We start from the raw sequence: 72,089 nt of genomic DNA, 5'->3' as shown, positions 1-72,089 counted from the left end.
GTTTTTACTTTTAATGAAAAGTTCTGCTGTAAAAGATATTGTAATAGGAGGCAAAGCAGTTTTTCCAGAGGATATCTCCCGATGAGATTTTACAGCCACTGAACCGAACCACAAAGTTCTTGAGGAGGCGAGAACGCTCCTTTAAAATGTAACGTGGGTTTTCATTCCCTGCTGAAAACAACATAATGGATAACAGCTGTGTAAAGTTCACAATTGTGACCTCTTGGCTAAAATAGCTCAAGAATGTGACAGAAAAAGTGTTTTGTTGCAACATGAACATGAGCAAGTGACCACGATGTGATTAGTTTCAGATGCTATTAGTTAGATGGCGCAGTTACAGTGGCTGGTGACTGTTTTTATTCAATCCCTTGTTATGTACTAACCACAGCCATTCAGTATCAGCAGCAGGGACACACCTCCCAAGGTCACCATGTTTTTTTCCTTGTGGCTGACAACAAGAGTAAACAGCAGCGTTTAATTGTCTGGGATTGCACATGCTGTGTGACTCATTGTCTACCAAAATTCTCCTATTTTGCATCCAAGTAACTGCTACAAAACAAGAGCATTCTAACATCTGGGAAATGTATTGCCATAAATACTGGAGTGCACTGTTAACTGAATGGAAATTGTCTTTGTCCAGATGACTGCACCAAGCAATTTCAGAGTTGTTTAAAAATGTGAATGCATCTTTCATGAATCTCTTCACCTCCACCTCCACGGCACGGTCAATTCCTCTCCTTCTTTCCTACAGACATTGACTACCTGGAATCAATACAGAAAATGCCAGGAATACACAGCAGGTCTGTGAGCATCTGTGGAGAAAGAAACAGAGTTAATGGTCAGAATTTTCTGGCCGCTCACACCCCACCACCTCTGGAAGCGAGGATGGAGAATTTGGTGCCCAGCCAAATCTCGGTTCACTGCAGTGGAACCAGAAAATTCTGCCCAACATTTCAGGCTGTGCCCATTCATCAGAACGATTTGACTTTCTCAATGTTGTCACCGTCTTAAATGTTGCTAGGTTAACTCTTATTCATGTGTAAATATTGATAGGGTACATCAGTGGGCAGTTCAACCTGAGTGGTCTTCACAACTGGATACACACCATCCCTCACTTGGTGCTCACGTAGACACTCTTTCAGCAGGATATTGCCAATAAGGAGCCACAATTAATTTTCCCCTCCCTCATGCAGGGATGATTAGACTAGTTGTAGCATCCCTAAACTACCTCAACTGAAAGGAAGCAACACAGCTTACAGGAGAGTTCTGACATAGCACCCTACTGTCTTGTATAGTTCAACTACTCCCTGTCTAAACTGACTCAGCTATCACATGGGCCGTTTGATCCCAAGTATGATGGGCATGAAATAAAAATGCTTCAGAGATTTCATGGCTGGAATCTTACGGCCGTTCACGCTGGGCTGGCAGGAACTTTCCATCCGGCTGCAGTGAACGGAGATTTGGCTGGACGCCAATTCTTCAACCTTGTTGTAGTGGGAATGTGGCATGAACAGCCGATAAGATTGCGCCCCAGGTCTTCAGTCAGAGGTCATCAGAAAAGGCAAGCTCTGATTCGCTTTTTGATAATATTCTGGTCTATGAAGAAAGGAGAGATTTCCTCCTGCATCAGATTGAGAAAGCTTTTTATGTTGTACAACTTCAGACAGACAAAGCAAATGTTATTCCAAAAGGTTAGCTTCTGATATCTACAGCGGGGGACAGAAATGAAAATGGAAGTTTATTGTCGTTGTGATCATGGGCTCACAAAGCTGTCCTGATCTGTCCACCTTCTCGACGAAAGACTAATGGTCTGTTTAAATGCAGACAGCTTGATTGATATTTAAGTATCTAAGATACAGCAGCTTTGTTCGAAGCGATACTTGAATTAGTAAGCCCTCGCAGGATAATGATTATTTGAAGCATAGACCTCAATTACTGTCCGGAATGATTTGGATAGTTAGCAAGTGTTGTTGTCTGAAATTTTGCAGACTGGAGGAAATAGATGAATACCTTGTCTTTGGAGACTGACTCTCTGGAGGATATATTTGAAAATGAAGGTGGTTCATTTCTCTCAAGTTTAACACCTGTGATATGCAAAGTTGATTTAGGCATAGAGACGTTGCTTTAATTTTAGCTCAGTGTTCATTATCTGTGGTTAAATTTTAATTTAGTTTCTGGATTTGACACTTCAGAGTTGATTTTTATTCCCAATTACGAATGCAACAAACAAAAATGAACCGCTTGCCTGACTGGGAGCGGCAGCAGAGAGGCTCTGATAGTTTTAATAGCTGGGCTTCATTAGCAAGTTGCTTGCCAACTTCCCGAACAAAAGGAGCAGTCAGTTGTTGGGAATTGCTGACCAATTGAAAAGCTCCAATGTTAAAAAGCTGCAGTCAAAGGTCACTACAAAGGGCCTGCTGGAACAGTCCAGGAACAAGGCAGATGATGAGGGGATAGGGGAATCCTTACTGGGGCAAGGTGGAACCCCAACACAGGGCATTTGGATAAATAACTTTGTACACAGTGGTTTTCCATACTCATGTGGCCCCTGGTGTCACGGTATGCTGAACAGGAGCCATTTTACACAAGGGACGGGATATGAAGTGGAACTTTATGGCCCTTCCCTCTGGCAGCAAGTTCCAGTCCCACCAAAGCCAATGGAGTTCTGAATGGCTTGCTGCATTTCCTGGCCATGTATTCCTCAACCACAACGGAGCTGTAATATTCCATCCATAGTATCAGAAGTGAGCAATAGGGGTTGCGTGACAGATATCAGATATAAAAAAAAGCAGTCATTAAAATCTAGGCCTGCAAATCTGCTTTGGACATCGACAAGCAGAGGTCATAATAACTGTGAATTTTCCCATACTTGTTCCTACGGAGGTGAAGGGCGATTTGAGGGACAACACCCTCCTGCTCACTTCCTTGGCAACTTCCATCCATACAAAAGAACAAAGAACAGTACAGCACAGGAAACAGGCCCTTTGGCCCTCCAAGCCTGTGCCGCTCCTTGGTCCAACTAGACCAATCGTTTGTATATTTTATTTGAGAGGCTGGCCTTTTCCTCCTATCCTTGTGAAATACCACCTTCACTTCTGCCCCTCAGATCCCACAACAGGACTTCTTGGTAAGAGTGAGGGATCCAGGCTGCAGCATTCCCAGGTTTCCTTTCCACTCCTGGGCCTGCTAAATCCTTGGGAATCAATGCCCACTTTGGCAGAGCTCATTTTTTCTAGAAATTCTTCTTTTGACAGATTAGTTTGCCATCCTTCCTGCAGTCTGAGTGGTTGAGTGACCTGATAGTTGGCTGCGGAGGCTGTGGCTGAGTAAAGGAGCCACAGAAAAACTCACCTTAATGATAAATATGTTCCCCCCTGTACTGGCCATCCTACTGTGTGTAGATTTGTTTCAATTCCACACAATTTCTCAATTCTGCCAAGCTAAGGCGGAATAGACTTCCAAGTCACCAAGAAGGAGAATTAAGTCTGCACTTTTGTAAAACCATTTAATTATTGACTAAGGATTGATATGGCAATGATTGATTCAACCAGAAGAATTTGATGTGACAGAATAAAGTGATGAAGCATACATTTTGCTCATTCATTCCATACACCCCGAGGTATTTAATAACAATGGTTTAATCATGCTTCCATTATTTAGTACTCAATAGGTAATTATAATTAGATGTCAATACTTGATGGTTTCTGCTAAAAATGTTAGTCACAAACACCAGAAACAAATATAGCACCAAAATACTACTGTATCTCAATCATTTTAGTTCCATGCCCACTGGAACAGGGAAAAGGTAATAAATATTTGTTGATCATCTGGGGTGCTGCATATATTTTCCAGTGAAGTGAAGCCAGAAGGTGGAAATAATTGGACTTGGGCATGTGGGCATCATTCAATCCTCATTTTAAAGTCATACAATAACTCCACTGTGGGTAGGTGACAAATCGACACAGGAAGTTTCCATTATAAATACGGCGACAGGAATTTATAATGGGAAGCATTGACAGGGAGGGGATACACATAGAATTTGTAATATGTTAGTTAGAGTAAACCTTGCCAGGTAGTATGAACAAGGACATTCACCCTGCCTCATGGGGTGTGACTGTTAGCTGTCCTGCAGATATTAACACAAGCAGCTGATGTTTAAGCAACCTGTAGAACTTATATTGCTGAAATTGTACCGCCCTACCTGTCCTGGAATCGGAGTGGATGAGGGGCAGGCAACAGAAATGTCCATTGACCTCAGGCCGAATTTTCCGGTCTTGGCTCGAGCGAGGCCGTAAAATCCCAAGTCTGGCTCAGCCACATTAATATTGAGATGTGGGGTTCTTCAAATTTCCATAGGCAGTGGAGGAGACAAAAAGAGAACCAATCAGAGTCCCTGATTGCAATGAATTGACCTTTAAGGGAGTTTTTCCCCTCAACTGATGATGGCTTGCAGAAAGCTAGTGACAATCGTTATATCACATATTTAAATTCCATATCACACATTCCATCTCACATATAAGAAACAATTGGTGCATGGTGTTAATGGTCACATATATGTTTTTTTAAAGACAGTAGTGAAATATTATACAATATTGGTGGCACGGTGGCACAGTGTTTAGCATTGCTGCCTCATAGTGCCAGGGATCTGGGTTAGATTCTGGATTGGGTCACTGTCTGTGTGGAGTTTGCGCATTCTCCCCATGTCTGCATGGGTTTCCTACGGGTGCTCTAGTTTCCTCCCACAGTCCAAAAGACGTGTTGGTTAGGTGCATTGACCATGCTAAATTCTCCCTCAGTGTGCCCGAACAGATGCCGGAATGTGGCCACTAGGGAATTTTTACAGTGACTTCATTGCAGTGTTAATGTAAGCCTACTTGTGACACTAATAAATAAGCTTAAACTTAAAAATAAACTTAACTAAATTATGCTCTTAGATAGTTTCATTTATGCTATCCTCTTGTTAAAAATAGGATTTTTCTTTTTGCTTATCTACCTTTGCTCTCCATAAGACACCAATATTAGCAAGCTAACAAATTTTTGATTTGATTTGATTTGATTTATTATTGTCACATGCATTAACATACAGTGAAAAGTATTGTTTCTTGCACGCTATACAGACAAAACATATAATTCAAAGAGAAGGAAATGAGTAACTGCAGAATGTAGTGTTACAGTCATAGCTAGGGTGTAGAGAAAGATCAACTTAATGCAAGGTAAGTCCATTCAAAAGTCTGACAGCAGCAGGGAAGAAGCTGTTCTTGAGTCGGTTGGTACGTGACCTCAGATTTTTGTATCTTTTTCCTGAAGGAAGAAGGTGGAAGAGAGAATGTCCGGGGTGCGTGTGGTCCCTAATTATGCTGGCTGCTTTGCCGAGGCAGCAGGAAGTGTAGACAGAGCCAATGGATGGGAGGTGGTTTGTGTGATGGATTGGGCTACATTCACGACCTTTTGTAGTTCCTTGTGGTATTGGGCAGAGCAGGAGCCATACCAAGCTGTGATACAACCAGAAAGAATGCTTTCTATGGTACATCTGTAAAAGTTGATGAGAGTTGTAGCTGACATGCCAAATTTCCTTTGTCTTCTGAGAAAGTAGAGACGTTGGTGGGTTTTCTTAACTACAGTCTCAACATGGGGGGACCAGGACAGATCGTTGGTGATCTGGACACCTAAAAACTTGAAGTTCTCGACCCTTTCTCCTTCGGCCCCATTGATGTAGGCAGGGGCATGTTCTCCTTTACGCTTCCTGAAGTCGATGACAATCTCCTATGTTTTGTTGACATTGAGGGAGAGATTATTGTTGCCGCACCAGTTCACCAGATTCTCTATCTCATTCCTGTACTCTGTCTCGTCATTGTTTGAGATCCGACCCACTACGGTGGTGTCGTCAGCAAACTTGAAAACCGAATTGGAGGGGAATTTGGCTGCTCAGTCATATGTGTATAAGGAGTATAGTAGGGGGCTGAGAACACAGCCTTGTGGGGCACCGGTGTTGAGGATGATCGTGGAGGAAGTGTTGTTGCCTATCCTTACTGATTACTGATCACAGGTTAAGATTCTTGGAATGGCAGGACCGACATAAGAGAGACTGGATCCACTGGGCTTGTACTCATTGGAATTTAGAAGAACGAGAGGGGATTGCATAGAAACATATAAAATCCTGGTGGGACCAGACAGACTAGATTATAAATTTACAAGTGGCTGACTCACACTTCGTAGAATGGCATAAATAAGACTGGCCCAGCATTATAATCAGTAAATATCGTCACTTGGTTTGTGCAGTCATATTCACTTAATGGAACAATGCAGCCCACTCACTGTTATCACCCTTCACTATTTATTACTCATCACAGGAACTGACTGATTCAATAATGTCAATATTGTCTAATCCTACAGAATAGTAGGACCAGACAAATTCCTGGAATGGCAGGACTGACATATGAATAGAGACTGAATCGACTGGTCTTGTACTCATTGGAATTTAGAAGAATGAGAGGGGATCTCATAGAAACATATAAAATCCTGATGGGACCAGACAGACTAGATGTGAGAAGAATGCTCCCAATGTTGGGGAGGTGCAGAACTAGGGGTCACAGTCTAAGAATAAGGGGTAAGCCATTCAGGGCTGAGATGAGGAAGAACCTCTTCACTCAGAGAGTTGTGAATCTGTGCAATTCTCTACCACAGAAAGCTGTTGGAGTCAGTTTGTGAGATATAATCAAGAGGGAGCTGGACATGGCCCTTGTGGTTATAGGGATCAAGAGGTATGGAGAGAAAGCAGGAGTGGGATACTGAAAGTGCATGATCAGCCTTGATAATATTGAATGGTGGTCCAAGCTTGAAAAGCCAAATAGCTTACTCCTGCGCCTATTTTCTATGTTTCTATTTATGGGTCATATATTTCTTATATTAGTAGACATACACTTTAAGTGGTTGGATGTCCAGGTGATGAAGTCCACAGTGGCCACTGCCACCATTGACCAAGTGAGGAAATGTTTTGCCATTCATGGCACCCTGGAGGTCATAGTGTCAGATAATGGCACATCATTCACAGCGGAGGAGTTTCAAAAATTTATCAAATCAAATGGGATTTGCCATGTCAGGTCAGCACTTTACCACCAGCCTCAAATGGGTTAGCGGAACGGGCAGTACACAAGTTCAAATCATCGATGAAGAAACAAGTCAATAGGCCTCTACCTCCACCTCCAGCTTTTTATTTACGCCACGCCAAATGTGACCGCGAGGATCACGCCAGCCGAGCTACGAATGGGACCCCACTTATGGACACGGTTGGATATATTCCCAGATTTGGCAGGGAAGGTGGAGGCCAGGCAAGCCTCCCAGACAGAAAATCATGACTCAAGGGAAAAAGACAGAGTTTACAAGTTGAGGATTTAGTCATGGTCAGAACCGTTGCAGCAGGACTGGCATGGGTGGCTAGTAAAATTGTAGCGAGAACAGGAATGGTCTTCTGTATTGTAAAGATACAAAGTTGTCACGTCAAGAAACATGTTGACCATCTGATGAGGACAATAGTCCTGATACAAGGGACCAACTGGTGATCCCTGCAGTAAATTTGGATTTGCCAGGATTGGTTACAGGGATTCCATTTGTAAATGTGGAACTGGAGCAATCAGTGGTTTCTGTAACAGAGGAAACAGCAGCTATCGAGGATGATCTCGATCCCAGGCCTGATTATTCATTTCCAAAAGACCTAGTGCAGAATGAAAGTGTTACCTGATTTGTGCATTTATATTCACTTAATGGAACAATGCAGGATCCAAACATCCCCGGATCAATTAAATGTATGATGAGTTTCCGTGGGGTATTCCTGCTATCTTTTGTAATTTGTTTGCCTATGTTACTGATGTTCTTTTTGTTTCATCCATAGGTAAATTCAGGAGTTGGGAGGGTGGGGGGGGGGGGGGGGGGGGGGGGGGGGGGTGGGGGGGGGGGAGGGTTTGGCGGCGGGGGCGGGGAGGGGGTTGAGGGTGGTGGGGGGTGTGTACGGGGGGGGAGGGGTCAGCGCTGATAACCATCTCCATGACCACCTGCCCCCTCCCGCCATCCAAGCCACCTATCTTGACTCCCACTGTGACTCACCTGATGAGATCTTCATCTATTAACACTCACCCTGAACCTGTCGCCCTTCCTCATCCTGCTTCCCACCTGTCTGTGATGGTTTCCTCCTATCACCAGTGCCCTGAGTTCTCCCTCCAGCACCCCAGAGTTGATACCACAGACCCTGTTTTCTAAGACACCCCCTCCCTTTCCCCGGACATTCCTTCCCACTCACAAATATTCTCCCGCGCTTTCCCTCTATGCCTATCTACCCAACTAGTTTTTGTCCCACTCTTCCAACCGAACCCTCTTCATTCTAGTCTTCACCTGCCTCCCTTATCCAGCCTTGGTACAGTGTTTACTAACAACATTCGGGTGAAGTTACTTGACATCCCAGGAAGGGACCCCAAAGTCATTGATGAAATGAAGTTTTATCAGGTACATGCCACCTATACAGTCGCGATATAGACCATTCTAAATTCTCGCTGGCAGGACATTTAACTTGGAGGGGAATGGAATTCCAGAGAGTTGGTCTTTTAATAAGCATTCATGAGATGCAAATTAATGCAAATATGGTGTGCAACAGATCAGTGGGAAAACGAGAGCCATCTTTAACCTACCATCAAAGACAGGAGAACAAAATGCAATCTAAGTTCTAGTGAGCAGGAAACTGAATTTTTCCATCACACCAAGTTTGATGCCCCTGCCCACCACACTTCCCGCTGCTGGTGGGAGAGGAAAATTCTATCCACATGCCGGGATTTTCTGCTCTCATTCATGTCAGACAGGTTTAAGGCCGGAAGCAGACAATATCGTGATATGTCCAAAATTGCATTTTACGTCAGTATGAAAGCCTTCCACGATCGTCCCATCTCCCCTTCAGTGCTGGGATGCATTTCTTACCTCATTTCAATACGTTTGCATCTCATTATCAGGCCCATATGTCGGGATCGTACCGGCTCATCAAAAAATACATCCACGACATCCATGCTGTGTTAATGGTATGAACTGGCTTCAAAAAGCTTACACCTGGCGAGCACACTTCTATGTGTCACAGGCAGGCTCAATGCCACTTTTCATGCCTGCCATGGGCCTTTGCCGAGTTCCGTACAAATCTGGCCCCCAGTTTCATTGTCCTCACAAATGGTTCCTGATGGTTTGGCCATTGTCAAATAATACAGCCTGAGTCACATGCCATCGAGGTGGGATATGGTTTTGTCACTCCCATTTTCTGGATTTTAACCCTGAAGTCAAAAAAGCTGCAAACGCTATTGTGAAAAATGTAATTATTTGGAGAAAGGCAGTCATTAATCACAATGACTTCTCAAAGGTATGTCCGGAAAGGTCATTTGCATTTCAATGATTTGTCCAGATTTGAAGATTAGCTCAGGGGTCTTGTGCTCCATGTGTTTTGACAGGAAAAGACAAGGTCACCTGACCTTCCAACTTGATTTTATTTTAAAGTGTCTATTTTGAATTTATATTCCCATAGTCCATGTTATGTGAGCGTGACAGTGCATATTCTCATTCAGTGAATACTCCTCTCACTCTAAATTTACACCCCTAAACAGTTGAATAAGATTGTTTTCCATTCTTAACTGTGGCTAATATTTACGAATATCAGATTACTCCCATACTCTCAAATTTTCAGAATAAAAGTACATAATCAGCATTGAATTTCCAAGAATCCCTCTTGTATTTTCCTGACCACTACTTTTCTGCTTATATGCCCGCAGGCAACAAAAGTCACGAATGAATCATAAAAACTTTCCTCATAGACATTATTTTACTGCACTCATTATTCATTTATTCCACATGTAAGCATAAGTTCGTGGATTCAATTAGAAAAAAAGATGAAAGAATTCTGAATCATTTCCTAGATGGTGAAACAAGAGGTTCTTCTTAGCATCATCAGAGTACAACACTCCTAACGGAAGGTTAGTCAGAAAGAAGTGAGAAACGAACAGTGCAAAACCCATCCCAAGCACCAGAGAGTTAATCTGTTTCTAGACCAGAAGGTGAATCTGCTCCTATACCAGTTGGGACACCTCTGTATATCTTAACACAGGTACACTTAGAATAGAATAGAATCCCTACAGTGCAAAAGGAGGCCATTTGGCCCATCAAGTCTGCACCGACCACAATCCCACCCAGGCACAGTGGCACAGTGGTTAGCACTGTTGCCTCACAGTGCCAGGGACCCGGGTTCGATTCCCGGCCTGGGTCACTGTGTGGAATTTCCACGTTCTCCCTGTGTCTGTGTGGGTGTGCTCCGGTTTCCTCCCACAGTGCGAAAGATGTGCTGATTAGGCGCATTGGCCCATGCTAAATTCTCCCTCAGTGTACCTGAACAGGTGCCGGAGTGTGACGACTAGGGATTTTCACAGTAACTTCATGGCAGTGTTAATGTAAGACTACTTGTGACTAATAAATTATTTATCTTATCTATCCCAATAACCCCACATATTTACCCTGCTAATCCCTTGATAATAGGATCAATTTAACATGGCCAGCAACCTAATCCACACATCTTTGGACTGTGGGAGGAAACCGGAGCACCCGGAGGAAACCCACACAGAGAGAACGTACAAACTCCACACAGACAGTGATCCAAGAGCTGGAATTGAACCTGGGTCCCTGAGCTATGAGGCAGCAGTGCTAACCACTGTGCCTCTGTGCCACTCTGGCCACTACCAATAAATAGATCCTGATCCGAAAGTTTATCTAACGATATGATCTGGTAGGAATTTTGTGGGGCCAGAATGCCAGGTGCAGGCCATAAAATTGGACGCTATTGCAGTGGCACCAAGACCATTAGCTCTGCCATTTTATCAGCGACTGGGCAGGCACACCCAATTAAAGATCACTTCAGGGCCTCCAACCATCCCCACTGCAGTGGGGAAGACTAAGTGCCCTCTCCCCTTCTGCCCTGTCCGCCCAGGCACCCCACACCCTTCACCTGCTGGCCTGGTCCTACTGTGACCCAGACTTACCTGTGTCCAGGCTTCACTTGTGTTCCCACTTCAGAGGAAGGCCTGCAATTCCAGCAGCAGCTATAGCTTTCAGCGATGTTGCCATTTGGTTGGTGATCAGCACTGCTTGAAAACGCAAAAGTCCCTTAATGTTGAGTGCGGAGTTTGGTAACACAAGACCCGTCAAACCTCAGACTTCCTGCGCATGCACCGACAGGGAACATGTCTGGACCAGGACCGGCCCAGTGCACCTGCACAAAATGAGAGGGAAAAAAGGAAAATGGCATGAAAACCTCAGGTGACTGGGAACGGAGTGCCTGGGTCAGGTGATTGGGAACAGAGAGCCATGAAAGACCGGTGTCCCCGGCAGGGGAAATGTGGAGGGGACAGGGAGAGATCCCAAAAAGAGGAGAGCAAATAAGAGGAAATCCTGGGAACAGGACAGAGACAGGGGCAGAAAATTCAGGAAAAAGAGGGAAACAGGCTTCAGGAAACAGGAAAAGGTCTCCAAAATGCAAGCTTTAACTGAAGAAAGTAGCTGAATGTTGATAACTCCATGCTGTGGGCCGTTGGGGCAAAGATACTCCTTTGAAGCGGTAGTGTTCTGCTTGGTGCAGACACAGATCTGAAGTTGTGGTTGCAATTTGGCATTTGAACGTGTACTCAGGAATTCAGGGGAACGGAACCTTGGGAGAAATGAAACCTTTCAAGGTGGGCGTTGTTGAAATAACATTTTGGGAGAACACCAAGGTGAGATCTTTCAAGGTGAAGATTAGAAGCCCTCATGTGAGAGATGGAGATTAAGTGAGATTTACTGACTCACAGTACTACTAATGTTTGGGTGGGTTGTTGAAAAATCTATGGAGTTTGCTTTGGTCACATCTGTCTTTTATTATACAGTGTGGTGTGCTCAACCATAGATTGCCAGTTAATTCATATGTATCTAATATTAATCCTTAATGTTAGAGTATAATGTCTAAGTATAAACCAATAGAATCTTGTGGTTTTCTTCGCTGAGCAAGTTTAAAGAATCTCAAACATTATCAACTTTCAACAAAATGTAATTGCTCCCTAGTCAAAACTTATCAAAGACTTGTGGGTCTGGTCAAGGAACATAACAGCTCTCAGAGGTGGGACTTCTTTTCAGATGGGGGCAAATGTCCTGTCCCAAGCCAATGGTCATTAACTGGCTGCAGGGAGAATGAGCCAAACAGCGCAGAGCTTTCCCCTGCCTTTTACGCTGGGATAGGAGAGTTGCGGGGGAGGGAGGGTGCGGGTTTAGGGAATGTGTGGGTGGGGAGGTGATGGGAGGGGACAGAGATCTGCTCCTAGCATAAAATTCAACCTTATAGATCCAAGTGAATACTTCAATGCAACACATATATTATACTGATGTATTCGGATAGTCCCTTGAAAAGGTCGTACAAACAAAATGTGTGCTGCTGAACCATCTGAACTTTTATGTTAAAAGACTGTATAGAATCATAGAATCTCTACAGTACAGAAGACCATTCAACCTATTGAGTCCGCACTGACTCTCTGACAGAGCAACTTTACCCAGACCCATGCCCCCTTCCCCTCACCCTATCCCCATAACCCCAAACATTTACCCCACTAATTCCCCACCGTACACATCTTGGGACACTAAGGGGCAATTTAGCATGGCTAATTGCTGAACAAATGGAAGCGAAGTGGAGGACATGCCCCTGTCTACATCAAAGGGGTTGAAGTGGAAATTGTTGAGAGCTTCAACTTTATGGGTTTCCAGATCACCAACAATTTGTCTCGGTCCCTCCACTACTACACTACAGTTAAGAAAGCCCACCAATGCCTCTACTTTCTCAGGAAGCTAAGGAAATTTGGTATGTCCTCTATGACTCTCACCAAATTTTACAGAATCACCATAGAAAACATTCTTTCCAGTTGTATCACAACCTGATATGGCTCCTGTTCTGTCCAAGACTGCAAGAAACTACAAAGGGTTGTGGACGAAGCCTAGTCCATCATGTAAAGTAGCCTCCCATCCATTGACTCTGTCTACACTTCCCGCTGCCTTGGAAAAGCAGCCAGCAAAATCAAGGACCCCACGCACCCCAGACATACTCTCTTCCACCTTCTTCTGTCATGAAAAAGATACAAAAGTTTGAGGTCACATATTAACGTTATGTGTAAGTTGTTCAAAGATGTAAATTATCTGGAAGAATTGATTCTATGTTATTGACTAAGTCTGAAAGGGAGTTGTGTTCTTATTGGAGGAAAGTGTTGAGACGTGTTGTTGCCATAGTCAAACTGTTGTCTTTTTTGGGACTACCTCCACATAATGAGACATCATTGTCAAATCTTTGGCCTGCTTTGAACATCCTAGTGGAGTTTCTCAAAGAGCATTTGAAAAGTTATTGGTTTGTGGCTCAGGGAAGACCAGCTTTTTAACACACTCGGCTTAAGATTACTTCATTACTATGATGGCAGAGTGATTCAGAAACCAATTCACTAATGAAATAAAAGATGACATATACTATTCCAAAGTAGTTGATTCAACAACTATTCATGTGAGTCATGTGGGCCAATTATCATTAACTTTAAAATATGTGACCAGCCATGGTGAAGTTGTAGAGTGATGTCATTGTTTTCTCCAGCTTCAATCCCACACTTCTGAATGTCCAGAGGCAACTATTTTGAAAATTATTTTAAGTTTAGGTTAGGACATCAACAATTTTCATGGGCAGAGCTTTGATAATGCTGCAAAAATGGCAAAAAAATTCAAATTTACAGGCAAGTCTTAAAGGCTCTTAAAGGCTCCTTTAAGCCTTGATTACCTGTAAAGACTCGCATTCCAACCATTATTTTGTAAATTGAGTTTGTGTCTTTATATGCCCTGCTTGTGAACAGAACTCCCACTTACCTGATGAAGGATCAGCGCTCCGAAAGCTAGTGGATTTTGCTACCAAATAAACCTGTTGGACTTTACCTGGTGTTGTGAGACTTCTTACTGTGTTTACCCCAGTCCAACGCCGGCATCTACACATCATATCAGATGAGAAGCATACAAGATGTAGGAAGGTATTTTTTGATGGTGATTCAGTAATATCTTTAGAGATAGAAACTTGTCACCCTTAACTGGAGTGGCCTACATGTGACCCCAGGATATTAGTTGGAGTGTCAAGCTCCAAAATGACACTGTTTTTATCAAATTGATGTCACGTGCTGATTAGTGTCAGAGAATCATAGAATCCCTACACTGCAGAAGGAGGGCATTTGGCCCATTGAGCCTGCACTGACAACCATCCCACCCAGGCCCAACCCTTTAGCTCTCCCCTGACACTAAGGATTAATTTAGCATGGCCAATCAACCTAGCACGCACATCTTTGGACTGTGGGAGGAAACCGGAGCACCCAGAGGAAACTCACGCAGACACGGGGAGAACGTGCAAACTCCACACAGACAGTCACCCAGTGCCGGAATTGAACCCGAGTTCATGGCACTGTGAGGCAACAGTGCTAACCAATGACCACAAACTCACGATTTTGCTGCAACCTTCCATTGGATCACACTGCATACTTTTGAATGCCCTCAATTCTATGGTATCTGGCGTGATTCCCAGCAAAATTGTATCTGCGTGGCATGGATGCCATTTTGCAGATCAAAAAACACTGATACTACCGATAAATAGGGAGCTAATGGGCTTACCCCTCACCTGGGATATCTGTCATACTCAAGTTTGCTTTCGCAGAGTTTGAGATTGAAGTTAAATTGAAAATAACTGCAGACCATGGTAACAATCCTTTCAGTCTCCACTGGAACATGACCAAATTTTATTAACGCTGCCTTCAAGCTGCTGGTGATTGGTCAACAATACTCCAATCCATATTAAACTGTAATCATTCTCACTTGCTCTGAATTCCATCAACACTCCAGTGACTTGCATGTAATGTGTTCTTTTGGATCGTCTTATGATGCCTTGTTCTTATGATCTTTGGGAATAAAGTTGTAAATATTAAATCGAAGGCCTTATAATTTACACGGAAACAACAGAAATATGGGCAGAAATATTCTGTGAAAATAAATTCAGCTGAAATGCATGTTCATAATTCAATAATCACATGTGAGACTTCCTCAATGTTAAAGTGTGCACTGCACCATAGAAAGCATTCTTTCCAGTTGCATCACAGCTTGGTATGGCTCCTGCTCTGCCCAAGACCGCAAGGAACTACAAAAGGTCGTGAATGTAACCCAATCCATCACACAAACCAGCCTCCCATCCATTGACTCTGTCTACACTTCCTGCTGCCTCGGCAAAGCAACCAGCATAATTAAGGACTCCACGCACCCGAACATTCTCTCTTCCGCCTTCTTCCGTCAGGAGAAAGGTACAAAAGTCTGAGGTCACATACTAATCGACTCAAGAATAGCCTCTTCCCGGCTGCTGTCAGACTTTTAAATGGACTTACCTTGCATTAAGTTGATCTTTCTCCACACCCTAGCTATGATTGTAACACTACATTCTGCACTCTCTCGATTCCTTCTCAAGAACAGTATGTTTTGTCTGTATAGCGCGCAAGAAACAATGCTTTTCATTGTACTTAATACATGTGACAATAATAAATCAAATCAAAAGAGGATTTGAGAAATTCCATACCCAATGCGTATAGTACTTGAAGGTGTTATCGAGTACAGTGTGATACTGTCATTTAAAATAAAAGCTGTAGTATAAGGGTCAAGCACATATCGGGTTAACATGAGACTGAGTACAGTACCACTCACATGGCGATGCAAAAGAGCACATTACAAGAGCCTCGGGGTCAGTTTCATGTTGGACAGATATGGAAACAGCTTCCAGCTTGAACTCTTTACTGTATATAGAACATAGAAAAAAATACAGCACAAACAGGCCCTTCGGCCCACAAGTTGCGCCGGTCATGTCCCTACCTACCTAGGCTTATATATGTGCACAGTTCTTGTAGTAAATAAATACATATAGTAAATCTATATAAGACTACAGATGATTCATTAAAACCTATCGAATGGTATCCAACACTCTACAACATGGTGGCAGTAAATGGAAAACGTGAAAAAATGCAGAGAAACTAAAATCCTGCAAGACTAAAAAAAAATTCAAAGATGCATTCTGACCTGAAGAAAAGTTTGAGAAACAGACATGCAAATGGAAAATTGCCAGGGAAAATATCAAAAGAAAGGTTCGGAAACTGAAGGCAGTGATTTAAAATTCTTAACTGCAGCAGAAGACTTGAAGTCCAGTTTCAGTTCCCAGAGAGCAGAGTCAACAGGGAAGCAGGGGTGAGCTCAAGCTTTTAAATTCCAGGATAAAACAAGTCCTGAAAAACTATTAAATAGTTCAGTGGTCAGAAATTATCACTTGAAAACTCCATCAGAAAAAGCAGATTAACAAGTCAGTGCCTGAACAAATTCGCTCCTAGAAGAAAAAATATTAAATAATTAACTTAGTAGAATCACAACTCAAGAATCAGCTTGCAAGATGAACAAAGGCCAGGATTGGAAGCTTTCGTGATCCTAAATCAAAGCACTGAAATAGGGAAGTCTGCAACTAGCCAATCCAAGCAAACTTTGTTTAAATGATTTCAAAGCTTAGCATGACGGCCCACCAAAACTGCCAAGTGCATGTAAGTCCTTTGTTTTCAAACAAAACAGTGTCATCATCTTGATTTCCAATAACTTGCTAAAGCTGAACCTACAGTATAAAATTGTTTTACCTTGGATCAAAAATCCACTCTTCCAGATCAATTTGGACCTATCCAAGGCCCAGATCAATCAAATAATCAGGAACTTTGAGAAAAATTCCTTCAATACACCAGGTCAAGATAAAAAAGACAGAATCTCAGTAAGTTAACACATTGCTTTACTCAGTCAGCTCAATAGCAAATGACATTATTGCTAGACAAGACACCTGCTAAACTTAAAGATGTACTAAAATCATTTGATGTTTATTTTAAATATGCAGCAGCATATTCTGAAGGGCTAAATTTAATAAAGTTTTCCTGACAGCCAGGAGAACCTATTGATGCATTCATCAATTCATCAATGATCTGTAGAAGATGACTGAAGGCTAAAATTCAGAGACCTAAAATCTTAACTTGCCAGGGATAGTTATAGTGGTATTAGATGACAGATTCTCAGATATGCAGCAAGTGAAGGGAGATCTAACCCTTGAGAAAACGATCCAGATTGTTAGGCTGTCTGAACTCCATGTGCAGCACAGGTACATTTTAAGAGAAGAAAATAAACCATGGTACAAGGAAAACCCTTCAGTCCAGTTAGTTAACCAGCACAGAAACAGGACACTCCACTCCAAGTAAAGCAATACTATAACTGACCAGTGGAGTGAACATGCCAGTTCTGTGGAGCACAGCATCCCCACAGCAAGATCAATGTCCTGTAATTTCAATGTAACAAAATTGGACAGTTTAACAAACTGGTCAAAACATCAAATCACAAAGAAGATCGAAAGATGATTTCCATGGTTAAGAAGCCATGCTTCTTGGATGAGGTCAAAGATCCTGGATTTTTGTTTCGAATGCAAATATTTCTGCCATCTGTCCGACTCCCAAAAAAAAATGTAACTTGGACACAAGAGTCAGTGTTATGGTCCTGTCGGACAGAGAACCATGACTGCTGACTTAAAGGCTAATGCCATATGGTGTAGGGGGCTGAAGCTTCCTGCAGGCAACAATGAACACAAGGAGAAAAGAATCTAAGAGACCCTATTTGTGGTCCACAACCAGGACTGTTCACTATTATCCTGGGTCAAGCTTAACTTTCTACAAAAAATTGACAACGTTAATCAGTAAAGGCTTGGTTCCAAGTATAAAAGTGAGTTCTTGAATCTTGTTTCAATGATAAAAACAGTAGTCTTGTTCAATGTTTATTCAGTAAGTGATCTTTATTGAACTGACCTTAAGATGTCTGCTTCCAGAGGCAGCCTTATGGCGTAGTCACATGACTACAGAAGGCTAGATGTGTCAATCAACTGGTTACATTTCAAAACACAAATGACCCTTTTCCTATTGAACAGAAAGTACAAACCTCCCCTTTTTCCTAGTGAACAAAAGGTACATTTATATGCATGATCCAGTGTGACGGTGTGTTACCCACTATACATCCACTGTTCTCATGCACTAACAACCGTTTATTCTACTGGTCAGTCTCTGCAGAAGTGTTGAAAACAGAGGCCGTAATTTTCCAGTACATCACGCTAGTGGGGTTTTCCAGTCCCACCAATGTGAATGGAGATATAATTGGCTCACTGGCTCTGCTGCCGGTTCCCCCGCAGTGGTGAGGCTGGAAAATTCCAGTCATTCCATGCAGATCTCTAAGTGGAATGTGTGCACATTAACATTGGCTGTTTGTCTGGGTGATATCCTTGTCCCAAGAGTGTTATTTCCGTGACTCTTGTTGCCTTGGTGAGTGCTGTTGTTCCATTGCAGTTGTTGGGGATTTGTGGAACTCTGGGATTGAGGGTAGTTCTGTACTCATTACAACTCGTGGGATCCCTTCTCCCTGACTGGTTAATTGCTGGGAAGAATGATGCCTGTGGTAGCACCTGTATATCTATTCAGTTTTTCAATTCCCCTATGAATTACCAACAGCAGAATTTTGCGTCATTCTTTCCTCCTGGTACTTTTGTGTTGTCCCTGAAATTTCTTTAATCAGATTTTGCACAGCTTGGTTCATTGAAGACTTCAGTTTATCGCGTTTTTTCAAAGCTGTATACTCAGCTGGAATTCTGGAACCCTTCCAGTTTGGCTCCGAAATGAACATTTTCCTGTAGAACATTTACCTTTGGCTTAAGAATTTCATTCCACTGACATGGTCAGCAACCAGAATATAGTCTCCCTCTCTCTGGGGTCTTTTGTTGCCCTTTCGCTGTTGGCATGTTTAGGGCCACCAGTCCAAGTGTTAGACTTGCTCCAGCTGAGATAAGTGACTATTAGGTCCCATCTATGATCTGGAACTTATGATCTTCCTTCTTGCCAATGCATTAGGTTGTCTGACTAATTCTTCCTCTCAGTATGAGGCCTATACTGTCAATAGCTTGAATCTTATGTTCAAAGGCTTCATTTTCAAATCACCATTTTAAACCACTTCATACAGAACTGTGAAGGTTGCGTGATACATCAGTGTTTATTTGGCATTTCTTGTCCCCTTGGCACTTTCCTTCTGTGGTCATCATCGTAACAATCATAAACCATTTCTCACCTATGGATTTGATGCAACCACCCTTTTGTATTGTGCATAGTTTTACATCAGACTTGTCTGCTGAAATCTCTGCAGTGGCCATCTCTATTGACTTATTTTGCATGTTTCTCACCAAGCATTTCCGGACGAAACTGTTCTGCATCTTGCAGTTAAAACACAGCTTTCCCCATGCTGGAGAATCCTTCTTTCCCTCTGTATGCTGCCCTCTACTGTGTTTGAATCCTGTCCTTTGTCTGCAATTTCTCTGCTCTTTCAGCTTGGACTGTTTCTCAGTATAATGTATTTCCTGATCTGCTCTGCCATACATATGCTCTAGCTGACATTTTACAGCTTCCACATTGTGACAAATGTCTATTACTTTCCTTAGTGTCAGTTTTTCATCTTTCAGTAGACTTGCTCTCACATGGGGTCTCTCATACTTAGGACCAATCTATCCTTAATCAGATCATCATTTAGTGTTCCAAATTTATATGATTCTACTAGTTGCATTGCTACCAGGATGTAATATTCAATAGTCTAATTTTCACTTTGAACTTTAGTGTTGAATACATAACACTCATATGTAATATTAATTCTGGATTCAAAATATGGATTCACAGCTTTCAAAATCTCTGTTGTCTTTTTCCTTTGCTCATCTATTAGATTTAGTAAACACCTTATGGCAGTCCTTCCTTCCCCAGCAGTATCAACAGTGTGGCTACTTTAATCGGTTCAGGCTTATTAATTAAGTCTATTGCAATTTCATAGTTTTGCCATTGTAAGTGAAGAAAAACTGCCAATTCTGCCATTTCAACTGTCCAGTTAACTGGAGATAGGGTTGGAAAATTTATTGCAGCCATTTTTACTCAACACATAACTTTTTGCAGCTTTTGTTTGTGTTCCTTTTGTCTGTCTCTCTGCAGCCAGTGATTTCACTTGCAGTCTGCGAGTGCTTTTCTTTTGTCTTTTTTTGTGTTCCTGGATTCTCAGTGGCTTCTCTGAATCATTTCCAGGGTTCAAAATTACCCAAACACCCTGATATATTGATACAAACAAAGTTCTTTACAGGATTAGGGTGACCGAAAAATGCATAGAAGATCACGTTGAGGTTGGAAGATAAAACCATGCACTTATTCATGCCACAAAACATTTTCCACCCGCTCATAAAACAAATGCAGCAGCACTGTACAAGATCATGGGAGTCATCCCCCCAGCCACACAACCAACTACATTGTATCCTGGGATGGTCCCAGTCCCAAAGTTAAAAGGGTCCTTCTGTATTTGCGTTGACCTGATGCAACTGAATAAAGCTGCAGCCAGAGAAGTACATCCCATGTCCTCAGTAGATGAAAATGTGACTAGGAGAGCATGGTATTTTCAAAGCTGGATGCCAACAGTGGCTATTGACAACTTTCCCTTGATGAAGAGTCCAGCTGCTCACCAAATTTATTATCCCCTTTAGCAAATTCTGCTTTAACCACCTGCCATTTGGAATCACTTCACCAACAGAAATATTTCAATGTAGAATGTCAGGCATTTTCCTGGGCATATAGGAGGTTATTTGCTTCATGGATGATGTATTGGTTCGTGATGCAATGGTGGAGGAACACGCCAAGAGACTCAACAATCTTAGAGCATCTGCAGTTCCAGGGCTGACACTGAATGGGAAATATGAGTTCTCCAAAATATTAATTCAGTTTCTGAGCCACATCATCAGTAATGAAGGATTAATGGTCAATCCACAGAAAACCAAAGCTATTAGTTTGTTTTCAAACCCATCTTCCATTCCAGACCTCCTACTATTCTTGAGGGTGGTGAACCAGGTGGCAAAGGTTTTACCAAATTTGGTACAGGTCACAGAACCTTTGTGGCATCTGCTTGAGAAAGAGCAGACATGGTGCCAGGACTCACAGCAAGAACTAGCCTCCACTCACTACAAGACGACGCTGCTTTCCACTGACATTCTGGCCCACTGGTCAGAGGCTGGGAATCCTGCAGCGAATAACTCACCTCCTGGCTCCCTAAAGCCTGTCCACCGTCTATAAGGCACAAGTTAGAAACGTGATAAAATATTCCCCCCTTTCCTGGATGAGTGCAACTCCAACAACACTCAAGAAGCTTGACACCATCTAGGACAAAGCAGCCTGCTGGATTGGCACTCAGTTCACAAACATTCATTCCCTTCACCACTGAAAAACAGTGGCATTATTGTGTACCGTCTACAAGATGCACTGCAGGAACTCACCAAGGCTCCTTAGACAGCAGCTTCCAAACTCACGACTTCTCCCACCTAGAAGGACAACAGCAGCAGATGCATGGTAACACCAACACCTGGAAATTGCCCTCCAAGCCACTCACCATCCTGACTTGGAAATATATCATGGTTCCTTCACTGTTGGTGTATCTAATTCCTGGAACTTATTCCCTAACACCACTGTGGGTATACCTACACCACATGGACCCTGAAGTTTAAGAAGGTAGTTTACCACCACCTTCGCAAGAACAATTAGGGACAGGCAATAAATGCTTGCCGACCCAACAAAGTGCACATCCCATAAATGAATAAAATAAAAACTATGACCCATCCTTGCCCATCACCATAGTAGTAGATTCTTCATCCACAGGCCTTGGAGTGGCCCTACTTCAAGAGCAAGTAGGTGGAAGGTGAGAAATGATTTGCCAACCAAACAGAGACAAGATTTTCCAGCATGAAAAAGAAAGCCCTCACAATCATGTGGACATGCGTGAAGTTTTCAGACTATAACATCGGCCTCAAAGTCACCATTGAAATAACCGTAAGCCATGAGTTGCATTACTGGATGAGAAGGAGTTAAGCAAAGATGTCTCCCAGAGGTTCTGCTTGCACCTCATGAAGTTTGCCAATGAGACAATATATGTCCAGGATAAAAACCAAACAACGGCAAACACCAGCCAGGACCATGGCTAGCATTCTTCCAGACAGGACACCAATCTCATCAAAGAGCTGCAAGTGTACTCCCAATTGGCATGAGACACCTGCCAGTGACCACAAGTAAAGTCCAACTGATTCACTAGGAACAAATGCATGATGAGGAGTCGTTGTTACCAACAAGTGTAACCACAACACAGGCCAAGCAGTGGAACCATGAAAGCTTAGTTCAAAAAACAAAAACATTTTATGGTCAAAGATGAGCTCCTGGTTTACGATGACTGGCTGGTCATCCCAGTTTCCTTTTTGGATGGAGATTCTTCAAAAAATACACTGGGGTCACCTGAGCGTCACAAAGTGCAGGGTATGGGCCCAATCAACTGTCCGGTGGCCAGGCATTTCCATGGTGATTGAGGACCCCACAGCAAACTGTCAGGTGTTTGTGTTCCACAGCAGGACCAAAGAGAGTCCCTCATTCGCATACACCTCTCTACCCGGCCGTGGCAGAGGCTGGGCATTGACCTAATTGTCTTCAACATTGTTTTATATAGTGGTGGATTCCTTTTCCAGATGGGTTGAAGTGAAGCATCTATGTATGGCTACCAACAAGACAGTAATCAAGGCACCAAAAGAGATATTCATGAACCATGGCATCCTGGACGTTATGTGTCTGATTACACAGGTGGTAAAGTACACTGAATACATTGTGCACTTTACCACCACACCCAGCTTCCACCACCACACCAATTTCCCGAGATACCCAAACTGGGAGGTTGAAAGAGTAGTTTGCACTGTAAAAGCACACCTAAAAAAGAACAAAGGACTTGTCCACAGCACTGCTAATCTACAGGTCCACCCCATTCCAATGCGGCCTGTCCCCATTCTGTTATGTCTTGTAAACCTATGTATTTCTGTGTAGTGTGTCACATGATTACGTGGTGACATCATCAGAGGCATTTGGGAGATTTTCCCTTTCTTCCATCCTGGACGATAAGCAACACCAATCTAATAAAGCTCCATGAACTGGTTAAGCAGCTCACCGTGTGGCAACATTTTCATTCTTTTATCTTTACTGTTAAAGTGAGCTGGCCACTTTAATATATATAACATATCTAAATGTGTGATGGTAGGAAACTCCCAACTAAAGTTTAAAGTCTTAAAGTTTATTTATTAGTGCCACAAGTAGGCTTACATTAACACTGCAATGAAGTTACTGTGAAAATCCCCAAGTTGCCATATTCCAGCACCTGTTTGTGTACACTGAGGGAGAATTTAGCATGGCCAATGCATCGAACCAGCACGTCTTTCGGACTGTGAGAGGAAATCTGAGGAAACCCACGCAAACACGGGGAGAATGTGTAGACCCTACACAGACAGTGACCAAAGCCGGGAATGGAACCTGTGTCCCTGGCACTGTGAGGCAGTACTGCCCCTATCCTGTCGAAGAAACTCATGCTAGGATTGGTCAACAAATTTACCTGAAACTGAAGATTTCACTAAGACCTAACAAATGGTATCCAACACCCAACAACAAAAGCAAAGCACATTCTGTCTCTCTCTCCACCCCACCCCACCTCTGATATTTTTATTATTAGAAAGTGCCATTAATAAGTGGCACAGCAGTTAGCACAGCAGTTAGCACAGCAGTTAGCGCTGCTATTGCACAGCGCCAGGGACCTGGGTTCGATTCCTGGCTTGGGTTACTGTCTGTGTGGAGTTTGCATGTTTTCCCTGTGTCTGTGTGGGTTTCCTCTGGGTGCTCTGGTTTCCTCCCACAGTCTGAAAGATGTGCTGGTTTTAGGTGCATTGGCCATGCTAAATTCTCCCTCAGTGTAACCGAACAGGTGTCCCAGTGTGGCCACTGGAGGATTTTCACAGTAACTTCATTGCAGTGTTAATGTAAGCCTACTTGAGGCACTAATTAATAAACTTTAATAATGTTACAAACAGTTTCTTGGAGGAATATGATGAAGGCAGAGATATCTTTGTCAGTACGTAGAATTATTTCAAAACCCTTTATGAATGGAAGACAAACCGATTACGTGCGTGAGGTGAGAGAGAAAATGACTGAGCTCTTAAGTAAACTTTTACACTTGCATCTGCGTTGCTCTTCATCGCCTGGTGATTAGGAACACTAATTGGTGACATGTCTTATTGTCATGTTGGGCTGTAATGATTCCTTTATGTATCACAGGATGCGATAGCTTTCTGGGTTTTATTTGCATTGGCACAGGGTGGGTGTAGGAATCGTACTTAGCAGTGTGGAGTCATTCAGCAGCCGGAAGTAGGTGGGATCTTACTTCAGTGAACTTCGAGAGCCAGAAGAGAGCTGGAAGAGTGTGGAGAAATCGCCACCGATTTGCAGCAGTCTCTCCGAGGTGCTAGTGACCAGCCCCATTCTCACATCCAAAATGTTCCTCACTCTGCTGAAAGTGGCCGTGCTGCTACTCATTGTGAACTGCGAAGCGACTGCCCAGACATCAGCAAAGACTGGTAAATACTATTTGGGGAAATGAGGGGTTGTTAACTTGGCTCAAACTCGCGCAATTTATGAATGTGTTACTAATCGAACCGAGAGTTCTTGAAATATGTAAACCCTCCGAGCAACAAGTTCTTTATTGGCAGGAACGTTGCTTTGAAATGTAACTCCTTGGCAGGACAGAAGGAAATACGACGTTTGCAGTACTATACAGGGAATAGTAGGGATACCAGTACACCTACTGTGGAGGCTGAAAAATAAATCTACTCCAACTAAGTTTGAAGTTTATTTATTAGTGTCACAAGGCGGCTTACATTAACACTGCAATTAAGTTACTGTGAAAATCTCCTAGTCGCCACTCTGGCGCCTGTTTGGGTACACAGAGAATTTAGCATGGCCAATGTACCTAACCAGCATGTCTTTCGGACTGTGGGAGGAATCCCATGCGGACATGGGGAGAACGTGCAAAGTCCACACAGACAGTGACCCAAGCTGGGAATCAAACCTGGGTCCTTGGCGCTGTGGGGCAGTAGTGCTAACCACTGCACCTAAACATCAGTTCAAAAGTGAAATACAGTGGACGCTGGAAATCTGAAATACAAATAGAATGATGGAAAAACTTAGTGGATCTGGCAGCATCTGGGAGAAAGAAACTTTTTAAGTTGATGGCTTTTTGAAAGAGTCCTCCAAATTTTAACTGTTTCTCTCTCCACAGATGCTACCTTGAGTATTTCCAGTGTTTTCTGTTGTTTTATTGAAGACCTGAGCAACTGTGTTTCCCACTGAGTTATAATCATTAACTGAGCACCATGTACAGCTGCATAATAAATTAACACAACACATCGTCTGTGAGTTCTGGTGGAACGTAGTAAAAGTGCCACTTTGATGGATTAACTGACTAACCAGTGCAATACTTTATACTTAAAACTAAATTGTACAGTTGTTACCATATGGTTTTGGTTTTTATTCTCATTGACGTGCAAGATGGAAAAAAAAGCTAAATAAAGACCCAAGCACTTTTCACCATCTCGGAATGTCCCAAAGCACTTTGCAGCCAATGAAGTACTTCGAAATATAGTCACTCTTGTAAGGTGGGAAATAGCAATTAACAATTTTTAGTAGTTGGTGCTCCAGTAATAACTGAACAAGCTGCTGATAGTTCCTTCAGTGACTCTCTCAGCTTTCCAAAGCATAATCATTTATTTCAATCTTTGTATTTTGGACAGATGTGCATATTTTATGTTTCTTTTGATATGTTTTCAAACTTGCAAAATGGATCAATTTAATTTAGTGGTTGGGGTCAGGTTTGCAGTTTGGTGTAGGAAGGGTGTGGTTGGGTGGGGGTTGGGGGGGGGTGCGTGCAATCGGGGTTCATAGTTTGGGAGATGCAGTCCGGTAACCCAGACTTTGGCATGGTGGGGAGAGGGGTCTGTTTTAATTCTTCTAACGTTTTCTGGGTAACTATCGATGTAACACAGTCAGAACTATCCAAAGTTTGCGATTTTATATTATGGGTCAGCACGATGGGTACTGTGGTTAGCACTACTGCCTCCATTCCAGCCACCCGGGTTGAATTCTGGCCTTGGGTGACGGTCAGTGTGGAGTTTGCACGTTCTGTCTGTGTCTGCGTGTTTACTCCGGGTGCTTCGGTTTCCTCCCACTCTCTCTAAAAGATGTGTGAGTTAAGTGGATTAGCCATGCTAAATTGCCTGCTTGTATCCCGAGATGTGTAGGTTAGGAGGATTAGTGGGGTAAATACATGGGGCTGCGGGGATAGGGCCTGGATGTGTTGACCTGTCGGTGCAGACTCGATGAGCCGAATGGCCTCCTTCTGCACTGAAAGGTTTCTATGATTTTATATCGCACCTTTGGATAGCCCTCAGAAGTTTGAACCGGGAGCTACTGGGTGTTGCATCTTTGAGGTACACCTAAGATACATTGCCCTCTACTCGGGAGCTCAGAAGTCATGGGTCAATCACATTGCTGTGGCTCTGGAGTCACATGTAGGCCTGACCAGTTAAGGATGGAAGATTTCCTTCTGAAGGATTTTTTTTTGTTTTATTCATTCGTGGGACATGGGCGTCGCTGGCTGGCCAGCCAGCATTTATTGTCCATCCCTCGTTGCCCTTATTGCCTAAGGGCAGTTGAGAGTCAACCATATTTCTGTAGCTCTGGAGTCACATGTAGACCAGACCAGGTAAGGATGGCAGATTTCCTTCCCTAAAGGACATTAGTGAACCAGATGGGTTTTCCAACAATCGACAATGGTTTCACGGTCATCAGTAGCTTCTAAATTCCAGATATTTTTTATTGAATTCAAATTCCACCACCCGCTGTGGCGGGATTCAATCCCGGGTCCTCAGAACATTAGCTGAGTTTCTAGATTAATAGTCCAACGATAAGACCACGAGGCCATCGCTTCCCCATATTATTGAACCAGATGGGTTTTTTAATAACAATCATTGTCATTGTCACGGTCGCCATTATTGAGACTGACTTTCAATTCCAATCTTTTATTAATTGAATTTAAATTCCACCTATTGCCATGTTCGGATATGAATCCATGTCAGAGCTTTAGTGCGGGCCTCTGGATTACTAGTCCAGTGACATTACCACTTCACCACTATCTCCCCATTTACTTAATGAAACATTTAAAGATATTGTTTGGGGAGTTGTGGGTACAGTTATGACTGAGGAAGACTGACAAAGTACAAGAATAGAATAACTAATCCATGGAACAGACACATAAATAGAAAGTTAACTTCAATATAGATAGTTGTGAGATTGTGTATTTTGATAAGGGGAATAAGTGGACCACTTATTCCTTGGAAAATAAAAGTTTGAATGTGATAGAGGAGTAAAGGAATTTAGGGGAACAGATTTGCAAGTGATTTAAGCAGCCACAAAGCCATAAGAATGCAAACAAAGCACTGTGATTCTTCTGTAAATAAATAGGGCGGGACTTTTCAGCCGCGCTCACCCCAAAACCAGAAAATCCCGCTTGAGGTCAATGGACGTTTCCATGGTCCACCCCTCACCCGCTACAATTTCCCATGGTGAGTGGATTGGGAAAATTTGCCCCATAGAATTTAAAAGTAGAGATATGAAGCTTGTACATAACTTGGGTTAGACCACACTTATTTCTAGTCTCCATTTTACAGTAAGGATATAAAGACACTGGTGAAGGTGCAAAAAAAAGGCACCAGAACTGAAAGGCTTAAACTAAAAGGAAACTCTGGGTAAGCTGGGCGTCTTTTATCTGGAAAAGGGCTGACTGAGCGATGACCTGATAAGGGTTTTAAAATAATGAAGTATTTCAATAGAGTAGATGTGGTGAAGGTCTTTCCAGTTTTGGGGGAAGATCAAAACTAGGGGCTATTATTATAAGGTAGCCACGGAGCACCTCGATGGGCTGAGTGGCCTAATTCTGCTCCTATGTCTTATGGTCACCAATAAATCCAATGAGAAATTTCTTTGTTCAGAGAGCGGTTAGAATGTGGAACTTCTACTACATGAAATAGTTTAATTAACTAGTGTAGACACATTTAAAGGGAAGCTAGATGAGGAAGCAAAACATAGTAGGCTGAGAAACTGTGAGGTGACTCGTATGCAGTTTAAACACCACCAGAGACCTGTTGGGTCAAATAGCCTATTTCCATGCTGTAAATACCTTGTACCATCATTTATTAGAAGCAGCAATGAGCCTAATACCTTTATTTTTAAAAAAATACTTGTTCGTTCAATTAAATATTAAATTGCTGATCCCAGGGACAAAGAGACTGGAGCTGAAATTTGTGGAACATGGTAAATTTCACAAGTGTCCTTGATGCCTCGGAATATGTGGCACCTATATCATAATTCCATTCATAGAGTATCATTAATTTGAATAGAAAAAAAAATCATATACTGCTGCAGGAATGCTGTTCACTGAATTAATAGCATCAATGCCTGCAGAGTAACCCAGAATTATTATGAAGTCCAAGGAATGTCAAAGTCGTGCTTGACGAACATGTTGGATTTTTATGAAGATGTGACTAGGGCGGTTGATGGAGGAGAACCGGTGGATGCGGTGTTTTTGGATTTCCAAAAGGCGTTTGATAAGGTGCCCCATAAAAGGCTACTGAAGAAGATTAGGGCACACGGAGTTGGGGGTAGTGTGTTAAAGTGGATTGGGGACTGGCTATCCGACAGGAAGCAAAGAGTCGGAATAAATGGGTGTTTTTCCGGTTGGAGGAAGGTAACTAGTGGCGTGCCGCAGGGATCGGTACTCGGGCCGCAACTATTTACCATTTATATAGATGATCTGGAGGAGGGGACGGAGTGTAGGGTAACGAAGTTTGCAGACGACACAAAGATAAGTGGAAAAGTGAATCGTGTGGAGGACGGAGAAGATCTGCAGAGAGATTTGGACAGGCTGAGTGAGTGGGCGAGGATATGGCAAATGGAGTATAACGTTGAGAAATGCGAGGTTATACACTTTGGAGGAAATAATAACAAATGGGATTACTATCTCAATGGAAACAAATTAAAACATGCTACCGTGCAAAGGGACCTGGGGGTCCTTGTGCATGAGACGCAAAAGCCCAGTCTGCAGGTACAACAGGTGATCAAGAAGGCAAATGGGATGTTGGCCTATATTGCGAAGGGGATAGAATATAAAAGCAGGGATGTCTTGATGCACCTGTACAGGGCATTGGTGAGGCCGCAGCTGGAATACTGTGTGCAGTATTGGTCCCCTTATATGAGGAAGGATATATTGGCATTGGAGGGAGTGCAGAGAAGGTTCACCAGGTTGATACCGGAGATGAGGGGTTTGGATTATGAGGAGAGGCTGAGGAGATTGGGTTTGTACTCGTTGGAGTTTAGAAGGATGAGGGGAGATCTTATGGAGACTTATAAGATAATGCGGGGGCTGGATAGGGTGGAGGCGGAGAGATTCTTTCCACTTAGTAAGGAAGTTAAAACTAGAGGACACAGCCTCAAAATAAAGGGGGGTCGGTTTAAGACAGAGTTGAGGAGGAACTTCTTCTCCCAGAGGGTGGTGAATCTCTGGAATTCTCTGCCCACTGAGGTGGTGGAGGCTACCTCGCTGAATATGTTTAAAGCGCGGATGGATGGATTCCTGATCGGTAAGGGAATTAAGGGTTATGGGGATCAGGCGGGTAAGTGGTACTGATCCACGTCAGATCAGCCATGATCTTATTGAATGGCGGGGCAGGCTCGAGGGGCTAGATGGCCTACTCCTGCTCCTATTTCTTATGTTCTTATGAATGATGAGGTACAGCTGGTAAAGATTAAATACAGTTTTGGGTTATATATTTTGCAACGTTATATTATTCAGTTTAAAAGTATGTTGGCTTGGAAAAGTTTCGTATTTCAGAAAATCCACATGATTCCTTTTTGACTTTGTTGCATTATGAACACAAAGATGCAAATCTAATGTTAGTCATTGCTGTGAGGCCATTTTTTCACACAAGTATATCAGAACAGGTAGAATAATGTATTGTTTGCATGGGACTTTAGTCATCTTCACAGATATGCCAGATATTTCCCCAATGAAGCAGTGGAGAATTTGTATTCCATTACCTGCTGTACAGCAGCAATGCCTTGTTGATTGGAAAAAGAAATGGGATGATTGATAAATTGAGTTATTCTACTTTTTCCAACTATAAATTCGACATGCCATGATCAACATACACAATCCATCTGAATTTATTGAACGTCAAAGATGCAAAATATGGGATTCACGCTCTGTTCAGTTTGATGATACACAGGAGCAGAATGAATTATGCCAATTTATAGCAGATTGGTTTTGTACAGACTGAAGGCTAGATTTTGTATAGACTAAGGGCTGGATCTTTGACATAGAGGTGGAAGGTTTGACTGAGAAATTTCCTGATTGGGCAGACCTGTCTCCATAAAATTGGTCCCAGCAGGATTATTTTCACACCGGTGGGTGGGGTAGGTTTGAGTTGGGAACACTGACCCCCAGAAGGCAGTTGAGATGCAGCCACAGAGACAGGCAAGTATTGAGGTGGGCTGGTTAGAAGGCTCACTTGGTTCTCTGGGGGTTCATCCCATTAAAGGTTTGTTAGGCCCTCTGGCCCTCAAACCCTCATCCACCCATTCCTCACACCACCTCCAACTCCCTTTCCCTTCTATGTCTACTCACCCAATATGCAGTATGTACAAAGCCAATGAGTGATATAATAACAATGGTATCTCTTGAAGTGGTGATGAAAAGAAAACATCAGTTCAAAAATCTGCTTTGAAAATAAAGGATTGCTGCTGTTATGGCCCGTAAGTGTCAATCATACTCCAAGAAAATCAGGCACTAACTAATTTGCCACCTTAAAAAACTTGAATTAACATCAAAATGCTGCTGTTATAATTTTGTTCTTTAATGGAGAATTGCATTACAATAGTGACTACACTTCAGAAATACTTCATTGGCCATAAACATTGCGATATCCTGAAATTGCAGAAGATGTTGCACAAATGCAGGTTTTTCTAATTTCTTAGTTCAATTTTGCATAGTGAAGCTGTTACAGGTAGAATCCAAGCACAAGAGATTTTAAATTAATATACCTTTGTGATAATACTGCATGATGTGAACATCTTTTCAGAGCACAAACACATGTAGTGCATTCAGTAGAATGTAAAACCACTGTCTGAGAGATGGACGATCAGGATTTCTGAATTCCATTATAATAGTAGTGCGTCTTGCACTTTAGGGCATTTTTTTAAATTAGAAAATGACCTCATTTCTTGCACTGAAATAAACTGTGGGTAGGATGTCACTAACCCATCAGAAAAAGAATGAGAATTGGTCGTCACAAATATCATCCCGATCCTTTGACTCTGCCCTCAGTCGGTAACTTTTAAACTATTCATTATTTCCAAGATTAATTTTCTTTTTCCCTTAAAATTTAAATGCATTTGTGTGCAACCTTACAACAGGCGATTTCCAATCTTGCATCAAGTCTACCAGGAGGTAGACAACTTTAACATTTGTGTAAGATGCGGAACCCAGATCAGTATTCCATTCAGAAGTGTCTGTACCAAACACACACAGGAACCTGGAAGAATGATTCGTTCCATCTGTTACATCACTTTCTTAACATTCTACATCCCACAAACCTAGATTGATGTGGTTGTGGTTTGTTGAATGTACGTCACCAGTGTGAATTTGTGGCAGCTTGGCTTATATATCAATATGCTCCACCTTTTTGACTGATTTTGGTCATAATGTGGAGTAAATTGCAGAACTGAAAGCTTGCACTCTTTAATTTCTGATCCTTTTAAGAAAAAATCTCTCTGGGATCTATCATTCATTTGTTTTCATTTTGTCTCATTAATATTTCTTAAAGACCAAAGGTACTATTTTCGCTCCTTCTCAAATTTCAGAAGTGCATTGGAAGCATATGTAAAGTAATTTTGCTCATGGCATCAAGGTCTCAAATTTCATCTACTATGCCATCCAAAACAGGGCAGTATACTAGCAGTGAGGCCAGGAAATGTGGCAAGGAGGTTTGTTTATATCTATTTGCTTACTTTCTACACCCTCCCCAGCAGGAACTTGGCCACTCTTTGACCATCTTGCCACATTTAGATCATGGTGGGCAGTGGGTTTAAGGAAACTGGGCCATTAACCCTGCCTTTCTATCTCCCGGCTGTTGCTGATGTGTCGGTCGAGAAGATGTCTGGTAGTTATTGTTGCTCCTAAACTCAGCATGAACGTAGCTGCAGAAGAGTCAGAACCTGTGCAGGGAAGAAACAGGTCCCCCACATGAGGCAGTCCCTTTTGAGAGATGTGTGCATAGGGACTGTGCAATCCAACAAATGGGCACACAGCAAAGGGAAATTAGAGGGAATGTTGGTCATGGTCCTTCATCGAGCAGTAGCAGGAAGACCCTGAACTTCCTTCTATCCTGTCTTTCTAGAACCAGAATGTGAGATGTCGACTCATTCAAAACCTTATTCACAAAATTCCTGGATATCTCCAGAAGGATTATGATACTTTTAGATTTTGATGCTCCACATTTTGGGTGTTGTACCCTATGCAGACATCTACAGGGAGAGAAACGTTCATAAAGTGCCTATCATTGAGCTGGAATGAAACCTGGACCAAATGATGCATTAGAGTTATGGCAGGACCAAGGCAGTGAGTGGTGAATTTATTTTCTCTTAATATTTCCACTTTAAACATAGGAGTCAGAAGTACTCCATTGCAAAGTAGTGATTTGTAAAGGAGTCAACAAGACATTATGGCATTTTTGGGTTATTTCTGTTTTCTAACTGTGGTAAGTATATTCAGCATATTAAACAGATATTTTTGTAAATAAACCTGTTTATCTTTGTCCTCAAGTTGTAATCCTACAAACTTCTAATAGCTCGCAAGGGAGCTTCAGTGGTTTAAGAACATTTCAGCAGAGCTATCAATAATCTTGGGCTGCATTACTCTCAGATTGACATTGAGTTTCATGTTGCCTCCTCAGTGTTAACTTAAAATGCTTAATCGTTTAGAGAGGTTTCTAGGGCCCAGCTCTCATAAATAGCACAACGCGACAATATTTTTAAAAAAACAATCACAACTAATCCTTCTTTAAGATTCTGTCGTGCTGTTTTGCAAGGTTTTCATCACTATTGATACAAAATTTAAAGAAATGATCAAAACATCTTAAAAGGCGGTGTACGAGGAGGCTTTATTAAACCCAGTAACTTGCTCTGATCTGGAATGCACTGCTTGTGAGCATTATGGAAGCAGATTCCATCGTCATTTTCAAAAGGGAGTTGGATACGTACTTGCAAAAGAAATGTTTTTAAGGCAATGGGGAAAGAGCAGGGCAGTGGGGCTAATTAGGATCGTTATTTGAAAGGGCCAACACAAGCAGGATGGGCAGAATGACATCCTCTGTGCTTCATGTTTCTATCATTTGAAATTGCACCCACCACTGTAATAAATATATGAATACAAGGCACTCTCTTTAAAAAAAAAGACCCACATTCTTTCACCTTCAAGCTGTAAAAAGAACTTTGCAAATGTTTACAATTTAGAAAAAAACTTTTAAATTATTTTGGAATATTGCAACTAATTTGAAGTTGTTCAGTTTTGTAGCCTGCGTTTTCAAAGACAAGATTGGTGTCGACAGCACTGTCAAACTTGTGACCAGACATGGAAAATAGGAGCAGAGGAGGCTATTCAGCCCTTCATGGCTGATCATCCAAATCATTGGCCTGATTCCGCTTTCCCCCATATCTTTTGAAACCCTTCACTTCAAGTGTTCTATCTAACTGCTTCTTGAAATCAGTGCTTTGGCCTCAACTACTTTCTGTGGTAGCAAATTCCATAGGCTGAACAGTCTCTGGGTGAATAAATTTCTCCTCTACCCTGTATTCTCAGACTGTATCCTCAGACCCCTAGTTCTGGACACCACTGGGAACATCCTTCTTGCATCGAGCAAGTTTAGTCAGCATAGAATCCCTACAGTGCAGAAGGAAGCCATTCGGCCTATTGAGTCTGCACTGACCACAATCCCACCCAGGCCGTATTCCCATAATCCCACATATTTACTCTGCTAATCCCCCTGACACGAGGGTCAATTTAGCATAGCCAATCAACCTAACCTGTACATCTTTGGACTGTGGGAGGAAACTGGAGCACCTGGAGGAAACCCACACAGACATGGGGAGAATGTGCAAACTCCACACAGACAGAGACCCGAGGGCAGAATTGAACCCGGGTCCCTGGCACTATGAGGCAGCAGTGCTAACCACTGTGCCACTGAGTCGCCCATCATTGTGGCACTGTGCTGCCGGTTGGTTAGTCCTGTTAGAATTTTATCGGTTTCTGTGAGAATCCACCTCACCCACCTCATAAAGTGCTATTTAAGTTTCTGCCTTCCAGCATAACAAAATGCTCATCCCATCATTTGTTGGATTTAAGTATTTGCTATTTGAGTTGATTCAGCCGGTTAATGGTTAAGTTTTATTGATACTGGCATTATTCTGGAAATAGGGGAAATAAATGGCACCATTTTGAAGTTAAGAGGTGCCTCAACAATAAAGAAAGCAGAAACAAATTATTACAGTAATAACACGCACCTGCCACCAGAATTGCGTGGGATCAGGTTAGGATTGATTTACAACGCTCATAACGGACAAAAATGGCATTTTCAGCTGTAGGAGGTTTTCTTCATGTTTTAGAACGCTGAACACGGGTGCCAAAAAAGGAACATTCAAATAGTATTTAACACATACAGGCCACGATTCTCCCATCCGGGAGATTCTTGCCTTGGCAATTCATGGAGAACACGCCACTCTAGCGTCTCCCAGTGTCGATTTCCGGCGGCGTCAGTTCTGCGCCGGGTATCGGGTAGGCGCAAAGGCCATTTAAATGGTCATTTTAATATAATTTAAATATCATTAGCGGGCCTGGGACTGAAGTCTCTGCTAGCATCTCCCCCGCTACCAGAATGTTTCACTTCAGCAGGGATTACAGTAGCTCCCCATTAATGGGGAACTAGTGGCCCGGCCCCGCTGGAGTGAAGAGGGGCCAATCGGGGTAACCCAGAAGGTCAGGTGGCGGGGGAGTGCCCCCTGGGCATTGGCACATTGGCAGTGCCAGCCTGTGCCCAAGGAACTGCCCAAGGGGCAAAGTGTCAATGCCCAAGGGGCATTTTTGCACTGCCCATTAGGCATTGGGCAGTGCCAAGGGGCGGGGCTTATGGGGGCAGGGCCATGATGGGTGCATGGTCTGGTGGGGCAATCGGTGGGGGTGGGAGGTCCCACTGCCACTCTGCAGACAGGAACAGTGGGGGAAAGAGGAAGGCCAGGGGCCGGGGGTGTGGTCGGGACTGTGGGGGTGGGGGGGTGGAAGATGGGCAGCTGGAGATTGGGGCAGGCCAGGAATGGTCGGGGAGCCAGCAATCAGGCCGTGGGAGGGCTTGGAGAGCCGGTAATGTGAGGACTGGCCAGTGATCAATCGGGAGGCCGGCAGTGCGGCCGAGCTCGGTGCTGACAGATCGGCGCTTGCGCAGTGGCTCGCTCAGCAGTAAGCTGCCGGCTTCCCAGGTGGGAATAGGCCCTGCCTACAGCTCTATAATGATATATATGCTGGTGCACTCGGCAGTGCACAGAGTGTGGGGGATTCTTCTCTGAACTCCCACTGAAAAATACAGCATGAATTACTCCAGTTTTCACATGAATTCGACACTTAGAATTCCGGCCATAATCTTAGGTTAAAACAAGTGGCCAAATGAAATTTCCACTTGAAATCAAAATTTAATTTACTTAAATCCAATAACCTTCTCTTTTTCGCATGCAGATCACAAGCTCCCGAATTTGCCATATGGCCATGAGATATGCACATTAAAAGCTGATGCGGGGCGCTGCAAAGGCTTAAACAGAAGGTACTTCTACAACTTATTCACACAGAAATGTGAAGAGTTCAACTATGGAGGATGCGGTGGAAATGAAAACAAATTTGAATCCAAGAAACAATGTCTGGCGAAGTGTAAAGTAAAGGGTAAGTTTATCCAACTTATAATTGTTTGAATGTAACACCCCCTCCCTTGAATCTGGAAGGGAAAATGGATGGCATCCATCCACCACCTTCAACATTCACTCCTTCTGCCACGGTGGCGACAGTTTGTACCATCTACAAGATGCACTGCGGCAACTCGCCAAAGCTCCTTTACTGCACCTTCCAAACCCACACTCTCTACCACCTTGTAGGACAAGGGCAACAGATGCATGGGAACACCACGACCTGCGAGTTGCCTTCCAAGTCACACACCATCCTGACTTGGAAATATATCATTGTTCCTTCGCTGTCACTGGGTCAAAATCCTGGAATCCCTTCCTAACAGCACTATAGGTGCACCTGCATATGGACTAAGGCAGCTCACCTCCACCTTCTCAAGGGCAATTAGGGATGGACAATAAATGATGGCTAATCCAGCAGCACCCACATCCCATGAAAAAAGTGCAGAATGTATTGGGTTGATTTTGCAGTTAGTGGTGATTGAAAGGCACCAGCCAATTGTTTTGCTTTCCTGCAGAATTTGTTGGGAATTTTACATTGCAAGTTCCTGTCGAGCAACCATCCAATAAATACAGCACCCTCTGCAGGGCATCTGGGGCCTGTGTAAACAGGGCAAACAACCGTGTATCTCAGACTGGAGAATATGAATGTGCCATGTAAAGTCTGACCAGGAATAGAATATTGATTCAGTGTCAAATCTGGCACAGAAAGTGAAATAAAATGAAAGAAAGATTGGGTTAAAAGAGTTAGAGAATAGAGAAAGCAAAAAATAACTTTAAAAAGATCATAAACAATAATTAAGAAACCATCTGAGAGAAGGGAGAATCCAGTCTCAAACGGACTAAGTATATTTAAATACTTATTTAAATATGCTAATCTGATACCCACCCTTACTGGCGGGAACCAGACTGCATCTGGGCACGGTGTCTGGGAGGATTCCAAAGGGGTTTCATGCCAGCGCTGAACATGCTAGATCTCCTCACCCGCGATTTTCCCCAATAGCATGATACGGCTGGAAAACCACAGCCAAGGTCTAGAAAAACATGTCACTGCTGATTGTTATTGATTAATTAATCAAAACACAATCAAAGCTGAGTTAAGATCAATGTCTACCAAGTAAGATCAAATAGAAAATGACTAAGTATTCATGATAGGCTTAAAATCAAGAGCAAAGTAGAAATAAAATGGAAATATTCAAAACTGCAAAAACTAGTTTCTGTAGGCCTCAGGCCTAGATCAGTACCCTTTTAACCACGTGGTAAGTATTAATTACAGCCGCAGTGTCTGTGGAACTGAAATATAACTAGTAGAAGTATAGTGATTCATTTTCTTCAGGTTTTAATTGTTGGAGAGTTTAAGAAAGTCAAGTTGTATTTTGTTTTACTTTTTCTTTCTGTCCATACATATTTATTTATTTCTGTACTGTTTAACACTCCTGAGAAATGATGTGCGAAGTGAAAGTCACTTTCTCATTTAAAAAAAAAAGCATGTATGTGTATTGGTTATATTCCTGACCTGTAATTTTTATATTAAAAGCCTATTGACTGCCTTGAACCTAACAGGCTCAGAAACCTCTTTCTACTTACTGCTCTCACTAACTACTATTTGTTATACTTATCTCCCACTCAGCGCATCCCAACTCCTGCTCACTACTTCCCGCCACCCACAAACTGCCCCTCTCGCTCCCTCCCCCTCACTCCCTCCCTCCCTCCCTCCCCCTCACTCCCCCTCACTCCCTCCCTCCCCCTCACTCCCTCCCTCCTCCTCACTCCCTCCCTCCCCCCCTCCCCCTCACTCCCTCCTGCTCACCGCCTCCCTCTCTCGGTGGCGGGTGAAGGGACGGTCTCTTTAAAAAACAATAGACTGAGTGTTCCCAATTGCAACAGTAAGTGCGCTGAGATGAAAATGGAGGATGACATTTTTGGGTAAATTTACAAACCGTGCGCCATTGGAATACACTTTAAACAGGGCTATCTGTACATCATTTAATATTGATTCACCTGCTCCAGCTTACACTCCCTTCTCAGCCTTTGCACTGTTAGTTTCATTATTCCTCAGTCTGATGGTTAGGAACATATCCAAATTACTCAGCCCAACATATCACGTTTCCCTCGTTGCAATGTTATCAGCTCACGCATTCAGTGACTCACCGCACAAGTTTAAAAACCCAAACATGCGAGGGCAAGACTGACTTGACAGCAGATGTGGTTAGATACTCTGCCTCAGCGAATTCCGGGCCACTACGTCAGAAAACTGACTTTCTCTAAGGAATGCCGGAAATAGTCAGTTAGTGTGGAAACCAGGCACGTGTGAGTAGTTATCTGCTCAGAACTCAGTTTCCCTGCTGTCTCCAGTATTAATTTGCAGGGCTCTGCAGTCAGGTGAGGCCCCACCAAAAGCAACTGCAGATTTATAAGTTTATGCAAATGAGGTTCCTTTTATGGCGCATGCATCCAATGGCATTCAAACATCACGTAGGGCAGAGGAGTTGCTGCAGTCTTTCCACAAGACCGAATCATGCTTGTAGGAAGGGTGTGAAAGCCCTCTGAGTAAGTCAGAGTTTTTTCTTGCTGGCCAAAGTCCCTCACCTGAGACTTCCTCCTTCCTTGGCTCATTGCCTGCTGATTCCTGGAGCTGTTTTCTTGGCAGTTTTCGTCAGCAGTGGTTTGTCATTGCTTTCCGCTGTTGGGCTGGGCAAGGCAACAGGTCCCATTCAACTGGAATGGGAATCACACACCTTTATTCTGAAACATAGGCTAGGCATCCAGTTAACTGAGCCAACTGCCCCCTCACCCTGCCCCCCAGCTCCCAAATTATAATTGAACCTTAAGTGCTTAGAGATTGATTGACAATTGAAAAAATGTTATTTTAAAAAATAATTTGTGGGATGTGTGTATCACTGGCTGGACCAGCATTTATTGCCCATCCCTGAAGATATTTAAGAGTAAACCACATTGCTGTGGGTCAGACCAGGTAAGGATGGCAGATTTCCTTCCCTAAAGGACAATAGTGAACCCGATGGGTTTCTGTGACAATCGACAATGGTTTCACGGTCACTTATAATTCCAGATTTTTTTTATTGAATTCAAATTTCACCATCTGCCTTGGTAGGATTTGAATTTGGGTCCCCAGAGCATTATGCTGGGTCTCTGGATTACTCGTCGAGTGACGATATCACTACACCACTGCCTCTCCTATATTGTAAGAGTTTTAACAACACCAGGTTAAAGTCCAACAGGTTTATTTGGTAGCAAATGCCATTTGCTACCAAATAAACCTGTTGGACTTTAACCTGGTGCGGTTAAAACTCTTACTGTGTTTACCCCAGTCCAACACCGGCATCTCCACATCTCCTATATTGTACAGCTTGCATTTGTCTGTCCTCGTTCTGTCTCCTGCCCTCACTGTCTTGTTGCTGCCCTCACAGCCTGTTCCATAGAGAGGTCAGTCCACCTTCTGATATTAGCCATCCATGTCATCTTGGATCTTGTGAAGATGTTCCAGGTGTTTTGCCTTGCATTCCCTCTTTTTTACAAACACTCTCTTTCTGTTTGCTTCACAAGTCCAAAATATGTGAGCTCCTTCGCTATCACTGCCTCAAACTGGTTTCTCTTCACTGCAGCTTTCTCAGTCACCCACTTATCTGTTCAGCTTGGCCGTCTATGACACATGTAATATCTGCCCGAGTCTTTTAATTCCAAGCATTCTTATTCGAGTCTTGAGGTTCCTCTTGATGTATGGCTGTGAAAGCGGGAGCATCAAGAGGAAAGACCAGGCTCGAATAAGAATGTTTGAAATTAAAAGACTCAGACAGATACTTAGTCGCACTCCGGCAACTAGGGGATTTTCACAGTAACTTCATTGCAGTGTTAAGGTAAGCCTACTTGTGACATTAAGAAGTAAACTTTAAACATTGTCATCGGTCAAAAAAGGAATTTCACAAACCTAATATGTTATAATCGTGATAATGTGGTTACTCCATACTTGCATCAGCAAAATATAATTTTATGTATATTCTCTAAGTATTTCCTGAAGCAAAATATCTAGGAAATGGACTGGAAGTTGAACATTAAACATAGAGCCATGGAGTTTTACAGCACAGTAAGAAGCCCTTTGGCCCATCATGTCTGCACTGGCCATCAAGAACCTATCTATTCTAATCCCATTTTCCATGGTCCGTGGCCATGCATGCTATTATGTTTCAAGTGCTCATCTAAATACTTCTACTGCTCTTTCAGGCAGATATCCAGATTCCCACCACCCTTTGGGTGAAAAAGTTTTTCCTCAAATCCCTTCTAAATCTCCTGTCCCTTACCTTAAACCTATACCCCCTGATTAATGACCCCTCCACTGAAGGGAAAAGTTCCTTCCTATCTACCCTATCTATGTCCCTTAATATATCCATTGGGCTATTGACGAAAACATTATTTATGTTAATCTATCAGATATATACAATACTGATGCTAAGCACCATACAGTCTATTGTAAATCTATTACTGTCACAATAGAGCAGCTGTCTGAATCTCTTAAATTGCTTCTTTTTGCTGGATGCAAGACAACTTGTCCTTGCTTCATTGCAGACAACAGTATTGGGGACTCATTACTAAGTATGTCAGATGTTTCCTGTCTTACGTGACTAACCCATCAGTCATGTGTAGCAGTTCCACCAAGGCATCTGAAATCATTGAATGAAATTAAAAAACATTTTTTTCTGATTAATTATATTGCACATTGGACTTTAGATGTTTCTGGTCACATACCACATGATATTGAGATTGATTTGATTTATTATTGTCACATGTATTAGTATACAGTGAAAAGTATTGTTTCTTGCGTGCTATACAGACAAAGCATACCGTCCATAGAGAGGAAAGGTGAGAATGCAGAATGTAGGGAATAAAGTTTTCGTAGCATAGAATTAGAGGGTGTGCTGGGCACAACTTGCTAGAAGTCGCCACGTTCCGGCGCCATCTTGAATTGTGATTGTGATAAAAATACCGCAATGATTGAAATTTGTTTTTGTGATGAGGCCACTCAAGCTTATCATAATAGAAACAATCTTCATCACTAATGAGCACTTGAAACACCATCGCATGCACAGCTATGGACCAAGAGCTGAAAAATGGGATTAGAGTAGATGGCTGGCACAGATACAATGGGATAGACCAAAGGGCCTCTTTTTGTGATGTAAAACTGTATGACTCTATCACTAATCCTTTACCCTTTCTCTGTATTAGCTCATATTATGCACACTTTGCTTCAAGTCTTATATTTGTAAGGGTTTCTTTTTACCTGAAAATAGTTCTGTATGACCGAACGGTATAAAATCCTTCACAAATATAATTTCAGACCAGCTATAGCCCTCCTCCTAGAGCTACTAACTTGTTTCTGACCATTTTCTTTTCTCCCTGCGAACAGGCATTATTGAAACAGGACAACAATAATCTTGGAAGTTTAAGTGTGGGGCATGTGAATAGCTTGAGAGGCTGAGTCAACACAAACTCTGAAACCCATGGCAACACCTTCAGGGACTGAAAATACTTCTTGCGTTCCTTGAGATTGGCAGAGCAAAACAATTTGATTTATGACATAATGACTAAACTTTTCAATTGCACGGCTTAAATTTTGGCAACTAAAATGCAGTGCAGCTGTAAGTCTGAAAGAGGAGCCAATACCTTTACATAGATAACATGGAGCAGCAAAGGCTGCTGTATAAAACCAAAGCTGTAAGGGCCTTTGCTCACTATTAAGCTAAGCTGAGCCCACTGCATTGAGGGCAATCTACATGGTGCACTTTTCATTGAGTTAGGAGCTGGCCAGCTCTGCTTCATTGAGATCTCAAAACCATTAATACTATTCATCAACATTATTATCAACTTGCATTGCTGATGTAATTAAAGAATTAATAAATATGTCACTCAGTAGATAGCTGAACAACAGAGCTAAAAAGAGTCAAAGATAAATCCTGTTTCAGTTATACATTTTGAACATATAGATCTTTTCATGGGAAATTTCAATGGGTTCCATACTAGCAAATTCAAACTGATTTCTGCCAGCTACTCTTTGTTTCGTGATTCTTCCACCATTGATAAAAATTAAGTATTTTCTCGGGAGCATGGATACTGATCGCTCCCATTTTAACTCCATCTAGCCACTGAGAATAGGACAGTGACAACATTACCTCTTTGCTGCCATAACTACAATGGAAGATTGGCAGATAGCTCATTTAGTTGGCATAAAAGGGGTTTCTGGTGATCGTACATTGAAGTTACAATGTGTTCTGTGGGAAACCCCCTAGAAAATCCTGGCAGTGGAATTTTTATAGCTTCCTATGGGATTGTGGAGAAGTTGCACAGCCAAAGATGAAACAGAGGTCAGGAGAGGTGATGCAGAAGATATTTGATTCCTATATTAATGTTGCAACTGCAGGGTCTGTATGGAACTGAAATAGTGCCACGTGGAGAAGACATGACAGAAAGCAACTTATTGGCCCAGATAGTGTTCCCAGACATTAATCATTGTCATCTTGGGGGCAGCCGTGGTTCAGTGGTCTCTAACCAAGAAGCTTGTGGGTTCAAATCCCACTCTAGATACTTGACTATAAAATGTATACTGATTGTCCAGTAAATTACCACTGTCAGAGGTGCAATTTTCAGATAAAATATTAAGCTGCAGTTTCTATGATTTCAGTATGGTAAGACCACACTTGGAATACTGTGTACAGTTCTGGTCACCCTATTATAGAAAGGATATTATTAAACTAGAAAGAGTGCAGAAAAAATCTACTAGGATGCTACCGGGACTTGATGCTTTGAGTTATAAGGAGAGGCTGGATAGACTGGAACTTTTTTCCCTGGAGCATAGGAGGCTTAGGGCTGATCTTGTAGAGATCTATAAAATATTGAGGGGCAGAGATCAGCTAGATAATCAACATCTTTTCCCAAAGGTAGGGGAGCCTAAACCTAGAGGGCATAGGTTTAAAGTGAGAGGGGAGAGATACAAAAGAGTCCAGAGGGGCAATTCTTTCACAGAGGGTGGTGAGTGTTTGGAATGAGTTGCCAGAGGCAGCAGTAGAAGCGGGTACAATATTGTCTTTTAAAAACATTTAGACAGTTACATGGGTAAGATGGGTATAGAGGGATATGGGCCAAACACGGGCAATTGGGAATAGCTTAGTGATAAAAATTGGACGGCATGGAGGGCCTATTTCCATTTTGTAAACCTTTATGACTCTATGACTCAGTCAGTGCCTTTTTTGTTTAGACACTGTTTCAGCGATTTAAACTTGAATTGTATGAAGTGCAGTTTATTGGACAAACTTTAGCAGACACAAGAACACACAAAACAAAATTTCATCCATGGTTATAAAACACTTTGCTAATTGTTTCCTTGTTAGTTGAATAATACCATTTCACTGTCATTCATTTCCTTGGGGATGCACTGAGCAACTTGCGCAATGAGAATGAATAAGTTCAAATCAGTCACTAAGATTATTGCACACATGGATTCATTGCTAATCCTCACTGTCACCCAAGTACTCAGAATTACTTCGGTAACTTTCCATTCACTGAATTGATTTTTTTTTACAATTGACATTTCACATTGACCCAATACGTTTGGTGCTGGACTAGATTTGTTGTTAAAGACAAGCTGACTCAAAAGTGACGTGGTCTGCTCTTTAGACATTAGGTAACTGTCTTTCCTGATTTCCTAATGGTAACTGGTTTGTCTGCGTCTCTAATGACTTAATGATGAAAACCATTATAGTGCAACCGGACATCTCTAATTCTTTCCTGGTGCAGATTCTGTTTGCTTGGATTCTTATTCAGTATCTAAAAGTGCAGAGGAGCACAACAACTCATTCTTAAGATCCGAGGAACTGGCACTCTCAGCTTTTAGTCTGTGTAACCCTGAAGTGAGAGAGAGACCCCTTGTGGTAGATTTACTTTTCTTTGTCCTCATTATAACAGGTAGTAAGTAAATGAAAACCAGCATGGTAAATCGTTATTTATAAGTCTCCATGATGACAACTATTTATACAGCAAATTTAATGTACTAAAATGTCCCAAGGCACTTCATAGATGCCTTTTAAAGCAAAATTTGATACTGAGCTTCATAAAAGATTTACAATGGGTGGCACAGTGATTAGCACTGCTGCTTCACAGCGCCAGGGACCTGAGTTCGATTCCTGGCTTGTGTCACAGTCTATGTGGAGTCTGCAAGTTCTCTCCATGTCTGCGTGGGTTTCTTTCGTGTGCTCCGGTTTCCTCCCACAGTCCGAAAGACATACTGGTTTGGTGCATTGGCCATGCTAAATTCTCCCTCAGTGTATCCGAGCAGGTACCAGAGTGTGGTGACTAGGGGATTTTCACAGTAACTTCATTGCAGTGTTAATGTAAGCCTACTCGTGACGCTAATAAAAAAACTTTAAATTTAGAGCAGAAGATTAAAAGCGTGGAGCATCCTAAAGGAAGAAAGAGAGATAGACAGGCTTAGGAAGGAAATTCCAGGGCTTAGGGCCTAGTCCAATGGAGCAATTAAAATTGTAGATACTCAAGTGACTGGAATTGGAGGAGTGCAGAATATATCTCCTGAGGTTGTGGGCTGGAGGTGATTACATAGATAACATGGGTGTGAGAACGTGGTGGGACCTGAAAACGAGTGGCAATTTTAAAATTGGCCCTCAGTCAGGAATTGCCTCTGTTGATTACTAAGTATGGGGGTAATGAATTAATGGGACTTACTGTGAATTAGGACATAGGTAGCAAAGTTTTACATGATCTCAGGTTTAGACTAATCAAAGGCATGGGTCCGGGGTTCAGCAGCAGGTGGGCTGGGGCAGAAGCAGAGTAAGATGGAGATGGAAATAGACCATGTTAGTGATGGAATGGAAATGTGATTAGACATTCATCTCAGGGTCAAATATTGTACTTGGCAAGTACACACTATGAACACAGCTCGAGTGTGGGGTTGGTTAGTTTACTCTAATGTATTAGGTTCATCATTAATTAATTTAGCAAAAGGTCTTTTATTTTACAATAGCTGTTTGCAAATGTGCAAATTAGATTTGTATCAGTAGTGAGGCTCTAGAATGTGCTGGTGTAGTAGGTACTGACACTCTGGGGGCGATCTAAAATTCCAAGAGTTTCAGATCCGTTTTTTTGGTAAGTTCAAATCTGATATCTTATGCACATTTTGTGCATAACAAATGCTGAATACCATTCCTCCCCCCCCACCGATCGCCGTTGCAGGGTGGCAACAGTCCCCCCCCCCCCCCAAAGATCGCAAATGCAGTGTATGTAGTGGGCCCTGCCCCAGTAGGCCCTGTCCACACAGGCCCCACTGCCTGGTGCCCCATGGGCACTGCCAGGGTACCCCATGGGCAGTGCCAGGCTGGCACTGCCAGTGTGGGGTACCAGATGAAGTGCCAGGCTGGCACTATCCAAGGCACACCCCCTTGCCCCTGACCTCCTGGAGTCGTAGAGTCATAGAGGTTTACAGCATTGGAAACAGGCCCTTTGGCCCAACTTGTCCATGCCACCCTTTTTTAAAAACCCCTAAACTAATCCCAATTGCCCGTATTTGGCCCATATCCCTCTATACCTATCGTACCCATGTAACTATCTAAATGCTTTTTAAAAGATAAAATTGAAACCGCCTCTACTACCACCTCTGGCAGCTTGTTCCAGGCACTCACCACCCTCTGTGTGAAAAGATTGCCCCTCTGGACACTTTTGTATCTCTCCCCTCTCACCTTAAACCTATGCCCTCTAGTTTTAGACTCCCTTACCTTTTGGGAAAAGATATTGACTATCTACCTTGTCTATGCCCCTCATTATTTTATAGACCTCTATCAGGTCACTCCTCAGCCTTCTGCGCCCCAGAGAAAAAAGTCCCAGTTTATCCAGCCTCTCCTTATAACTCAATCTATCAAGTCCCGGTAGCATCTTAGTAAATCTTTTCTGCACTCTTTCTAGTTTAATAATATCCTTTCTATAATAGGGTGACCAGAATTGCACACAGTATTCCAAGTGTGGCCTTACCAATGTCTTGTACAACTTCAACAAGACGTCCCAACTCCTGTATTCAATGTTCTGACCGATGAAACCAAGCATGCCGAATGCCTCCTTCACCACTCTGTCCACCTGTGACTCCACTTTCAAGGAGCTATGAACATGTACTCCTAGATCTCTTTGTTCTGTAACTCTCCCCAATGCCCTACCATTAACTAAGTAAGTCCTGCCCTGGTTCAGTCTACCAAAATGCATTACCTCGCATTTGTCTAAATTAAACTCCATCTGCCATTCGTCAACCCACTGGCCCAATTGATCGAGATCCCGCTGCAATTGGAGATAACCTTCCTCACTGTCCACCATGCCACCAATCTTGGTGTCATCTGCAAATGTACTAACCATGCCCCCTAAATTCTCATCCAAATCATTAATATAAATGACATATAACAGTGGGCCCAGCACTGATCCCTGAGGCATACCGCTGGTCTCAGGCCTCCAGTTTGAAAAACAACTCTCTACAACCACCCTCTGGCTTCTGTCAAGAAGCCAATTTTGTATCCATTTAGATACCTCACCCTGGATACCGTGAGATTTAACTTCATGTAACAACCTACCACGCGGTACCTTGTCAACGGCCTTGATAAAGTCCATGTAGACAACATCAACTGCACTGCCCTCATCTAGCTTCTTGGTTACCCCTTCAAAAACTCAATTAAATTTGAGACAGGATTTTCCACTCACAAAGCCATGCTGACTGTCCCTAATCAGTCCTTGCATCTCTAAATGCCTGTAGATCCTGTCTCTCAAAATACCTTCCAACAATTTACCCACCACAGATGTGAGGCTCACTGGCCTGTAGTTCCCAGGCTTTTCCCTGCAGCCCTTTTTAAACAAAGGCACAACATTTGCCACTCTCCAATCTTCAGGCACCTCACCCGTGACTATCGATGATTCAAATATCCCGGCTAGGGAACCGCAATTTCCTCCCTAGCCTCCCACAACGTCCTGGGATGTACCTCATCAGGTCCCGCAGATTTATCTACCTTGATGCGCTTTAAGACTTCCAGCACCTCCTTCTCTGTAATATGTACACTCCTCAAGACATCAATATTTATTTCCCCAAGTTCCCTAACATCCATGCTTTTCTCAACAGTAAATACTGATGAGAAATATTCATTTAGGATCTCACCCATCTCTCATGGATCCACTCATAGATGACCTTGTTGATCCTTAAGAGGCCCTACTCTCTCCCTTGTTACTCTTTTGCCCTTTATGTATTTATAGAAGCTCTTTGGACTCTCCTTTGCCTTATCTGCCAAAACAATTTTGTGTCCCCTTTTTGCCCTCCTGATTTCTCTCTTAACTCTACTCCTACACCCCCTATACTCTTCAAGAGATTCACTTGATCCCAGCTGCCTATGCATGTCATGTGCCTCTTTCTTCTTCTTGACCAGGGCCTCAATATCCCGAGTCATCCAGGGTTCCCGACTTCTGCCAGCCTTGCCCTTCACTCTAAGAGGAATGTGTTTACCCTGAACCCTGGTTAACACACTTTTGAAAGCGTGCCACTTACCAGACGTCCCTTTTCCTTCCCACAGATTCCCCCAATTAACTTTTCAAAGTTCCTGCCTGATGCCATCAAAATTGGCCTTGCCCCAATTTAGAATATTAACTTTTGGGACAGACCTGGGAGGGGCCTCAATGGCCTCTGGGTCTATCAGTGAGGCCATCACGTCTGGTTGCCATTGGTGGGGGCCAGCAATGATTCTCACCAGGGAGATCCACCCCCGGCAAGGCCACACAGGCAGGTGAGCCCAGACGATACAATCCCAGGCTTGCTAATCACGTGGTCAATATATTTAAATTTAATTTGAATAATTTATTTAGCCTTGCACCAGAAATGGGCATGAGGCTAATTGTGCCAGATATCCAGTGCCGGTACGATCATGAGAGGTGAGATATCGGGCGCGAACCTGATTTCTCAGCTCTCTCATGACCTTACTGGCTGCCCCACCCATCGGCCGGCAGGAAAGGGATGGTCAGATCGCACCCCCCCCGAACACTTTCAGAGGGGACTGGACTGGTTCCTGCCGAGGATAGAAATCATAAGGATGTAAGTGCCGTAATAAATATTTGTAACCCTTGGTTCATGTGACTTCCTTGGCTGAATTCAGTGGCATGAGGATGGGGGTCGGAGAGGAATTTTCCAAGATATATTTTTCCCTTGTTGGTCCTGGGCTTTCTCTTTTTCATTGACTGCAATTTTTAAATGGGTCGTTATTAAAACAGCCAATGCTGGATATTGGAAACAAAAAGCTAAAATGAGGTGTATACACAGCAGCTCTTAAAGCTTCAGTAAAGGGAAGCACACATTATTGTAGAGTACTGTGACAACCTCACATGGCTGGGACCTGCCTGACTGAGTCCCATTCGAAAGCATGATCTTCCTTTGCGATTTTACTGTTTTTGGTGCTTCGTGGGTAGGTAGCCCCTGCAAATAAAGGACGGGACTTTACCATACTTCACTGTAACTGGGTCCTGGAACTCCCTTCCAAACAGCACTGTTGGTGTACTGACACCACATGGACTGCAACGGTTCAGAAAGGCCAATCAAGCAACAAATGCGGGCCTTGCCAGTGATGCTCACAGCCCATGAAAGAGTGAAAGAAAACCCTGCACCACTCCATCTGCCTTGCCTACTTTAAGGCTCTTCTTAGATCCCATTTGTTCAAACAAACTTTGGTTCCAATGACCTCCCTTATCCCTGCATCAGGAGTCTCAGGTAGTTTAATCCAATATATAATGTGCTCTATAAATGCACTTTGTTGCTGTGGTTTTAAGTGATGTCTGAACACAAAAACATTTCAAAAATCTAAGCAGGAAACCTTTTTTGGCATAAAAATGCTAAGTGATCTTTTTTATATTTAATTTATATTTAAACAGGACACATTTTGGCAAATGTGATCCAATATTTTTTGTTTAATTGAGAAACCTATGCCTATCTGTAATGGCTAATCTGAATGTGAACTTTGATATATCTGGGTTAACATATTTTTGATTTGTTCTTGGGTTATGTGTATTGTTGCAAGGCCAGCATTTATTGCCCTTCTTGATTTGCCCCGAGAAGATGGTGGTGAGCTGCTTTCTTGGAAGTTTTCAAATTTTTTTATTGTCACAATTGGGTTTACACTAACACTGAAATAAAATTACTGTGAAAATCCCCCAGTCACCACACTCTGGTGCCTGTTCGGGTACACTGAAGGAGAATTTAGCATGGGCAATGCGCCTAACCACTGTGGGAGGAAACCGGAGCACCCGGAGGAAACCCGCGCAGACCCGGGGAGCACGTACAGACTCCACACTGACAGTGACCCAAGCCGGATATCAAATCTGGGTCCCTTGCGCTGAGAGATAGCAGCGCTAGCCACTGTGCCACCGTGCTGCCCTGAATGACAGCAGTCAGTATGGTGTAGCTACACCCACGGTGAGTTTCAAGATTTTAAGGAATTAGTTTCAAGATTTTAACTCAGTGACAATGAAAGAGCAACAAAAATATTTCCAAGTCAGGGTGGTGTGTGACTGGGAGGGAACTTCAGGTGGTGGTGTTCCCATACAGCTGCCTTTGTCTAAAGCAGTGAAGTTGGCTAAAGGTTTTATTACTGTGAAGATCCCAGAATGAGTAGCACCAGCTAGATTATGTCGCATCACTGTTGGTTACAACTGTGCAAATGAGTGTAAACACAATACTAGAAAACATTGAAGTTTTGTTTTGCGATATTAATGATACAAAAATATGCCCTTTTAACAGATCGAAGAAACCCTTGCCTTATGGATGCTGATAGTGGACCTTGTCGAGGGTTTTTTTATCGTTATTTCTATAATAAGCTCACAAGACAGTGTGAGAAGTTTATTTATGGGGGCTGCCTTGGAAATCTGAACAACTTCAGAACTGAGAAGGATTGCCAGAATGTGTGCCACAAAAAATGTAAGTTGAGTTCACCCTGAATCATTTCACTCCCAGCTTTTCCTCTGGGGACTGTTTAAAACACTGAAAAATATTTAAGCTTAGCCAGATAAAAGATAATGGCCGGAACTCTACCACCTCACGAGCCACGGAATTGGCTGAAGCGAGCATCCGACAAAGGGAATTTCCGGTCTCCCCTGAGCGAGGCCATAAAATCCCACCCAATCCATCAAAGATACATTCCTAAAAGTATTTTATATTTATATCTTTTGTTTGGATGACAGGACAGAAAGAGCTTGCATTTATGTAGCACCTTTTATTACCTCAGAACATCCCAAAGTATTTACAGTTAATTGAGTAATCACTGTTATAATGTAAGAACAATTTACATACAGCAGTGCCCCAATGAGATAAATGACCAGATAATCTGCTATAAATATAAGGAATTAAAGTAATGAATTTAACTGAAACATATCTGAGTAACAATTGCAACTGCTTTTATTGGGACAGATTCCATGATTTTGTGCTCCAACTTTGCCAATTGGAAATGTTGATCTTTGACACTAGTTAAACACTGCGGGTCACCAGGACACAGACTTATTGCCCCAGTTTGAATGTGGGGTAGGGAATGGGCAACAGGGTCTGAAGGCAAAGTGCCCTGTTCACAGCAAAATGAAGCCCGAGCAATTTTAACTCTTGCCCACCCAAAACTTGCAGGAAATGACAGCTAGCCGGCGAGTGGAAGTGCAATGACGAATGAGAGAAGCCTGATGCTGGGGACGGAAGGAATTGTCCCTGGCATTTCAGGGAGGCAGTTTCAGAAGGTTTTGAGATTGGGAGGAATGCAATACCCTGCCTCAATTGCACTCAGAAATCTCCCTCTCTCCTTGGAAAACCTGCCAGAGTAAATTATATCACAGCATTAGACAGGATCAGGGTTATGTTACCTGTTTGCCTTCAACATTTATGTACATGGCAACAAGAGGGTAAAACAGACAGTGCACAATAGACATCTTACCACAAGAAGAAAGTGGTTCAGACACAATTAGTACTATGATGACATTGTGCACATTCAGCATTACATAACTGTGCTTCCCTTTGTGTAAAAATGTGACTAAGTATTTACACTGTCTTTATTGGCGATGCCATCTGTTTACGAACAGTAAAGTGAGCCAAAACTAAGTTACAATTATGCTCCTGCCTTTCACAACACTCAGATTTAGGTGGGGCTCAAAACATCTCCAAAGCCATTGTTTTAAAGAAACCAACTAAATTTTGTGCCAAGAATTTTGAAGTTAGGAACAGAAAATGTGTCTTTCAACAATTTAAAAAGGCACTCGTCATTCTTAATTGTCTTGGTTTATTACATTGAAAGATATGACATAATGTAGCAGCTTCTTTCCTTGATTCTCTCCTGCGCCTGGTGGCACAAGAGGCAGATGAGGTACACGCTTATGTCTGTTTTTATGGCTAGTTTTTTCTAGAACAAGTCCCCAGCTTGAGAGGCGCCACTGATACCTGACAGATAGTGTCCCTTCATCATCCCTGGGTATGTCCTGTCCCACCGGGCAGGACAGACCCAGCAGAGCAGCAGTACAGAGGTATACAGTCGGGAAGGAGTTGTCCCAGGAGTCCTCAACCCTGGACCCCATGAATCTCATGGTATCAGGTCAAACACGGGCAAGGAAACCTCCTGCTTATTACCATGTACTGCCCTCTCAGCTCATAAATCCATGCTCTTTCATGATGAACACCGTTTGGAGGAAGCACTGAGGGTGACAAGGGTGCAGGGTGTATTCCGGGTGAAGGACTGCAAAGTCCATCACCAAGAGTGGCTTAGTAGTATCACGGCAGACCGAGCTGGCCGGGTCCAAAAGGACATAGCTGCGAGACTGGGTCTGCAGCAAGTGGTGAGGGAATGAAAAAGAGGGAAAAGATACTTGATCTCATTGTCACCAACCTGCCTGCCACAAATACCTCTGTCCATGACAAAATTGGTAGGCGTGATCACCATACAGCCCTTGTGGAGGAAGTCCTGTCTTCACATTGAGGATACCTTCCATCATGTTTGCAACGGGATCTTGATCACTTGGGCCAGTGGGCTGATGAATGGCAAATGGAGTTTAATTTAGACAAATGTGAGGTGATGCATTTTGGTAGATTGAATCAGGACAGGACTTATTCAGTTAATGGTAGGGCGTTGGGGAGAGTTACAGAACAAAGAGATCTAGGGGTACACGTTCATAGCTCCTTAAAAGTAGAGTCACAGGTGAACAGAGTGGTGAAGAAGGCATTCGGCATGCTTGGTTTGATCGGTCAGAACATTGAATACAGGAATTGGGACGTCTTGTTGAAGTTGTACAAGACATTGGTAAGGCCACACTTGGAATACTGTTTGCAGTTCTGGTTACCCTATTATAGAAAGGATATTATTAAACTAGAAAAAGCGCAGAAAAGATTTACTAGGATGATACCGGGACTTGATGGATTGAGGTATAAGGAGAGGCTGGATAGACTGGGACTTTTTTCTCTGGAGTGTGGGAGGGTGAGAGATGAACTTATAGAGGTCTATAAAATAATGAGGGGCACAGATCAGCTAGATAGTCAGTATCTTTTCCCAAAGGTAGGGGAGTCTAAAACTAGAAGGCATAGGTTTAAGGTGAGAGGGGAGAGATACAAAAGTGTCCAGAGGGGCAATTTTTTCAGAGGGTGGTGAGTGGTTGGAACAAGCTGCCAAAGGTAGTAGTAGAGGCGGATACAATTTTGTCTTTTAAAAAGCATTTAGATAGTTACATGGGTAAGATGGGTACAGAGGGATATGGGCCAATTGCGGGCAATTGGGATTAGCTTAGGGGCTTAAAAAAAAGGGCGGCATGGACAAGTTGGGCCGAAGGGCCCGTTTCCATGCTGTAAACCTCTATGACTCTATGTTGTGTGGCACTACCACAATATTAAATGGGATAGACTTCAAACAGATCTAGCAACTCATGACTGGGCATCCAAGACGTGCTGTGGGCTGTCAGCAGAATTGTATTGAAACACAATCTGTAACCTCATGACCTAGCATATCCCCACTCTACCATTACCATTAAGGTCATTCCCATGGGGAGATCAACTCTGGTTCAATGAAGAGTGCAGGACGGTATACCTAAAAATGAGATCTCAATCTCGTGAAGCTATAACACAGGACTACTTACATGCCAAACAGCATAAGCAGCCAGTAATAGACAGAGCTAAGCACTTTCACAACCAACGGGTCAGATTTATTCAGAGCTGACACATCCAGTCATGAATAGTGGCGGACAATTAAACAATTCATTGAAGGAAGTATCTCCATCCTCAATGATGGAGGAGTCCAGCACATCAGTGCAAAAGATAAGGCTAATGCATTTGCAGCAATCCTCAGCCAACGTGCTGAGTGGTTGATCCATCTCGACTTCCCCTGGAGGTCCCCAGCATCATAGATGCCAGTCTTCAGCCAAATCGATTCACTCCACATGGTATCGAGAAATGCCTAGTGGCACTGGATACTGCAAAAGCTATGGGCCCTGAAATCCTGCTGTCCAGAGCTTTCTGTGCCTCTAGCCAAGTTGTTCAGTGCAGTTACAACACTGGCAACCACCCGGCAATGTGGAAAATTGCCCAAGTATGTCCTGTACACAAAAAGCAGGACAAATCCAATGAGCCAATTACTGTCCCATCAGTCTTCTCTTGATCATAGAATCATAGAAACCCTACAGTGCAGAAGGAGGCCATTCGGCCCATCGAGTCTGCACTGACAACAATCCCACCCAGTCCCTATTCCCGTCACCTCACTAATCCCTCTATGCATCCCGAGACACTAAGGGGCAATTTAGCATGGCCAATCAACCTAACCCGCACATCTTTGGACTGTGGGAGGAAACCGAAGCATCTGGGGGAAACCCACACAGACACGGAGAATGTGCAAACTTCACACAAACAGTGACCCAAGTCGGGAATTGAACCCAGGTCCCTGGAGCTGTGAGGCAGCAGTGCTTGCCACTGTGCTGCCCCGATCATCAATAGAGTGATGAAAGGGGTCATTAACAGCACTATGAAGTGGCACTTGATTAGCGACAACCTGCTTACCGACGCTCAGTTTGGGTTCCACCAGGGTCACTCGGCTAATGACCTCATTACGGCCTTAGTTCAAACACGGACAAAAGAGTTGAATTCCAGAGTGAGGTGAGAGTGACTGCCCTTGACATCAAAGCAGCATTTGACTGAATGTGGCAACAGGGAACCTTATCAAAACTGTCAGTTCCTTGATAGCTATGACAGTTACAATGAGATTATGTTTTTTATTTTGCATACAATCATGTTTACTTTTGCTAACCTCAAAAGGGCGCCTTGCCTCTCCAAAAAGTGTCCCAGGACCATATCCAAAGGAGTCTCTTACTACTTCAAAGATTATCCAAACAAATTCACCAAGCTCAGAACTCCTCTTATTTGATCTAATTTGCACATTCCGGCTTTCACACTCCTGATCAACCAAAATCCCCCTTCAGTGGAGGCAACTGGTGAGTTAAATGGCCAGTTGCTTCTGTAAATCACACGTGCATGTGCCCTGGCCAGATGCCAAACTCCACCCAAAAAAAGCTTAATAGGGATTGCCACGTTCAGGAGTGGGACTTAAAATTTCTGACAATTTTTTGGGATTGTTGTCAAAACAGAGGTTGGCTGCGGCAGCGAAAATCCAGACCTCAACCTTTGATTTGTTTCGATATGGGTAGCCTAGTTAAGCTTCCAATCAGTGCCGGATCTAAAACTGTTGATGGTGGTGCTCTTGAGGTCAGTGAGATGGCTGGGCTTTCTCTTATTTAAGTTGATCATTACAGGTTCAATTTCAGCCTTGGGTGACTGTCTTTGTGGAGTTTGCACGTTGTCCCCGTGTCTGCGTGGGTTTCCTCCGGGTGCTCCGATTTCCTCCCACAGTCCAAAGATGTGCGGGTAAGGTTGATTGGCCATGCCAAATTGCCCCTTAGTGTCAGGCAGACTAGCAGGGTGGACATGTGGGGTTACGAGGATGGGGCCTGGGTCGGATTGTTGTTGGTGAAGGCTCGATGGGTCGAATAGCCACTTTCTGCGCCATAGGGATTCTATGATTACCTTGCACTTAGGCAACATGAATTGTTTCCAGCCATTTATCAGTTTAATGCTCGTTGTACTTCAGATCTTTTTGCCGATGATCAGAGGCCCTTAGTTGTGTGGGATCATCATCAGCCAGCACTCTTCTTAATGGAGCGAAGGTCACATATGAAGCAGCAGGAGATAGTTGAACTGAGGAAGCTTCTCTGAGGAACCCGCACAATGCTCTCCTGGGCTGTGAAATTTGTCCTCTGGTGACTGTAACTGTCTTCTTTTGTGTCAGGTGTGATCCAGTTTCTGAAAGCTTTAGTCCCATTAACCTTATTTTTGCTAGGGTTGCTTGGTGGCATACATGGTGTGAAGGGCAACTCTGATGCTTGCTTCATGCTTGTGATGACAGCTGGAGCAATCCGTTCTGGTGGGATCCAAGCTGAACATTGATGAACAGGCCACTGACGATGATATTGTTATTTCCTCATTCCATCACCTCACGATGGTTTGGAGGAAGCTGGAAGGCCACTACTTGCCTGGATTAGATTTATCCTTTCTTCTGAGACTGCAGTTTCACCACTACTTGATCTCCTTCACTGCCTGTTTGGGTGATATTTGTGGATAGTAATAGTATAATTTAAATATTATAATTATATTCAAACACATTTGAATGAGTGCACATTCAATTATCTGATTTATATGTATGCATATCACATATACACAAGATTTTCTTCCAAGTGGCTGAATTACCTGTCAACAGGAGGCTAACGTGTTTGATTTTTAAAAAAATTATCTATTTATTATCACAAGTAGGATTACATTAACACTGCAGTGAAGTTACTGTGAAAATCCTCTAGCTGCCACACTCCGGTGTCTGTTCGGGTACACTGAGGGAGAATACACCTAACCAGCACATCTTTCGGACTGTTTGAGGAAACCGGAGCACGTGGAGGAAACCCACGCAGAAACGGGGAGAATGTGCAGATTCCACACAGACAGTGACCCAGGCCAGGAATTGAACCTGGGTCCCTGGCGCTGTGAGGCAGCAGGGCTAACCACTGTGCCACCGTGCCCCCGGGAATCGAACCCGGTTCCCTGGCGATGTGAGGCAGCAGGGCTAGCCACTGTGCCACCGTGCTGCTCTATCATTCAAACATTTAGAAATGGAAAGCCTGCCAGGGGACAACGGCATGATTTAAAAAAAAACCTGAAACAATCTGTGCCAAAGATTTTGGCATGGCCATTTGCGGTTGGTGAGAATTACTTTGGCCCATGGATCTCCCAATAGAAAGACCCTTATCTTACATTCTTTGAAAGTTGAAAAAAGCAGCAAAGGGGTGTCAGAGAGAAGTCAGCTTGCACCAGAGGCAGGCAATCTTTCAAAGTTCCCCTCAACCTTTCTGTAAGGGTAGGATTCTCCAATTGTTCCTGCCAGCAGGATTGTCTGGTCCTGCTGATGGTGACTCCCCATTTTCTGCCCAACCCCCCAACCCCTCCCCACCACCATGAGTTCTCCTGCGGAGGATGGTGTGAATAACAGGAAACCCCAATGACAGTGGCGGGACCAGAAGATCCTGTCACGGCCAATGATGGGCCACCTCCGCCGCCAAAAAACACACCGCGGAGGGGGCAGAAAATCCCGCCCTAAGTTGAAGCATTGCCTAAAAAGCTTGCTTCACCGCGTTAAGAGATGGGTTTTGTGAGGAGTAAAGATTTCCAGATGAAGAAAGCAGCAAGAAGAAATTGCCTTTGCATGAACTCCTGTCAAACACATGTTTTATTTGGGCAAAGGAAACATGGAAATCTGTTTGAAAGTTTATCCTTAGTTTTGGTTGAGGGCTGTTGTGCTTGGCAGCTATAGCAGTGGGAGAAGCTGAAAAAGCAGATCAGTATTTGGTCTGTAAGTTCAAACACGGGGGATTGTTGTAACTTTACTCACTTGGCATGGAATGGTTGTGTTTGAGTTCAGTGTCATACCATATGCAGTTCAACCTTCCTTGGTGTAGAATTGGAGAGTAAAACACTGAAGATCTGACTGCATAGCAATAATGCATGACATGAGCACTACCCATTAGGTAGTTGATTGATCCCCGTTAATAATTATCCTGTCCTTCAGTTGTCCTGTTAGTTTAGCAAGGTAGTACACATGTATGTTCATTATTAATTAATGCTCAAAGTGCTTGTCGCAACATTTGTTGAGCTAACCATATGGAGTTATTGTTTACTCATCAGTGAGCCATAGTCAATAATTTTGACAGGGGTAGTACATTGTAGGAATGGAAGTATCTGTAATTAGCTTCCTGATTGTAATAAAACTAAAAATAAAAATGCTTTTAGAAATCCAAACAGAAAACAACACTTTCTTATGCTTGAGATCTTGATCAATTTGGGCCTTAAAATACTGCCGGCAAGAGATGCTGCTGTTTTCATGATAATTAAACCTTAATTAGGAAGTAACTTGTAATAATCAGTCTTAAAGATGGTTGTGGCTATAACTCATCAGATTGCGTAATCTTTTCCATCATTCGCAAAGGGAATAATTGCTGCTGTCGGCATTCAAATGCCTCTTCGCAGTTTAGAAATTTCAGCCAGAGGCCAGGTTCTACACTTGTGTTCCTTTACCCCGTGTGGAACTGCACTTTCCCAGTTTCAAAACGAGGCACAGTGATACTGTAATTCCAGTTTAATTGCGCTAAAGTCTCCACCACTCACGGTGTCTCGCTGAATCTGAACAGCGGCTCTACCTGGGCAATTGGCACTGACCATTAACCAGCATTGCGGACAGCAATTACAAAAGTGTCACTTCAAAAATATTCAATGCTCCAACTATTATGGACAGTACAAGCAGAATAACTTCTTGCCTCAGAGGTTTCTGCCTTGTTGAAGTGTAAATACCATCAAGTCCGTTCATTGTTCTTGGTGACCATTTGACAATTGCATTATTCAAGAACATGAGAAGAAAGTGACTGTCATTAAAACGCCTTTTTATTCATTCAGCCCCACTATGTTTTGCCCCCACCCCCTCCGAGACCTCCAAATCCCTTGCGTACCATTGTTACCAGTTTGTTGAGTTCCCCTGTTGTTGAACCGTATTACTCTTTTTAAGTTCCTTGATTACAACACCCAATGCATATAGTTGACAGATCATTTTCACATCAACACATCTGCTACAGGAGGTGAGCACAGTAATTACTGTGTTCACCCCAGTCCAACGCCGGCATCTCCACAACAGGAGGTGAGGACAGAGTTAAAATGTACCAACAATTTATTTGTCCAGTAGAGTGATTTTTTTTTTTTTGTTCCTTCATGGGAAATGGGCGTCACTGGCTGGCCAGCATTTATTGCCCATCTCTAGTTGCCCTTTGAGAGCAGTTGAGAGTCAACCATATTGCTGTGGCTCTGGAGTCACGTGTAGACCAGACCAAGTAAGGATGGCAGATCTCATTCCCTAAAGGGCATTAGTGAACCAGATAGGTTTTTCCAACAATTGACAATAGTTTTATGGTCATCAGTAGATTCTTAATTCCAAATATCTTTTATTGAATTCAAATTCCACCATCTGCGGGATTTGAATCCGGGTCCCCAGAACATTAGCTGAGTTTTCTGGATTAGTAGTCTAGCGATAAAACCACTGGGCCATCGCCTCCCCGCAGATTCTGACTGAATTCTAAATGAATTTTGTTCTTGATGTATCATTCAGCTAATTTTGCTTTATCATAGAATCATAGAAACCCTACAGTGCAGAAGGAGGCCATTTGGCCCATCGAGTCTGCACCGACCACAATCCCACCCAGGCCCTACCCCCATATTCCTACATATTTACCCGCTAATCCCTCTAACCTACACATCTCAGGACACTAAGGGGCAATTTTAGCATGGCCAATCAACCTAACCTGCACATCTTTGGACTGTGGGAGGAAACCGGAGCACCCGGAGGAAACCCATGCAGACACGAGGAGAATGTGCAAACTCCACACAGACAGTGACCCAAGCCGGGAATCGAACCCAGGTCCCTGGAGCTATGAAGCATAATTCCTGTTTGTGATGCTTTCTGGTATCAAGTCCATCCATCAAGTACAGAGTTTGAACCAACTGAGCAATGCGAAAGAATGGTTCAATGAAGTCATGCTGCTGATTCACCATGAACTGTGTTTCACCCAGTGCTTAAAATTAAAGTGACCCCAATAAACTTTATTACCAACTTAGGTAAACTGTCATTAAGATTATAATCTTATGAGTGAATGAAGTAAGTGGAAAATAGCAGTTCAAAACAAGTTGTTTGCTCTACAGTTGCTGGCATCATTTGCATCTATTTTCTGGGTGATACGTGTGCCCTTAGAGATGAAAACTTCCAAAATTGGCATCCAGGGCATGTTGTACACATCATTCCAGTCTTCCTCCATTTCCTGGTCAGTTTGCACTTTTTACATATCTGAAGGGATGGGGGCACAACAATAAAGTTATGGTGAAGGGGCGCATGTTTGCACCATTTGCAGCTTGTAAATGAGAAGAGAGTGAGTGATGAGGAGGTGGGATGTGAGGTGAATTAAGTATGATGATGCAATGGCCATCACAATAAAGGCCCATGCCATCTCCTCCATGGGAGCCAGAACATGGAGGTGTGCCTGTCAACCTACAGTCAGTCCTTATTGCCTGTAGGTGTGTGCCACCTTGTCCTGCAAGGGAGAGGCAAATATGTCAGTGACCTATTTGTATGTTTTGTATAATTTGTTTGGGTGACATGACTTGAAAATAGATGTGGATGTGATGCTTGCAGCAGTGCTAAGCAGTGGGATGATGCAGTGGAGCATATGAATGTCAGATATAAGGCCTGATAGGGGTGTTGGTAGGTGAGTAATGAGGGTGTGGCAGATTGAGCAGTGTCTAAGGCAAATGATGTAATTGGTAGAACATGGCATTTAAAGACCTATTCTTTGACCTTCGAGCACTCTTGTGAAATCATTGAAACATACCATACATAGGGAAGGAAAGGAGAGAGTGCAGAATGAAGTGTTACAGTCATAGCTAGAGTGTAAAAAAAGATCAACCTAATGCAAGGTAGGTCAATTCAAAAGTCTGATGGCAGCAGGGAAGAAGATGTTCTTGAGTCGTTGGTACATGTCCTCAGATTTTTGTATCTTTTTCCCAACGGAAGAAGGTGGAAGGGAGTATGTCTGGGATGCATGGGGTCCTTAACTATGTTGGCTGCTTTTCCGAGGCAGTGGGAAGTGTAGACAGGGTGGGAGGCTGGCTTGCGTGATGGACTGGGCTTCGTTCACAACCCTTTGTAGTTTCTTGCGGTCTTGGACAGAGCAGGAGCCAACCGATTTTTGGGTTTCTCATCGAATGCTTCGCCCACCCACCCTGCCTGCCCAATGAACCCACAGGCAAGAGCATGGGAGAATTCCACCCATTGTCTTGGAAACAAATGGTTTTTACTTTGTGCGGATGGCTACCTCATGTTTTGTCATTGGCGGAAGATGCCAGTTACTACTTTCTGTCAATCGGCACCAGTTATCCCCATATTTTATAAAACATAACCAGTCTATTTTTCTCCCTCCTTTGCTGTATCAGTAGAATTACAGAAGGGTACAGCATGGAGGCAGCCATTCAACTGACTGCCCTTGCTCTTTACTGGCACAGTCGAGAAATAAACAAGGAAGCCATACATGAACCTTCTCATCTTTGAATGTAAAATCCCATCTCGTAATATTAGGGTTGAAAGGGTTAATACGGGGCACTGCCCACAATGACATTTTGTAAGAGACACATGACCAAGGGTCGAGAGAGAGATGTCCTAGCTTCTGCAGTGTAATTCCCCATTGCATATATCTGTATATAATTCAGTTATATCTAATAAACCAGTTGTTGTTTAGACATACCATGTCTCAGCAATCATTCCTCAGCCAGCCCACCCAACATAGAACACTTCTCATGCAACAAGCTCACTTCCACATTGTTTTAAAATACAATTTGAAAAGTTGAAACTTGAAATGTAAATTTTTTATGAAATATAAACTAAATATGAGTCACAAATGTTCTTAAATTATCAGTTTTCTTCCCCAGTGCTAGCCCTGTTCTGTTCTATTTAAAATTTCTTTATGTTGCTTGCGTGAAGTCATGCAAATGTGATCCCCTTGTGCATCAGACCGATGACTAATGCACAGACTGTTTTAAAGCAAGCTTTGAAGTTAATCTTTGACTGACAAATTTCTATTGTTTCACCCCCTAGCCATCGTGAGCGCACTCCATCCAAAAATAGTGTGCAATTTGTATAGAGACCAATGCTGGTTACTCTTGTTGTATCTTCTCACACTTTCCCTCAGAAAATAGTGGAAAGATTGGAAAGCCAATTAATAATCTGATAGGTCATAATTATCATGCTCTTTCCATGTCGATAACCATCTTTACATCAGACAGTAGGGTGGTTAGTCCGATTTAAGGTAGGAGGATTTCATAATGTTGGTGATTAAAACATTTATTTAGCATCTTTCAAAGCTATTGGACATCCCAAAGAGCTTTACAGCCAAGGAATTACTTTTATAATGCTAGGCTGCTACAACACAGCAGCCAATCCAGGCACAGCAAACTCCCTCAAACAGCTATATGATAATCTGTTTTTTGTAGGGATAAATATTGGTCAGGACACTGGGATATCTCCTAGGTCCATGGGATTATTTATGAGAGGGCAGAGAGGCATTGTTTAACACCTCCTCTGAAGGAGAGCACCTCTGATGGTGAGGCAGTTCCTCGGTACTGCACTGGATGTTAACCAAGGTAGCTATCCTCGAGCCCTGCAGTGGAGTGTGAACCCATCACCTTGTTATCAGACGTCAGTGCTACTGACTGATCTAGGGCTGACAGGATATATTGTAACGCTGACTGGATGACCATTTTGTGGAACACCTTTGTTTAGCCTGCAAGCATGATCCCAACCTTCCCGTTCCTTGCCATTTTATCTCAGCACCTTACTCTCGTGTCCTTGGCCTGTTGCAATGCTCCAGTGAAGCCCGTGGAGGAGCAGCATCTCATCTTCAGGTTGGGTACGTTGCAGCCCTCAGGACTTGACGTTGAGTTTGACAACTTTAGATTTTGGTCTTTCACCTCCATCTTAAAACCTCAATTTTTGATATTCCATTCTTGTATTGCCTCAATCTAAAACACCATCCTCCCCCTCTCACACCAGACCATCTGTCTTTTATTCTAAAAGTTGCTACTTTTTGTTGCAACTTCTACATTCTCCCTCCTTTCAGTTCTGATGACGAGTCATGGACTCGAAACATTAACTCTGTTTCTCTCCTGATATATGCTGCCAGACGTGTTGAGTTTTTTCAGCTTCCTCAGTTCTTGTTTCAGATTCCAGCACCCGCGGTATTTGAGTCAGAGGTTTACAGCATGGAAACAGGCCCTTCACCCCTTTTTAAAATCCCTAAGCTAGTCCCAATTGCCCGCATTGGCCCATATTCCTCTATACCTATCTTACCCATGTAACTGGCTAAATGCTTTTTAAAAGACAAAATTGTACCTGCCTCTATCACTACCTCTGGCAGCTTGTTCCAGGCATTCACCACCCTCTGTGAGAAAGAATTGCCCCTCTGGGCCCTTTTGTATCTCTCCCCTCTCACCTTAAAGCAATGCCTTCTAGTTTTAGACTCCCCTAGCTTTGGGAAAAGATATTGACTATCTAGCTGACCTATGCCCCTCATTATTTTATAGACCTTTATAAGATCATCTCTAAGCCTCCTACGCTCCAGAGAAAAAAGTCCCAGTCTATTCAGCCTCTCCTTATAACTCAAACCATTAAGTCCCGGTAGCATCCTAGTAAACCTTTTTTGCACTCTTTCTAGTTTAATAATATCCTTTCTATAATAGGGTGACCAGAACTGTACACAGTATTCCAAGTGTGGCCATACCAATGCCTTGTACAACTTCAACAAGACATCCCAACTCCTGTATTCAATGTTCTGATCAATGAAACCAAGCATACCGATTACCTTCTTTACTCTTCATTTGCTTATAGTATTCTATTTTGTTATTATTTAACAGGGTTATTTTATGATTTTGCTCTCAATAGAAAACTATGGATATGATTGCATTGGAGAGGGTGCAGAGGAAATTCACCAGGATGTTGCCTGGGATGGAGCTTTTGAGCTATGAAGAGAGGCTGCATAGGCTGGTTTGTTTTCCTTCGAGCAGAGAAGGCTGAGAGGGGACCTGATTGAGGTGTATAGGATTATGAGGGATGTGGACAGGGTGAATAGGAAGCAGCTATTCCCCTTAACTGAAGGGTCAATAAGGTGAGGGGCAGGAGCTTTAGAGGGGATTTGAACAAAAACCTTTTCATCCAGAGGGTGATGGCAGTCTGAAGTGCATTGCTTGGGAGGGTAGTAGAGGTGGGAAACCTCAACCTTTAAAACGTATGTGGACGAGTTCTTAGAATAGAATCACAGAATCCCTATAGTGCAGAAGAGGCCATTCAGCCCATTGAGTCTGCACTGACTCTCTGAGAGGCCCCGTCCCCTTCCCTATCCCCGTAGCCTCACACATTTACCATGGCGAATCCATCGAACCAACACATCTTTGGACACTAAGGGGCAATTTAGCATGGCCAATCCGCCACCTAACCTGCTCATCTTTGGATGGTAGGAGAAAACCGGAGCAACCAGAGGAAACCCATGCAGACACGGGGAGAATGTGCAAACTCCATATAAACAGTCAGCTAAGGTTGGAATTGAACCCAGGTGCCTGGTGCTGTGAGGCAGCTGTGCTAACCACTATGTCATAGTGCCACCCATTTGAAATGTCATAACATTCAATTCTATGCGCTAAGTGCTGGAAAGTGAGATTGGGGTATATTTAGTGTAGTTTTGCCAATACAGACTCGATTAGTTGAAGGACCTTTTCTGTATTCTATAACTGAAGGTGGAATGGGGATGGAGCAGCAACTATATAGTCTTGATTCTCCAATTCATGCTTCTTGCAAGTGCAGCTCCCCCCCCCCCCCCCCTCCCTCCCCTCCCCTCCCCTCCCCTCCCCTCCCCTCCCCGCCCCGCCCCCAACACACACATCTTACTGCATTGAGACCATGAATCCTACCCCCATCTTAAATTTGCAGATAAAGATTGAAATAACTTCTCAGAGCCTGGTGTCCCTTCACCAGGTTCCCTTTATTTACAAACCGATCTCCACTCCCAAGAGTGCTTCAGGTACAAAGTCAGAATCCGGAGTTTCAGTAGCCCTGACACTCCTCAATATATGTGCAAGTGAGACTCCCTGATTGGGGAGGCAATCATTACCTCAATCAGGGAGCTCATGCTGTAAGAGGCCAATCTCATGGACCTCATTGAGGTCATTACAGAGATTGACTACTCGCTTGTGACACCAGCCTGATTGCAGCTCTCTGTAAGCCGCATATCATTGTAAAATTTCCACAGTACGGTTAGGAGTCATGTTAATAAGTTTGATTTATATGGCTTCCAGTGCAATAGAATCTCTACGATATATCATTGGGTGTTGGTGGGTTTTTAGTCAGTCTGCTGCAATAACTGTAATAATACCTCATACGGTTGCCAGGCTTCTCCATCCATTTTTTTTTTATACTTTTCCAATTCAATCAAATCAAATCCAATTCAGAGTCTCAACAAGTTGAGACATTTCAGATCCAGGCTGACAAGACAGGGCGAGCGACCAAACCACCCTGTCCTGGGCCTGATCTACATGAGCCAAGCTGATTGGAGAAGGGGGAGGTTCCTCCTCCAAGACTTGAGCTCATTTGCATCTTAGCCAAAAGGTCGAGATGCCGCTTTTAAAAATTGCTTCATATGAAACATATGAAGCCTCAGCGTAACCCAATGACCTCGACCAAGTGCAGCCGACAATGGGGTGCCGACCATACACTTGATCTTAGCCAAAAGGCCGAGAAGCGATTGGAATGCTTTAAATATCACTTTAAGCTTTCATGTGAACTGGCGAGAGAACTGTGGATTTGTAGAATCTGACATTGGAATAAATATCAAATAGAATTTGACCAGTTTTAAAAGTAATCACAACTACCTCAAATAATGCTTTCTTTTTAAAGTTGTTAGTTGCTAGGGAGGGAAATATTTTGATTATTTTCGTTGGTAGGTTGATAACATCTCTTAAAAAGACTTGGAATGTTATGGACCATATCTTTATACCACAATGATGGTTTAAATTGTGCAATGGGAAATAAGACACTGCTTGAGATAGAACATTCTGGTCCCTGTGCCTTGATAATTCTGTGCTGCAGTTGATAGCGATTTATTAGTTTAGTGAATGGGGGAGAATATAAAGGTAGGATTGAGTTCTGTTGCTGGAAAGTCTTCAGCTTTACTCTCACCATTTGATGAATTTAACAATTTAAGTTTAAGGATATTTCACCACTTTCTTCAACTGCTCTTTGAACTTAGTCTGGGTCACAGCGCAAATACAAAGGCTTGCGCAGCAACTCGGGTATTGGAAATCATTTCATTAATCCTAGATTACGTTTTATTTTCCCTTCCTCCTCTACATCTAGAATTTTTAGCCATTTCTTTATTTTAAATTTGATTCGGGGTAAAACCTTTTAAAATGAAAGAAGTGAATTTTACCATGAGCTTCTAGACCACAACTTTGGGACAGAACGTGGGTCCCAGGACAGAACCTTCCAGCTGTGGCACCTACTCTCTTTTTTTACTACAGCAGCCTTCTAACAGTCTGTGTGTGGACCCACCATCCAACTAAACAGGATGGTTCCTATGCTGCTAGCCCAATCAGAGGACGGACAGCTCTAAAACCTCAGACATGCCACCATGAGAGTTGGTGCTGCTGAGGCAGATCAGAGACCTCAGGGCATCTCCAGATAAATTCAAATTAAAAATGTCAGGGGAACAAAGGTCAGCAGGGAAAACCCCTGTGGGGATATCATTAAGCCTACAGATGCTGTCTTTCCTGCCTGTAGCCCCCTTTAGGGCCTAGGGGCCTCAAGCTCTAATGTCTTGCATGCGGGCTGCCACAAGGAGGCCCCCTTCAAAAGGCTACTGGCCTCCCAGAGTAACAGGCGAACAGCTCTGCCATCATTAAAATGCCAGCAGCCGTGTAAAATGGACCGTCATGAGGGCCTTCAATTATCAAAATCTGCAGTCTGCCTCTGTGTAACAGGAAACCAATCCCCTTCTCAGCCGGCCATTGGGACATTTGCCATCCTGACCTGGCACTTGTATTTGTGCTGTGATCCACACTAAGTTCAGAGAGCAGTTGAAGAAAGTGGTGAAATATCATTTTATTTTATTGTTAAATGCATTAAATGGTGAGGATAAAACTGAAGACTTCCCAGCGTCAGAACTCAATCCTGCCTTTAAATTCTACCCTATTCACTGAACGAATAAAGCTCTCTCAATGGCCCAGAATGTTCTACCTCATGCTGTGCCTTAATTCTCATTGCATAATTAATGCCCATCCGATCCATCCCATTCCCATTTCCTCCCGAACACTCCCCCTCCCAGCCCTCAAGGCAAAGTTAACAGAAAATTCCTGTTCACTCTAATCTTCCTCACTATACCTCTGCTAGAACTGCCCTTTCAAAGAGAACTTTGGTAACCGGATGAATATAGTTTGGAACATTATAGCAGATAGTGTCACTGATTTTAAATGTAAAGATTTTCTGCAGTTAAAATTGCCCTCTTCATTTGTTGGAAGCTAAGACTCTTCCAATAATGTGTACTTACAGAGGAATTGTAAGTCTGCCTGAATGTTTTTTTTCAGTTTTACATTTTATTAATTATTGTCACAAGTAGGCTTATGTTAACACTGCAATGAAGTTACTGTGAAAATCCCCTAGTTGCCACACTCAGACGCCTGTTCTAGTACACTGAGGGAGAATTTAGCATAGCCAATCCACCTAAGCAGCACGTCTTTCAGACTGCAGAAAGAAACCGGAGCACCCGGAGGAAACCCATGCAGACACGGGGAGAATGTGCAAACTCCACACAGACAATTCCCAAGCTGGGAATTGAATCCAGATCCCTGGCGCTGTGAGGTAGCAGTGCTAACCACTGTAGCAGTGCTAACCACAGTCTTAAGTCACTGTGCCGCCTGTGACTTAAGACTGTGACTTAAAGAATGGGGCATTGTTGATTTAGTTTATGCAATTAACCCAAAGGGAGTAGTAGGTGATCACTGCTTGGAGAATATTGCCTGGGCCACATTTGATCCTGGAATTGAAAAGTATTTTGGTGTTACTTTCTAGACATTAAACAGGTTAGGGTTAATTATTCTGTTATCTTTGTCTCCACAGCATTGCGTTCAGATCTCCCAAAGCCCTGTAAGGCCCCTGCAGATAGGGGTAACTGTAATGAATCTATAACCAAATACTTCTACAACAGTTCCACTGACAACTGCGAGACCTTTATCTACAGTGGATGCGGAGGAAATGAGAACAAGTTTAGCACCAAACAGTTATGTCGCCGGACCTGCAGGAAAAGTATAAACATTGAAACAACATCTCTGTTCTTGTGTGAGCAGAATACAATAGTTGCTGGAAACCTGAAATAAAAACAGAAAATGTTGAGAGAACTTGCCTGCCATTCATGGTCCCACTGCAGCGAAGTCGGAGAATTTGGCGGCCAGCCAAATCTCCGTTCACTGCGACAGGATGGGTAAATCCCACCAGTGTGAATGGCGGTAAGATCTGGCCAGAGAACTCTGACATAAGGCCACAGACATGAAACGTTAACTCAGTTTTTCTTGCCATCCGATCTACTGAATGTTTCCAGCATTTTCTGGTTCTGACCACTTCTTGCGCTACTGAATGCAGTAAAGGGAGCTGGGTGCGATACAGCAAAATATCGCAGAAGTGAACATTATGAGCACTCAAGTTTTAAAAGTAATAGCAATAACGCTGTACAAATGCTTTCTATTATAGAATAGGGGGAGGATTTCCAGTGCAACCAGCCATGTGTTTTGCGGTGGCAGAGGCGGCCCACCATTGGCCGGCGACGGGATCTTCTGGTCCAACCGTTGTCAATGGGACTTCCCGTCGAATGCACTCCTTACCCTGTGAAACTTGTGGCGGGGGAACGCTATTGGTGGGACCAAAAGATCCCGCCGGCGTGAATGGCTGGAAAGTTCCGGCCCAAGGATGTATAGAATGGGGATGCAATTAAACATATTTTACAATATATTCAGCATATGTTTGGAAACTTGGAAGCTCTGCTTCGACAAAGGGTCATCTGGACTCTCAACGGCCGCTCTTTTCTCTCCTTACAGATGCTGCCAGACCTGCTGAGATTTTCCAGCATTTTCTCTTTTGGTTTCAGATTCCAGCAGCCGCAGTAATTTGCTTTCATCATAAACTCGATAACAATCCAAACTTGACATCAGCTGTTTGAATAGTATACAGAGTTTGGCTACACTCCCTAGACTATATTGTACTTGAATGTTTTCCATGAGGTTGTCATTCTACTGCAAACTAACTATTTAATGTTGACTCATTTTTATTGGGTGTTTTTTTTACTTGATTTGTAGTTGGACATTGATTCAAAAAGCAATAGCTCCCTCTACTGATCAGTGTCACGTCAATTGAGACGTTCTTATTTGAGTGACTGGGTACCAGTGGAAGTCACTCTGTGGCAGCAACTCATTTTGAAGGTTCAGAGCTAGGTCTGCATTCTGTAACCAGAGCCTTTGGAACACTAGTAATTTAATTACCTGAATGGGGTGCAAGTTGCTGTCTGCAAACTGCCAGGTTTGTTTTAGAAAGAAAGTCAAAAGTGGCAAACGTGATAGATATTCTGATAAGAGGAAGACTTCCTCTTGTGTTTCTGATGTGGTTACCATATTAATGCCAGCGGAAATATTTTAACACAGGGAACTTACCCTTCTCTTCCTCCGTCCAGCTTGCAGTCATGTTGTCCACTGTTCATAATGGGGCTTCTTCAGGATACATGAGTGATGCTGTTTGAGAAACTGGCTCAAACTCAGCAATAACATTTATGTTCAACAATTAAAGAGCAAAATATTATAGCCACTCTTTTTCATAAAAAGCATATTGAATAAAAATCTGTTCCCAAAGTACTCATTACCCTTTAACCACCACTCCATGCTGAAGGACTACTTTGGAATAGGCCACAAAGGTCTATTTTAAATGTGGAACTTTAGCTCATTCATAAATATGTGTTTAATTCGGGTGAAAGATTTGTGCATCTTTCTTGATAGCTGCTTTGATAAATTTAACTGATTTATTCAGAATTCCTGAATGTTATAGAAATATCGGGCATGAGGCCTTGGAAGAACCTGTGTTCCATCCTTCCCAGGTTTACTGAACATGTTCTTGCACACATCAACGAATCATCAAATACCTACAGTGTGGAAGGAGGCCAATTGACCATCGAGTCTGCACTGACTCTCTGATAGAGTGTCTTACTCAGACCCACCCCCCTACTCTATCCCTGTAACCCCACACATTTACCATGGCTAATCTATCTAACCTACACATATTTGAACACTAAAGGGTAATTTAGCATAGCCAATCCACCTAACTTGCATATCTTTGGGCTGTGGGAAGTAACCAAAGCAAACAGACACAGCCAGGAATCGAACCTGGGGTCCCTGGCGCTGTGAGGCAGCAGTGCTAACCACTGTGCCATCGTGCCGCTCCATCCTATGTAGCTCTGAGTGCAGCAACAATTGCTTCAACCATGAAGAAAACAATTCAAATAAATTTAACGTTTCACAGCAATTAAACGTGTTTATTTTAACTTTCAGGAACCAGAAGGCAATAGCCCTGAAGATTGCCTGAAAATACATTCAATGTTCAAACAAACTCTGAGAAGAATCGGATTGGCAAAGGACCCCTTGCAATTTCCTGGGATTTAAAATTACACGCAACCTGAAGATTCCCTTTCAATATCCCTGTTTAGACTGTTTTCTTGTTTGCAAAAACCATGTTAGTGAACACAGTAGCATGTTGGCATGTCACCAGTTATCAATATCTGCAAACTTGCATCAAAGGTACAGGACATATGCTGTAGGCATTATCAGAAAGATGCAATTCCTGTTGGGCCTGGGACAGTCTTCAAGGTGACATGTGTGCCTTTAAGTAGTTGGTTGTGAGAAATTGTCAGGAAGTTTGCACCATAGACTGTAAAGTCAATATGACGTATTGAAAAATAATGATCAGCCAAGTCTGTATCCACCTGAGATAGAAGATCCACTTCGCTTTTAAAAAAATGAAAAATCAGAATTGTCTTCATTTTTCCAGAGTGTAGGTGATATCATTCTGTTTTTACTGTGAAGTAATACATTGCAAGTTCCATCATCACACTGATCAAACAGCAGATAAGCAAAAAGGATCTGCCAAATACTTCTTAATGAACACCATAATCTTACAATTCTGATGGTTGGGACTTAAGAATTTGACCATGTAGCCAGTCACATTCACTTTAACTTGCTGGAGAATTGAAAGTGCAATGTCTCAATCCATATTTATAATTAATTGTAAAAGGAGCACTCATTTACTCTTTTTTTCTTAGTTCAGTACATGAGTCCTTTGCGTTTTTAAACAATGAGATAAAATACTAGAGGTCTGTTTGGCTCTACTATTGCAGACTGGAAACTTTTTAATTATAATAAGAATCCTTCCTGAACATGTTTGTATCAAGGGTAAATGGGTTAGAGTGCCATTCTATCAAAGTAGGCTGCAATTTAGTCAGAATTTTGAGGTTTCTGACTTGTCTGTGTCATAATGCTTTTCATTTATGGTTGCTACCTTTTGAAAAAGAAACTCACATTATGAATGGTTCACAAATCAAGTTTCTGCTGGATTAATATATTTGGTATCAGTTAATGTATTATAGAAATGCATAGCATTACAACGATAACAAGTTCTGAAAGAAAATACACAGTTTTGTATCCCAGCCTGAAGTAATTCATTCTTTTTAATACTCTTGTATATCTCACCAGGAATATGTGTTAGCTGTGGCATTTGCAGATGTTCCTTAATTACAACATTAATATGGCAATTAAGAAAAGATGCTCTGCTTTTGTGGCATAAAGTAATTAATAACCTATGAATGTGTTTTTGCCTTATTTAATGTTCCAGATATTTTATCATTGATAAAATAATAAGATATCCACCGTCTGCCTTTTCCCCGAAGACATTAACGTCTGCTGCACATTGGTCCCACAATGATCATTCCTCAGTGTTTTGCAGAATTGGCCTTGCTTCATGTGAGACTCGCTGGTGGATTCTGCTAACCTTCCATCCAAGGGAGACTAGTCTTAGGATTTTTAAATTAGTGCGGGGTCTGGATTGGATGTTGGCAGGCATGCAACTTTGCACCACTGGCCTCCATGCCAGATCAGGAGAATTCATAACCGGGAATAAAGAAATTGCCAAGGAATTAAATACATACTTTATTCATGTCTTCCTTTGTGAAGACTGAAGCAATGTACCAAAAGTTCTGAGAGAAACAAGTTTTATTGAGGAGTTGAAGGAAATCAGCATTAGCACAGAAATGGTTTTGGGGAAATTGAGGGTGGATAATTCTCCAGGTCCTGATAATCTTCATCCCAGAGTATTTAAGGACGTGGCCCTGGAAATAGTAGATCCATTGGTGGTTATTTTCCAACATTCTTTGGAGTCTGGACTAGTTCCTACAGATTGAAGGGTAAGAAATGCAAGCCCGCTATTCAAAAAGGGAGGTAGAGAGAAAAGAGGGAATATAGACCAGTAAGCTTGACATTGGTACTGGGGAAGTTGCTAGAGTCTATTATCAAGGATTTCATAACTCAGCATTTGGAAGGACTGGTATAATCAGACAAAGTCAACATAGATTCAC

The 72,089-nt window shown here is 42.9% G+C and overlaps 1 protein-coding gene across 1 annotated transcript; it reads left to right on the top strand.

The window, feature by feature from the left end:
* Nucleotides 1-24,430: 24,430 nt before the first annotated feature.
* Nucleotides 24,431-71,318, top strand: LOC144503745 (carboxypeptidase inhibitor SmCI-like). The gene is made up of 5 exons (XM_078228541.1): nt 24,431-24,643; nt 35,956-36,156; nt 49,996-50,172; nt 67,547-67,732; nt 70,015-71,318. The coding sequence occupies exons 1-5, from the start codon at nt 24,562-24,564 to the stop codon at nt 70,029-70,031; spliced, it is 663 nt and encodes a 220-aa protein (XP_078084667.1). The 5' UTR covers nt 24,431-24,561; the 3' UTR covers nt 70,032-71,318.
* The last annotated feature ends 771 nt before the right edge of the window (nt 71,319-72,089 follow it).

This window comes from Mustelus asterias, chromosome 14, assembly GCF_964213995.1.
Source record: "Mustelus asterias chromosome 14, sMusAst1.hap1.1, whole genome shotgun sequence".
Lineage (NCBI taxonomy): Eukaryota > Metazoa > Chordata > Chondrichthyes > Carcharhiniformes > Triakidae > Mustelus > Mustelus asterias.
Note: the sequence above shows the minus strand (reverse complement) of the source record. Positions and strands in the feature narration are given on the sequence as shown.

Bases quoted from the DNA above. Each gene is read 5' to 3' on its own strand.
- LOC144503745 (XM_078228541.1), top strand. From the start codon at position 24,562: ATGTTCCTCACTCTGCTGAAAGTGGCCGTGCTGCTACTCATTGTGAAC. The intron at 36,157-49,995 runs GTAAGTTTATCC...CCCTTTTAACAG, and splicing joins GGCGAAGTGTAAAGTAAAGG to ATCGAAGAAACCCTTGCCTT. The intron at 50,173-67,546 runs GTAAGTTGAGTT...TTGTCTCCACAG, and splicing joins GAATGTGTGCCACAAAAAAT to CATTGCGTTCAGATCTCCCA.